The sequence below is a fragment of the Acomys minous genome (genome assembly GCF_964271855.1).
Source record: "Acomys minous genome assembly, chromosome: 10".
Classification (NCBI taxonomy): domain Eukaryota; kingdom Metazoa; phylum Chordata; class Mammalia; order Rodentia; family Muridae; genus Acomys; species Acomys minous.
The window spans coordinates 70,144,688-70,214,419 of record NC_140491.1 but is presented as its reverse complement, the minus strand read 5'-3'; the positions used below and the strand labels follow the sequence as shown (position 1 = coordinate 70,214,419).

General features: G+C 49.7%; 2 protein-coding genes and 1 long non-coding RNA gene across 9 annotated transcripts; 1 reads left to right on the top strand and 2 right to left on the bottom strand.

The window, feature by feature from the left end:
- Positions 1-3,071: 3,071 nt before the first annotated feature.
- Positions 3,072-13,923, bottom strand: LOC311607034. Its single transcript, XR_014782511.1, has 4 exons — positions 13,829-13,923; positions 13,511-13,612; positions 7,401-7,590; positions 3,072-3,256 (listed from the first exon to the last, which is right to left on the bottom strand). It is a non-coding gene; the product is annotated as an uncharacterized lncRNA (long non-coding RNA).
- A 14,016-nt stretch (positions 13,924-27,939) lies between these two features.
- NAIF1 (nuclear apoptosis inducing factor 1) lies at positions 27,940-33,726 on the bottom strand. The gene is made up of 2 exons (XM_084797661.1): positions 32,364-33,726; positions 27,940-30,076 (listed from the first exon to the last, which is right to left on the bottom strand). Exons 1-2 carry the CDS (start codon positions 32,872-32,874, stop codon positions 29,598-29,600), a joined length of 990 nt encoding a protein of 329 aa, XP_084653787.1. The 5' UTR covers positions 32,875-33,726; the 3' UTR covers positions 27,940-29,597.
- A 156-nt stretch (positions 33,727-33,882) lies between these two features.
- On the top strand, positions 33,883-68,989 carry SLC25A25 (solute carrier family 25 member 25). 7 transcript variants are annotated; one of them, XM_084797654.1, is made up of 11 exons: positions 33,883-34,264; positions 62,166-62,292; positions 62,378-62,465; positions 63,043-63,078; positions 63,317-63,428; positions 64,423-64,581; positions 65,776-65,928; positions 66,043-66,150; positions 66,246-66,413; positions 66,940-67,090; positions 67,178-68,989. In XM_084797654.1, exons 1-11 carry the CDS (start codon positions 34,007-34,009, stop codon positions 67,360-67,362), a joined length of 1,545 nt encoding a protein of 514 aa, XP_084653780.1. In that variant the 5' UTR covers positions 33,883-34,006; the 3' UTR covers positions 67,363-68,989. The 7 variants fall into 7 exon arrangements, with proteins under 7 accessions (XP_084653780.1, XP_084653781.1, XP_084653786.1 ...); XM_084797660.1 differs by lacking the exon at positions 33,883-34,264 and adding an exon at positions 51,908-52,021; XM_084797656.1 differs by lacking the exon at positions 33,883-34,264 and adding an exon at positions 52,030-52,579.
- The last annotated feature ends 743 nt before the right edge of the window (positions 68,990-69,732 follow it).

Sequence of the window (69,732 nt, the reverse complement as noted above, 5' to 3'; positions counted from 1 at the left end):
TTTTGGTTTGTTGTTTGAAACAGTCTCACTATGTAGCCCTGGCTGTCCCGGAAATCAGAGGGACCCACCGCCCTCTGCCTTCTGAGTGCTGGGTTTAAAGCTTGTGCCACTACGTCTCTTGGGATATATATATAAAGTATGAATTATATAAACCAGCTTTTGCAATGGGAGAAGAGACCCACAAAGGCGGGGATGGAGAATGTCTGCTTACTGCAGGGATACCTCACAACTGATCTGCTTTAGGTACGTGAAGTGGGTTTGCGAGCATGAATGCATGCGCGCATGCGTGCGCTCACACAGCCGCGGAGCTCGTGGATGAGGTGATAAAGGCTTGGAGAGCGACAGATGCTCGCCTCAGCTTGCACGGCTGGTCAGTGACAGAACTAGGAGTCACAGCCATGCCCCTCGATTCTACCACCCCTCCTTTGAGATTCCACCACCAGCGCCGAACGTCAGGCAAGGCACATGTGTCCGCTACTCCGTTCCCACGAGAACCCTGAGATAAGCTTCCTTCTTCCTTCCGGCTCCATACCCTCCATACCGAGGAAACCAAGGCAGCGAGCAAGGAAGGAGGTGTTTGCCACAGACCATTGAGGCCTGGGGACAGAGGCTGTGTGGGGCTTGCTGGGGTTTTGGTGACAGTGGAGAGAGGAAGGAAAGAAGAGGTGGGGCTTCACAGATCAGTTCCTGGTGACAGTTATCACAAATTCATATCTCTGAGGCAGCACTGGAAACAGGATGTGGGTTTCCTTGGAGGGGTTGTTGCCCCACATTGATAAATGCTATCCAACACTCCAACTCGTGAGCAGCAAGGGAGAGCCAGTGGGGCTAATTGGTTCATATAGTTGGGCTCCTACCTGTGTGACTGAAGACATGTGGCTTGACCTCTCTGGACTCTGAGTAGAAATTACCTTACAGGTGGTTATGGCTGGTGAGAAGGTGCTTCACTCGCTGGCTGTGTGACATTTGGGGAATTACTTAACATCTCTGAGCCCATTTCCTCAAACCAAAAGCTCAACTACTAACAAGGACTGCTTAGAAAACTAAACGGGGAGTCGGGGTACGGTGGTGACACCTTTCAGTCCCAGCACTCAGGAGACAGAGGCAGGAGGATCTCTGTGAGTTGGAGGCCAGCCTGGTTACAGAATGAGTTCCAGGACAGGTGAGGTTACACAGAGAAACCTGCTCTTAAAAAAAAAACCAAAATGTCCCTTTAATCCCAGCACTTGGGAGGTGGAGACAGAGGCAGGTGGATCTCCATGAGTTCGAGGCCAGCCTGGACTACAGAGGGAGTTCCAGGACAGCCAGAGCTGTTATACAGAGAAACTCTGTCTCATAAAACCAAAACCAAAACCAAACAAAAAACCCAAAATGTCAGCAAGGCGTGGTGGCGCACACCTTTAATCCCAGCACTTGTGAGACAGAGGCAGGTGGATCACTGTGAGTTCCAGGCCAGCCCGGTCGACAAAGTGAGTCCAGGACAGCCAAGGCTACACAGAGAAACTCTGTCTCGCAAGAAAAAAACAAAAAGCTCTCTGGACCTAAAAGGCCAAAGAACCTAATTAATATGCCAGGCCAGGTCTCAGACCCTGGAGAATTATACCCAAGGTTGTCCTGTCTCCACACTCATGGGGACACATAGACACACAGACATACACACACACATACACACACATAAACACACAGAGGCACAGACATACACAACACACACATGTACATGTAAACACACAAACATACACAGGCAGAGACACACAGACATACACAACACACATAGACACACAGACACACACACACACACCTCATCGTAGCTGTCAGGTGCACCACCAGCTGGTGGAGGGGACACCCTGCCATGCTGCTACAGGACGTGCTAACTCTGAGGAAGTGGGCCTCTCTCAGAACTCATGAGCTGTGGTCTGTACAGGAAGAAAACAATCTACTTGTTACCCATCGGGTACTTTCCTGTCCACCTTTCAGCCCCTCACCTGCCCCCAGAGGCATCCTCTTTCTGCACACAGAGCTGACTTTTTTCTCTAGCATTTGCTTATTTCATATTTCCTTTTTTAGTTTTTTTTTTTTTTTTTTTTTTTTTTTTTTTTTTTTTGAGACAGGGTTTCTCTGTGTAGCCTTGGCTGTCCTGCACTCACTCTGTAGACCAGGCTGGCCTCGAACTCACAGTATCTGCCTGCCTCTGCCTCCCGGATCCTGACTTCTTTTCCTGAGCTCTCTGCACCCACAAGAGCCCCTGGGCTAGAAGGGCTGGTTGAACCTGTAGGTCCTCTCTCTGGGGTAGGGCAGGATGGCCTCCTGGCTGGAGCTGGACAATTTGGGTGTCCCAACTCCAGCCTTGCCAGCACGCCCCCTCCAGCGGAAACTGAGCCTGAGGCTTGGGTACAGTTATCTACCGCCACCTACTGGACAGAGAACGTCACAACCGACAGCTTCTGCCAGTCCCAGTCGTGGCAAATTAAGGGTATGTATGGATTGGCTCCTGTACTATATGGGTTACTTGAAAATGGTTTTGGTTTTTGTTGTTGTTGTTGGTTTGGTTTGTTTTTTGTTTTTTCGAGACAGGGTTTCTCTGTGTGGCCTTGACTGTCCGGGACTTGCTTTGTAGACCAGTCAGGCCTTGAACTCACAGTGATCCCCCTGCCTCTGCCTCCTGAGTGCTGAGATTAAAGACGTGCACCACCACAGCCTGGTGTCACTTGAAAATGTGTCCTTTACTGCCTAAAAAAAGAAAAACACTGCCTGATGAAAATATAACAGCACTGTCGGGCATGGTGGCACACTCCTTTAAGCCCAGCACAAGAGAGGCAGAGACAGGAAGAGATCTCTGTGAGCTCAGGGCCATCCTGGTCAACAAAATAAGTTCCAGGACAGCCAGAGCTACACAGAGAACCCCCCCTCTACACACACACACACACACACACACACACACACACACGAGAGAGAGAGAGAGAGAGAGAGAGAGAGAGAGAGAGAGAGAGAGAGAGAGAGATCTCCTTATCAGTTTGACATTTTATTTCGAACTAGGCATGGTGGTACATACCTGTAATCCAGGACGTGGGTGATATAGGCAGAAGGATTGGGAGTTCAAGGCCAGTTTCAGCTATGTAGCACCTTTGAAGTCAGGCTAGGCTACATGAGACACTGTGGGTGTTGGGGCTCTAGAAGATGGCACTTGCAGCTCTTGCGGAGGACCTGGGCTCAGTTTCCAGACCACTCAGGAGTGAAGGCATTTACCATTCAAGTAACCCTGGAAAATGGAGTTTGGACCCAGGAGATCACACACATGAAGGTGGAAGGAGGGAGGTCAGCAAAGTTGTCCTCTGACTTCCACATACATATAGTGGCACACATGCTCTGTCCCATCATGCATGCGCGCGCACACACACACACACACACACACACACACAAATAGTGCATTTAATATTTTTAATTAAAAAAATTTTTTTTTATTTTCAAAGACTTTTATTTTTTTTCTGTTGTTTGTTACAGGTCTGACTATGTAGCCCTGACTGTCCTGGAACTCACTAAGTAAACCAGGCTGGCCTCGAACTCACAGAGACTTGCCTGTTTCTGACTCCCAAGTGCAGTGATCAAAGGCGTGCGCCACTACACCCAGCATTGGTTTATTTTCATTTTATATGTTTTGATGTGTTGCCTCCATGCATGAAAGTGCCCAAGTTCATGCAGTACTGAAGGAGGCCAGAAGAGGGCTCCAGAGGGTTACCAACAGATTTAAACCATCATGTGAGTGCTGGGATTACGGTTAAACCTACATACAAAGAAAATTATGGCCGCGCAGTAGTGGCTCACGCCTTTAATCCAAGCACCTGGGAGGCAGAGACAGGCAGATCTCTGAGTTTGAGGCCAGCCTGGGTTACAGCGTGAGTTCCAAGACAGCCAGAGCCACATAGAGAAACCCTGTCTCGAAAAAAAAAAAAAAGAATATAAAAATAACAAAGTGTTCCTACTAAGAGCATCTGTAGGTGCAGAGCTGGACCCCCTAAAATGACTTTGGGGGGGGGAGCACTGAATCTGTGCATCACTTACATGCAGTGCCCTCAGAGGCCAGAAGAGGGCATAAGGTCATCAGGAACTGGAGTTACAGACAGTTGTAAGCTACCACATAGGTACTAGGAAGTAGGCGCCAATCCTCTGCAAGAACTGAGTCATCTCCCCAGCCTGAGTACTCGTTCATCTGTATGACCAGGTGAGCCTACATATGTGTACATGAACACACATACGTGCACAGTGCATGTGGAGGCAGAAGTTAATGTTGGGTGTCTTCCTCAACCTCTGCCCACTGTAGTTTTTGTTTTGTTTTATTTTGTTTTTTGAGACAGGGTTTCTCTGTGTAGGCTTGGCTGTCCTTCCTGGACTCACTTTGTAGACCAGGCTGGCTACAAACTCACAGAGATCTGTATGCCTCTGCCTCCCGGGCGCTGGGGTTAAAGGCGTGCGCCACCACACCCAGCTCTTGTCCACCTCAGTTTTTGAGAGTTTTTTTTCTTTGAACCCTGTCTGATCAGCTAGCCTGGCAGGCCAGTTAGCACAGAAATCCTAAGCAGCAACAGGATTATCGGCACATAAACCACCTGGCCCAGCTTTTACCTGGGTGCTGGGGCTAGAACTCAGGTCTTCAGGCTTGCACAGAAAGCACTTTAGCGACGGGTGCAACTCCAGCCTCTCACTCTCTCTCTGGGGAAAGCCAGCGATGAGCTCTGCACTTTCCTCATCTAACCCGAGTCATTTCACCAAAGTCCTGGCTCTAAACCCTATCAACACTGGTTCAGCGGGGTACACGCTGTGTTACTGGAGTGTCCCTAGACGAGACGGCAATTCAACCTGCAGATCACTCCAGAGAGGGTTTCAGGGAGCAATGTGAGCTATATTGCATATGAACAACCACGGACTGTGATTGGCTAGCACATGACCTCAGCTTGGACAGTGAGCACTCATACCAACTGGATCTCAACTTGAGAGAGGCACATAAAAGAAGACATGGTGGACTGGTGAGATGGCTCAGAGATTAAGCCTGCTCTTACAAAGGTCCTGAGTTCAATTCCCAGCAACCACATGGTGGCTGACAACCATCTATAATGTGTCTGGTGCCCTCTTCTGCATACTTAACAAATAAATAAATGCATCTAAAAATAAAAAATAAATAAATAAATTTTAAAAAGGAGATGTGGAGAGCCCAAACTCATCAGCATGCCCGCAGCTGACTGTTGGAGCTACTTCAGAATTCAGTGCTCTGACTTCTGGGAATGCTCAGGGACGCGGTGTGCCAGGTGGGCTGGCACCAGGTCATGCCTGCATTTTCTCCTGCAGCTAAGTCTCCAGTGCAAGGACTTGACCGCAGCAGCTACTTTAATAAACTAATACATGAGCTGTGAGGAGCCGACTGGGAAGAGAGAGAACATGAGAGAATAAGTAAGGGGCCTGAGGTTGGAGGAGGAAACTTAGGGCTTCTGAGCACTGACAAGTGGCCAGGGTAGCTGGCATTGGATGGGTAAGGGGACAGGAGCTACAAAAGCGGGAAGGGGTTAGTCTGGTAGAGTCCGTCTCCAAAGTACAGTGAGGGAGGGGCATCGCCAAGCTTCAAACTGAGAAAAATATTGAGATATAAAAATGAATTTGCAAGCTGGGCAGTGGTGGTGGCGCATGCCTTTAATCCCAGCACTCAGGAGGCAGGTGGATCGCTGTGAGTTCGAGGCCAGCCCGGTCTACAAAGTGAGTTCCAGGACAGCCAGAGCTGTTACACAGAGAAACCCTGTCTCGAAAAACCAAAAATAAATAAATAAATAAATAAATTTTAAAAAATGAATTTGCCGGGTGATGGTGGCACACACCTTTGGTCCCAGCACGCAGGAGGCAGAGGCAGGTAGATCTCTGAGTTTGAGGCCAGCCTGGTCTACAGAGTGAGTTCCAGGACTGCCATAGCTATACAGAGAAGCCCTGTCTCGAAAAACCAACCAACCAACCAATCAATCAAATATAAAAATAAACTGGCGCTCCTATAACCCTAGCACTTAGAAGACTGAGACAAGGGACAGATTGGGAGTTCCAGGCCAGTCACAATACACAGCAAGTCACAGAAAGTGGCGGGTCTAGAAATGGGACTCAGGCCTGCTTTGCTCCATCTGAGCTCTCATGCCACCTCCGGATAGGAAGCAGGGTGGACTGATGTCCTTTCAGCTCTGACCACCTCAAGAAGCGGGGACCTAGGAGGGAAGAAAGGGGCATCTCAGCCACAGGCCTACCACTCTAAGCCCCAGAGAAACCACTGGTGCTTGGAGAGCAAAGGGCTGTCTGTGTTCCAGGAAGCTGTGTCAGCTGGGGCCAGGTTCTCAGTCTGTACTGGCAGTGGCTGGTTTCGGCCACCTAGAGCTCTCCTGTGTCACGCAGGCTCCAAGTGGGCCTGGACTCCTGAGGTAGCAGGTGACACCTGCCCTGTTCTATTTTCAGCCCACCCTGCTGGGCACAGGCTGAAATCCAGCCCTGTGACCCTTCCTCAGTCCTGTTGAGCCTTCCCCCAGTGCTTGTGCTCAGAGACTAAAGGGCTCTGGGCCACAGAGTTTAGGGGATGGTTCTGGAATCCATAACCAACCAGCCGAGCAGGCCTGCTGCCCCTCCCCTCGGTGCAACCCCAGGACCAAAGATCTTGGGACAGACAGTTCACTGCTCTGGCTTGCTGTTTTATTTTCATGGAAAAAGAAATGCCTAGAACAAAGCTGCTGAGTCAAAAGAACCTTCATCCATTAGTTCATTCGTTCAGTCGTTCAATTTTTCATTCATTCTTTTTTTTTTAAGATTTATTTATTATTATGTATACAGTGTTCTGTCTGCATATACACCTGCAGGCCAGAAAAGGGCACCAGATCTCATTGTAGATGGTTGTGAGCCACCATGTGGTTGCTGGGAATTGAACTCAGGACCTTTGGAAGAGCAGGCGGTGCTCTTAACCACTGAGCCATCTCTCCAGCCCCTTTTCAGTCATTCTTTTGCTCATTGATTCATAGGTAAGTGTTCACTATGTAGACCAGCCTGATTTTGAACTCACAGAGTGTTTCTTGCATCTGCCTCCGGACTACTGAGAGTAAAGATGTATACCACCATGGCCAGCTTATTTATGTATTTTGAGAGGCCTCCCTGTGTATATCTGGCCGGCGGTGGATCTCAGAGCTCACCATGTATAGAAGGTTAGCCTTGAACTTGCTGTGATCTGCATGCCGCTGTCTTAGGAGTGCTGAGACTACAGTTATGCACTCCCATGCCTGGCTAATTCTATAAAAATAAGCTTTGTGTCTGTGTACCTGTGCGGAGGCGGAGGTTTCAGTGTGCCATGGCTTGCGTGTGGCGGTCAGAGCACAGCCTTGGGTGAAATTCCTCACCTGTCTGTGTTCATGGCTGCGTGTGACAGCCTGCATGGCATCCGAGGCTTCCCGGGGATTCTGTGGTTTCTTCCACCGTCTCACCTTCGCAACGCCGGAACTCCAGATGCGTGAACAACCCGGTCTGCCTCTATGTCGCATCCAGGGATCCAATCACAGGGCCTCACACTTGCGCATGCGCAGAAGCTACCTGGGGGGGGGGGATGAGGATGGGGAGTGAGGAGGACCACAGAAGAGCACTAGGAAACTCGGGGGGTGGGGGAGGTCGGCATGACAGTTCATCCCCTTCATCATAGCCAGGTATCCCAGATGTCCTCTCAGCTTCATCCAACTGCTACATGTATGGACCTCAGTGTATGTCGGTTACAGTCACCTGTACTTCAATAAAACTGTAAAAAAAAAAAATCTAGGTTCTGCAAGACCTTTCTAATGACCCCAGCTTCTTTCTACAGATGGTCCTAGGCAATCGAAGATTTCCAAGCCACCACTTTTCAGCCTCTTAGCTATGATCAGGTGTTTAAAAGAATAATAAGCCGGGCGTGGTGGCGCACGCCTTTAATCCCAGCACTCGGGAGGCAGAGGCAGGCGAATTGCTGTGAGTTCGAGGCCAGCCTGGTCTACAAAGTGAGTCCAGGACAGCCAAGGCTACGCAGAGAAACCTTGTCTCAAAAGACCAAAAAAAAAAAAAAAAAAAAAAAAAGAAAAGAAAAGAAAAAGAAAAAGAAAAAAGAAGAAGAAGAAGCAGTGGTGGCTCATACCTGTAATCCCAGCACTCAGGAGGCAGAGGCAGGCAGATCTCTGTGTGTTTGAGGCCAGCCTGGTCTACAAAGAGAGTCCAGGACAGTCAAGGCTACACAGAGAAACCCTGTCTTGAAAAACAAAACAAAACAACAATAACCAAAAAAAAAAATGGCTGGGGAGATGGCTCAGCGGTTATGAACATCGCTTGGTCTAGCAGAGAACCAGAGAGCCCGAGTTCGCTTCCCAGTGTCCGCGTGGCTCCTCCCAAGGGTCTGTAACCCCGCTTTCAGTGCATCCAATCTCTCAGAAATCCAGGCAAAATACCAATGTACAGAAAAGGAACAAAACAAAACAAAAACAAAAGAAAGAAAGGAAAAAAAAAACCCAAACGAACAGAAGGCAGGGTTGGAGCGATGGCGCAGTAGTCAAGGCTCGTTGCTGCCCTCCCAGAGTCCTCACGTTCGGCTCCCAGCACCCATATCAGCTGCTTCTCTGCCATCCACAACTCCAGCTCCAGGGCATCTTAAAACCTCTTCTGGTTTCCACAACACACATACACATGCATAAAATAACACCAATAGATACTAAAACTTCCTAGGCATTTTTGTGTCTCCTCAAATTGATTTGAAGCAAGCCTGGTCTACAAGAGCGAGTTACAGTTCATGGCCACACACACACACACACACACACACACACACACACACCTTCTCTTAGCCAGCTGGTGGTGGCGCACACCTTTAATCCCAGCACTCGGGAGGCAGAGGCAGGCAGAACGCTGTGAGTTCGAGGCCAGTTTGGTCTATAAAGCGAGTCCAGGACAGCCAAGGCTACACAGAGAAACCCTATCTTGAAAAACAAAATTAAGCCAGGCGCGGTAGCACACGCCTTTAATCTCAGCACTCGGGAGGCAGAGGCAGGCGGATCCCAGTGAGTTCGAGGCCAACCTGGTCTACAATGCGAGGCCAGGACAGGCAAGGCTACACAGAGAGACCCTGTCTCAGAAAAAAAAAGAAAGAAAGAAAGAAAGAAAAACCAAAATTAAAACAAGAACAAAAAAACCCTTGTCTCGAAAAACCAAAGAAACCTCACTGGCTTCTGAGGGTACTACATCATGCGTGTGTGTACACACACACACACACACACACACACCCTCAGGGAGCTTGTAGAAGTTAGTGTTTACTGTAAGTGTGTCTGGATCTGGAACTACCTAGAAGTGTGTCTGTTGGAATATTTCCAGAGAGGGCTAACTGAAGCCAGCAGTGGTGGCGCACGCCTTTCATCCATCCCAGCAGTCAGGAGGCAGAGGCAGGTGGATCAGTGAGTTCGAGGCCAACCTGGTCTACAGAGTGAATTCCAGGTCATCGAAGGCTACAGAGAGAAACTCAGTCTCCAACAACAACAACAACAACAACAACAAAACAAACAAACAAACAAACAAACAAAGGAAAAAGAAAAAGGAGAAAGCCGGTCAACACCAGCATTCTCTGCTCTCTGCTTCCTGCTCTGTGGGAGGTGAAGTGAGAAGCTGAGCGCTCCCTCTCACGCCCTGCCTCGCCCTGTGGGGTGGACAGAACTCTCAAAAGTGTGAGCCAAAAGAACCCTCCATCCTGTCAGTGGCTTCTTGTCAGCTGTGTTGTGGTCACAGTGACAAGCTACGGAAGTAACTCTCCCTCCAAGTGATAGAGCTGACGAGTTACCACAACACAAAAAGGAGTGGTTAGGAAAACATGAAAATGCTCCATAGGAGTGCTGAGGGCTCCCAGGGAGGCCCAGGGCTGCCTACTAGAGTGTCCCAAGCCTGGCTTCTCCCCTCTTGGCATCTTCTGCCGGCTGGTGTCTGAGGTACTAGAAAGTTCAGACGGTGCCAGAGACCAGATCCAGCTCCTAATTTCCAACGGAGTTTGGACCTTGAGTCCTCATCCAGTCAGCTGTGGCCACCAGAGGTAGCATCAGGAAGTTCACACGTGGAGGGTGGAGAGGAAGGCGCATGCGCAGAAGTGTGGCTAAGTTAGTCACCAAACCCCACATCCCCCACCCATACCTGGTTTTGAGGTGGGAACCAGATATGTGCATTAGCAACCAGGGTGGTCCTAAGACAAGAGGTCCCAGGCTCTGACCTGCAAATCAGCTTAGGACTCTCCAGGAAATAGACTTTCTGTGTGACCCAGGATGGTCTCAAACTCCCGGGCTCTAGTAATTCTCCCGCTTCGGCCTTCCACATACCTGGGGGTACAGGCGTGGTTTCACAGGCACCTGCATGCTTGCCCTCCCTCCCTTCCTTCTCTAATTAGGGGTGTGTTGGGGGCCCGGCACAGTGCCAAGGCATTGGTGCAGAAATCAAAGGACAAATGGGTGAAGTCAGTTCTTTACCTTCATACGGGTTCTGAAGATCTAACTCAAGCCGACGGTTTCACAGAGAGTGCTGTCATCTGCCGAGTCAGCTTGTGAGTCACGGACCTATTTTACTATTTTTTAAAGTTATTTTATGTGTGTGGATTGTTTTTTGTTTTTGTTTTTGCTACTTTTTTTTGCCGGCTTGCACGCCTATGCACCACATGCATGCAGTTCCCAAAGACGCCAGAAGAGGGCGTCAGATCCACTGGAACTGGAGTTAATGTCCTTAGTGTTAGTTGTGAGGCATCGCATGGGTCCTCTGGGAGAGCAGCCAGTGTCTTTAGCAGTAAGCCGTGTCTCCAGCCCTCCATACCTACTTCAAACGACAGCCAGCATGCCGGTGCTGTAAAACTAGGGCGACAGATCCACCTTCAGAAGCTGCTGGCTTCGTACGCACAACTTCTAGCTGAAATCTTTCACAGACTTCTGTTTAGTCTCCCCCAAGTTGCTTCCAATACTACCTGGGTTTTCTCTACAGAGAAACCACCACCACTTTTGTTTTGTTTTTTTAAATTTATTTTTATTTATTTATTTATTTTTGAGACAGGGTTTCTCTGTGTTAGTCTTGGCTGTCCTGGACTCACTTTGTAGACCAGGCTGGCCTCGAACTCACAGCGATCCGCCTGCCTCTGCCTCCCGAGTGCTGGGATTAAAGGCGTGCGCCACCACGCCCGGCTCACCACCACTTTTCTTAAATGTGCCTGTGTTTGCGCAGTGTACTTGTGGGTTCACGTGTGTACCAGAAGGTGTTGGCTCTTCTGAGCCACCTGCCCTGGATGCTGGGAACTGAACTCGGGCCCTCTGCAAGAGCCAAGTACTCTTAGCTGTCGAGCCATCCTTCCAGCGTTCATTCGTTATTTCTCTCCGTCTGTCCGTCCGTCTGTCCATTCCCCCCCCCTCTTTTTCTCTGTGTGTGTGTGTGTGTGTGTGTGTCTGTCTGTCTGTCTGTCTGTCTGCACATGTGGGTGCTCAGCTAATTTGAGGTGGACAAACGAGAGTCTAATTTCCCAAAGAACCACTTCTGCAATTGTTACCATGGTGACCGTGCCTATAGGGTGTTACAGAGAGCAGAGCTAAGGTGAGTGTTGCTTAGATGTGGCGGCCTTGAAAACCGGTGATAAACGCAAGCAGTGGAAGGAGAAGGTCTGTGCACATGTGTCTTTGGCTTCACATGTGTCACTTCACCCAACAGGGGAAACAAGAGAAGGAGCAAGAGAGATGGCTCAGTGGCTAAGAGCATTAGCTGTTCTTACAGAGGACCAGAGTTTAGTTTCCAGCACCTATGTGGAGACTCACAACTACACATAGCTCAAGTTCCAGAGGATGTATCGCCCTCTTCTGGCTTCTGTGGGCCCTGCACCCATATGCTGAATTTTCTTTTCTTTTTTTTTTTTACGGGGGGAGGGGTGGCAGGGTTTCAAGACAGGGTTTCTCTGTGTAGCCTTGGTTGTCCTGGACTCACTTTGTAGACAGGCTGGCCTCAAACTCAGCAACCCACCTGCCTCTGCCTCCTGAGTGCTGGGATTAAAGGTGTGCACCACCACTGCCTGGCTGCATTTTCTTTTTTGTTTTTCTTTTTTTGGTTTTTTGAAACAGAGTTTCTTTGTGTAGCCTTGGCTGTCCTGGACTTACTTTGTAGACCAGGCTGGCCTCGAACTCACAGAGATCCACCTGCCTCTGCTTCTGGAGTGCTGGGATTCAAGGTGTGCATCACCATCACCTGGCCATGTGCTGCATTTTCAAGCATATAAAGTAAAACACTCCCACACATGAAAATAATAAATAAAAGGAAAGAAAGAAAGAATAAGAGAGACCTTGCCCTAACAAGGTGAGAAAAGAGAACCAATTCTCAAAAGTTGCCTTTAGCCAGCACTTGGGAGGCAGAGGCAGGTGGATCACTGTAAATTTGAGGCCAGCCTGGTCTACAAAATGAATCCAGGACAGCCAAGGCTACACAGAGAAACCCTGTCTCAAAAAAATAAACAAACAAAAACAGTTTCTTAGATCTCCACATATACTCTGGGGCATACACATAAACACGCACAATAATAACAAATAAAATTAAGTTGAAATAAAAAATCTGGGGCATGGAGCCAGGCATGGTGCTGCATGCCAATAATCCCAGAACTTTGGGAGACAGAGGCAGTCAGATTACTATGAATTCGAGGACAGTCTGAGTACAGGACAGCCAAGGCTATACAAAGAAATCCTATCTCAAAAAAAAAATCTGTAAGTGGCTGCATATGCCTATAAACCTAGTGCTAGGTGAGGGGGGTCAGGCAGGGACAGAGACAGAAGGAAACTAGTAGAGTAACAGAGGAGGAGACACAAAGTCTCCTTTGGACTTCATGTACCTGCACATGTATGCATGCACACATGCCTATAACACATGCACACACACACATACCTACACATAATTGAAAATAATTTAAAAGCTATTTAAAACATTCTTAGGATAAAAATTTTCAGGTGCATAGAAGATTTCCTGACTCTTGAAAGAATTTCAGTAATTCCTTAATATCTGAGGCAAAATCAGCATAGATTTGTTTCAGAAATATTTGAGGTGGAGCTGGAGAGATGCCTCAGTGGTTATGAGCATTTGCTGCCCTTCCAAAGGACCCAAGTTCAATTCCCAACATTCATACCCCGCACCTCATAATGTCTGTTATTCAGCTAAGGGATCTGGTGTTCTGGCTTCTTTGGGCAACTGCACTCACATGGTGCGCGCGTACACACACACACACACACACACATACACAGCCAGAAGATTTTTTTTTTTTTTTGGGTTTTTCAAGACAGGGTTTCTCTGTGTAGCCTTGGCTGTCCTGGACTCGCTTTGTAGACCAGGCTGGCCTCGAACTCACAGCGATGCACCTGCCTCTGCCTCCCAAGTGCTGGGATTAAAGGTGTGGGCCACCACTGCCCCGCTCAGCCAGAAGATATTAAGGATACATTTCAACCCAGGATCTTATTACCTCCTGGAGGCCTTCAGTTCCCTGTAGCATGCACTCTCCATTTGTATTTGATTCCTGACAAGTGGGTGGGCTTCGAGTATCACTGCTTGCTCCTTCTTCACCCTGACTCAAAGAGGACAAAGCAGAGTCTAGCCTAGGTTCTCCAAGGTGAGTCAGGCTGGCCTGGGCAAAAAGGAGTGGGTGTCCTTACTAGAGCCAGCCCAAGCAAGGCAGCCGCTCCATGGAGGAGGTGGGAGTAAGGTCAGCCTCTATCCCCAATGCCTTCAGGCCCCGCCTGGGAAGTTAGCTCTTGGCTAAGTCTGGAACTTGAAAACTGACCTCAGTGGGTTGAACCCAGTCCAGTCGGGCAGGTTCAGCTTGTAGAAGTTTTGGACATGTTTGGCAATCCTTGTGTTTAAAATGGAAGATTTCACATTCAAGCCTGAGCTCGGGGCTTCTTCTGCGCAATAGCATCGAGTGAAATGGACAGTCAGGCAAGAGAGACCTTATCAGTGCCTCTGTCATGTTATCTGAGTAGCCTTGGACAGCATGCAGGGAAATAAAGCTCTGAGATGGGCCTAGAACACCCTGGCCTGCTATGGGATGACTTCCCAGATGGGCCGCTTTCTACTTTTCTCATCTCTTACATCTATTACCCTCCTGGCCAGACTCTGGGCTCCTACGGCATCACTTCCTTTATCTCCCCCACCGATCTCGGCGAGACCTGCCCCAGCCCCTGGGCGGGAGTTAACTTGAGAGCACCTGTGCTCCAGTGGATGGACTGCCCAAGGTCCTCACAGTCAGGTGTGTCTGGGACTCACTCACGGGCGAGGCTCTCTCATGCTTCCGTCACAGGGCCAGGGTCCAGGCTGCGGGTAGGGAAGGGTGATTCACACTCAGGCTGTCTGCTCTCACGGGAGGTTGACTCACAGAGGGAGGCCCCAGCAGACACACCTGGGGTGGCCTCCTGGCTCTGCTTCGTACAACTATGTGCCACTTGGTGAGTGAGTCTTAGCTTTGGTATCTGCCTCTCCAGCAGTAAGGAGTCCAAATCGTCTTCCGATGATGCTGTCAGCCCCTGGTTTAGTCAACACCGCAATAAAAGGTGTATCAAAATGGTCCAGGACTGGGGCTTGCACTTGAACAGTAGCTATGAATAGACCCATGTTGCCGGAGGAGGAGGAAGAGGAGGAGGAGGTTGTTTTTGTGCCCCACCCCCACCATCTGATAAGGTCTGGAAACTTTTCTGATGGTTACAAAGGAGGAGGATGCTTCAGTCTCTAGTGGGTTGATACCAGGGATGCTATGGAACATCCGAACATATTCTAAACATACAGGCCATGGACCCATGAGTTGACTGAATGTATTTAAGGAGCTCATTGCCAAGCTTGATGACCTAAGTTTGAACCCCAGAACTCACATGCTGGAGAGAACCAACTGCCACAAGCTGTCCTCTGCCTCCACAGCAGACCCACAGAACATATGTAGACACACACACATAAGAAATAAGTAAATGTTAAAAACCAAAAACAAAACTATATAGGGCACCCCTCAACACAGAATTATCTAGCCCCAGAATACAGACATTTTAAAGTGATTGCATACATGTACATGTGAATACAGCGTATGACCCAGAAAGGCTCACTGGAGGAGGTGTGTCCAAGCTGGACATAAAGGATGGCTGTTAGGAAACCGGGGGAGGGGGAGAGATGGTACTGAGTAAAAGAACCAGCAAAGGCCTAGACCTGCAGGCTCAACCTAGCCCGGGGGCTTCAGAAACTAACCTTTCATGGCGACTGCATCTAGGAACACCAAGTGGGAAGGCAGCAAAGCTGAAAGGTCTTTTTTTGGGGGGCGGGTTTCAAGACAGGGTTTTTCTGTGTGGCCTGCCTTGGATGTCCTGGACTCACTCTGTAGACCAGGCTGGCCTTGAACTCACAGAGACCTGCCTGCTTCTGCCTCCCAAGTGCCGGGATTAAAGACATGCGCCACCATGCCTGCTAGCTGAAAGGCTTTTCACAGTCACACAGAGGGCCCAGATCTCATCCTGAGAGTCCAGGATGAAGAGTGACTGAAGAGGCCAGGAGGTGGTGGCGCATGACTTTAAACCATTAAATTATATCCTAAAGCTAGACACCAAGGTCCATTCCCTCATTCGGCTACTTCTTCCTCCTGAGGCTAACCACAAAGGTACAGCTATCAAAGTATTGAAGTCCAGAAATTAAAAGACCCCTTTTGGGGCTGGAGAGATGGCTCAGAGGTTAAGAGGGCCACTTGATCTTCCAAGAGTCCTGAAGTCAATTCCCAGCAAACACATGGTGGCTCACAACCATTTACAGTATGATTTGATGCCCCTCTTCTGGCATGCAGGTATACCTGCAGCTAAAACACTCATATGCACTAAATAGAGAAATAAATATTTTTTTAAAAAGTCCCCTTTTGGGGCTGGAAAGATGGCTCAGCGGTTAAGAGCACTGCCTGCTCTTCCAGAGGTCCTGAGTTCAATTCCTGGCAGCCACATGGTGGCTCACAACCATCTGCAATGTGATCTAATGCCCTCTTCTGGCCTGCAGGTGTACAATAAATAAATAAATAAATAAATAAATAAATAAATAAAATCTTTAAAAAAAAAAATCCTCTTTTGGTTACCCTAATTAACATGCACGCTCAAAATGAAACACCTCATCCTAACACGGGGTTTCCCTTTTTCCCTTTATAAACCACCATTTTCCTATGGGCCACATCTGTCTCCTCTCTATCCAGAGGCAGTCCTTGGTTCCTCTGGGGCTAATATTTCCTCCCCTTTCTCCCCTGATCCTTCCTTTTCCCTTCTCTCTTGTCATCTAGCTCCTGTCTTTGTTTCTTATTCTCTGCCCTTTGTCTCTCTGGGATGAATAAATCTTTTTTGTGATAAGAACTTGGTCTTGGGGTATCTTGTGCCAGCTCTAGGGCCCTTTCACCTGGGGGCATGGTAGAGGTGGCAGGGGACAGTGGCCTGTGCTGCTTGGGGCTTGGGAAGTCCTCTTCAGAAAGTAAAAGCCCAGCCAGGCACAGTGGTGGCGCACGCCTTTAATCCCAGCACTCAGGTAGGCAGAGGCAGGCAGATTGGTGTGAGTTCGAAGCCAGCCTGGTCTACAAAGTGAAGTCAGGACAGCCAAGGCTACACAGAGAAACCCTGTCTAAAAAAGAAAAAAAAAAAGAGCCAACCAGGTGGTACACACCTTTAGTCCAGTAATCCCAGCACTCAGGAGGCAAAGGCAGGTGGATCTCTGTGTTTGAGGCCAGCCAGCTGGTCTACAAAGTGAGTTCCAGGATAGCCAGGGCTACACAGAGAAACCCTGTCTCAACAAACAACAAACAAAATGCACCACCCCGCCCCCCCCCAAAAAAACAGTAAAGCCAAGCACAGGCAAAGAGCTAAATGGAACAGAAAAGGTCTTGTGTCAGTAAAGAGGGAGCAAAATCCAGTCCAGACTTAGGGATTAAAGATCTCCATCTGGGACAGGCTAATTGTCCCTTTTGCATCCGTGCTAGGTTGATTTCATCAACTTTGGCCCAAGAGTTGGGTTTGACCCAGTCTGTTCTTTCCAACAGGGGCTGTACCCTCGGAAAGCCTGAATCAATGTCTAGAGGTTCCACAGGGTCAAGAAATCTTCCAGAGGCTGGAGAGATAGCTCAGTGTTTAAGAGAAATGTCTGCTTTTCCAAAGGACCCGGGTTCAGTTCCCAACACCCACATGGCAGCTCGCAACTGTCTAATTTCAGTTCTAGGTGACCTGACACCCTCACACCAATGCACATAAAATAATAAATAAATAGCCTCGAACTCACCACGATCCACCTGCCTCTGCCTCCCGAGTGCTGGGATTAAAGGCGTATGCCACCACTGCTCGGCTAATAAATAAATCTTAAAAAAAAAAAAAAAAGAAAGAAAGAAAAGAAAATTTCCAGAGAGACTTCTAAGCGAGGTAAGTGAGCCATCTTTAAAGTATATTTCCCAGCTGTGCAGTGGTGGCTCATGCCTTTAATCCCAGCATTTAGGAGGCAGAGGCAGGCTCATCTCTGTGAGTTTGAGGCCAGCCTGGTCTACAAAGAGAGTCCAGTGCAGCTAGAGCTACACAGAGAAACCCTATCTCAAAAAACAAACAAACAAACAAAAACAAAACAAAACAAAAGTATATTTCCCAGCATCAGTAGGGCCATTTGATCTGCAAAATTCTGAGTAATTAATAAGTTCTAGCCAGTCCAAGCTGAGATCCTGTCCTTTTTTTACTTTTATTTTTTGATTTTGGTTTTTATATATAAGATTTCTATGTATTACTTAACAATTATTAATATTTAATATTGAATTGTTATTTTGGTGAAATCAGTGATTACTCCTTAACCAGCTTTGTTTGTTTTTTGAGACAGGGTTTCTCTGTGTAGCCTTGACTGTCCTGGACTTGCTTTGTAGACCAGGCTGGCCTCAAACTCAGTGATCCACATGTCTCTGCCTCCCAAGAGTTGGGATTAAAGGCGTGCACCACCATGCCTGGCAGGGCAGGCTGATTTTGAAGACTAGTTCTTGGCCACAGATCTCCATGTGGTCATACAGGCAGACTGCAATTACAGAGTTTCAGACAGGCAAGCCTTCTGGGGTGGGGAAACCTGCTCTTACCATTCCCAGACTTGGCATAGCTGTGTGCCACCACGCCCAGTTCCTTAACCAGCTTTATAGTCAAAATATCCACACAGAGACACCAGGATCTATTTAATTAGCCTATAGAGCAATGTTGTACAAAATTACTCCATCCTAAACCTCCATGCTAGTGTAGTTTCTTCCCATTCAGATTTCTCACATTATAGTTGCTTTTCAACCATCTCCTAGGCCCATTTCATTTCTCTTGATGTTCCCTAGTCTTCTCCTCATGGCTCCATCTTCTCCTTCCTATTCTTTCTCCTCCCATCACTGGACTAGGATGTCCCACCCTATTCTCTGTTATTGCTCAGCATTGGCTAGTTGGTTTTTATTGACAACCCAGAGAACAAATGGTGACCTGTTTACACAAACTTGAGACAGGAGACACTTAGAATAACCATCACAGTGCTATGTCTAGATTGATCCAGAGAGTGGGGTGGAGAAAACAGCATTTGAATGAGCAAGGGTGAACTGTACACAGTCCACAGGAACATTATGTCAACACTGTATAGCGGTGGCTGTCCTGGGACTCACTCTGTAGACCACTGGCTTCAAACTCAAAGATCCGCCTGTCTCTGCTTCCCAAGTGCTAGGATTAATGATGTTCATCACCACTGCCCAGAAAACCCCTATTTTAGAAAGAAATCTAGCTAAGCGGTGGTGGCACACACCTTTAATCCCAGCACTTGGGAGGCAGAGGCAGGCGGATCGCTGTGAGTTCGAGGCCAGCCTGGTCTACAAAGTGAGTCCAGGAGAACCAAGGCTATACAGAGAAACCTTGTCACAAAAAAAAACAAAAACAAAAAAACAAAAAAAGAAAGAAAGAATGAAATGTAGGAACGGTGATCCACTCCTTTAATTCCAGCACTCAGGAAGAGGAGGCAGGCACATTTCTATGAGTTTTGAGGCTAGCTAGGGCTGCACAGTGAGGCCCTGGATAAAAATACATACCTACATAATAAAATATCTTGCTTTTTGTTTTGTCTGTCTGTGTTGTTTTTCCAGACAGGGTCTCTCTGTGTAGCCTTGGCTATCCTGGACTTGCTTTGTAGACCAGGCTGGCTTCAAACTCACAGGGATCCACCTGCCTCTGCCTCGGAGTGTTGGGATTACAGGTGTGCGCCACTGCACCCAGAATGATAAAATCTCTATGGGGCTGGAGAGATGGCTCAGTGGGTATGAACACTTACTGCTCTTGCAGAGGGCTGGGTCACAACCCCCGGTTCAGGGGATTCAGTGTTCTTTTCTCTAAAAGTACTGGGTACAAACTTATGCAATACATACATGCAGCCAAAACTCTCCTACACACACACACACACACACACACACACACACACAAAAAAAAAAAAAAAAAAAAAAAAAACAAGTAAATCCAGAGAGAATAACTGGTAGTGGTTTAAAAGCCCCGAGTCTTGGGGTAGTTTACTACAGGGCAAAATTTCACCCACAGCTTACTTTAAGTATGCATCAGTGGGGGCTGGAGAGATGGCTCAGTAGTTAAGAGCACCAACTGCTCTTCCAGAGGTCCTGAGTTCAATTCCCAGCAACCACATGGTAGCTCACAACTATCTATAATGTGATCTGATGTCATCTTCTGGCCTGCAGGTGTACATGTAGACAGAGCACTATATACATAATAATAAAATAAATATAAAAATAAACAAATGCCCTCTTCTGGCCTGCAGGTGTTCATGTAGATAGAGCACTATATACATAATAGTAAATAAATAAAAATAAATAAATAAATATGCATCAGCTTCCAGGAAGCCTGTGAGTCAGTCAGTCTACCAGCAGCGACTTGCTAACTCCCCTATCAGCCTTGTTTAGAGAAGGTATTTTGAGGAGAAAGTGGAGGCAAGGAGAAACCTTTCCCAGGGCCTCAATAAAGGGCAGGCTGAATTTGAAGACTAGTTCTTGGCCACAGATCTCCATGTGGTCATGCAGGCAGACTGCAGGCAATTACAGAGGTTCAGACAGGCAAGCCTTCTAGGGTGGGGAAACCTGCCCTTCCCATTCCCAGACTTGGCCTAGGCAGCAAGCCTCCCTGATTGTCCATACACTTATGCAAACCTGTGTTCTTGGTTGGGACGCCTCCATCCACAGACCTCTTTAGCAGGCATGCTAAGTTGATCAATGCCTTTGCTTGTTTGTTTTTGAGACAGGGTTTCTCTGTGTAGCCCTGGCTGTCCTTGGAACTGGATCTGTAGACCAAGCTGGCCTCGAACTCATAGAGATCCACCTGATTCTGCCTCCCAAGTGCTGGCATTAAAAGCATGTACCAGCTGGGCGTGGTGGCGCACGCCTGTAATCCCAGCACTTGGGAGGCAGAGGCAGGCGGATTGCTGTGAGTTCAAGGCCAGCCTGGTCTACAAAGAGAGTCCAGGACAGCCAAAAAAAAAAAAAAAAAAAAGCATGTACCACTACTGGCTGGCTAAATCCTTTTTGAAAAGTCAGGGTTTCATGTATCCCAAGATGATTCTGAAGTCAGTATGTACCTGAGGCTAATGCTGAGCTTGCCCGAGCCCTAAATGAAAAGCCTGTATCACCGTGTCCAGCTGATGTGCTGCTGGGAATCCAGCACAGGGTTTCAGGCATTATAAGCGAGTACACTACCTCTACTACTGAGCTACATTCTTAGCTCTTCAACCAGAGCATGAGCTTTCCCACATGTCTCTGCCAGGGCCTCATGGACTGAACTGGGGACGAGCAGTCCTGAAGTCTCTAGGTCCAGGAAGCACCAAAGAACTGCTTTGTTTTGTTGGAGGCAGGGCCTTGCTGTATAGGCCAGACTGGCCTAGAACTTGTGAACTTCCTGCTTCTGCCTCCTGAGTAGCAGGATTAACGGGCTCCAGAGATGCTTGAGGAAGCGCCAGGCAGGGAGGTGGCATTTCCCTTTACATGTTCTGTACGCCTTGTGGCCCCAAGGGACCACTTGAATGCCCTAGACACAAGGACCCCCTTCCCTACACTGGCCTTAGACCCCTGCCGCAGCCTGAAATAGAGGACCCCACTGTTTTAGTACCAGAGCCATAGCTCTTGTCACCTAACTCAGATCATGTGAATTCCCACTGTGATACCAAGACCACGCCCACCTGTTCCCACTTTGGCTATCACCCTGTGATGGGGAAGTGAGACGGCTGTATTCACTGAGCATATGTTGTGTTTGAGGCTCACGCTAAGTGTTTCATGCACGTGATCAAATAGCCCAGGAAATAGATACCATTATCTGTCATTTCCTAGTTTTAGGATTAATGAAACTAAGACCCCCAAAAGGTGTGAGACACAGTAAAAGGTAGAGCCACACCTAAGGCCCAGCCTAGGACCTTTCTTTTTTCTTTTCTTTTTCTTTCTTTTTTTTTTTTTTTTGGTTTTTCGAGACAGGGTTTCTCTGTGTAGCCTTGGCTGCCCTGGACTCCATTTGTAGCCTGCCTCTGCCTCCCGAGTGCTGGGATTAAAGGCGTGTGCCACAATGCCCAGGCCATAACTTGGATTTAAAAAAAAAAAGATTTATTTATTATTTATACACTACTCTGCCTGCATGTGTGCCTACATGCCAGACGAGGGCATCACATCTTTTTTTTTTTTTTTTTTTTTTTTTTTTTTTTTTTTTTTGGTTTTTTCGAGACAGGGTTTCTCTGTGTAGCCTTGACTGTCCTGGACTCACTTTGTAGACCAGGTTGGCCTCGAACTCACAGCAATCCGCCTGCCTCTGCCTCCCGAGTGCTGGGATTAAAGGCGTGCGCCACCACGCCCGGCCGAGGGCATCACATCTTATTATAGATAGTTGTGAGCCACCATGTGGTTGCTGGGAATTGAACTCAGGACCTTTGGTAGAATAGCCAGTGCTCTTAACCTCTGAGCCATCTCTCCAGCCCATAACTTGGGTTTTTAAAGAACCCAAAATTCTCAATACATTTTGTAGACCAAGCTGGCCTTGAACTCACTGAGATCTACCTGCCTCTGCCTCCTGAGCGCTGGGACTAAAGGTCTATGTTGTCCCCCCTTTCTCTTTTTGGGGGAGGATTTGAGACAGGGTTTCTCTGTGTCAGCTTTGGCTGCCCTGGACTCGCTTTGTAGACCAGGCTGGTCTTACAGCATTGCAAAGTTCCCTGAGGGCAGGTTTAGCTCATTTCAAGTCTCATAGGCCCTAACGTCAAGGTAAGTTAAGAGCTAAAACCAGTAAGTAAACCTGGCCTGGAGGTACAGTCCGGTAAACTCAGCTACTCAGGAGGCTAAAACAGCGAGGTGTTAAGTTCAGAGTTTTCCTGGGTGACAGAGTGAGTTCAGGGCCAGCCAGGGTGACTTAGTTTCACTCAGAATTTAAAAAAAAAAAAAAAAGGTTAAACAAGGACTAAGGATACTGACGAATGGGAAGAGCACTTGCCTAGAAAAAAAAAAAGTAGCTAGACATGGGCTGCCTAGGGAGATAAGTTGCTCCGTCTGCTGCTTTACACAGGCTGTTTGACCTCTGACCCTTCAGTGTCCTCAACTATACAGTGAGAGGCATATCTGCACCTACTTCCGGAAGTGCTGTCAAGGAGTCAGTGAGTGAGTACAGCTTCTGAGGTGTGGCCTGACAACTGTCAGCTTGCGTTTATCTCTAAACACTGATAAGTAAGAACAGAGCCTTCCAAAGACCGAACAGTCTGATTCAAGTGAGCATCTCTGTTCACTGAACGTCTCACCTGCTGAGCAGGAACTCCGGAAGAGGAAGAGGCAGCCCACTCTGGAGCCGCGCCTGGAACCCAGCCAAGCATGAGCGAGTAGGCCTGCCTGGCTGCCAGCGTTCTGTATAAGCCATCAGGAAATCACGAGGCTCACTCTGTAAGCGGGGTGGTGTCTCTACCAAACCAAACAGTCTTAACGCTTTCTCTCCTAGATCTTCTAGGTTCTGGTAAGACCTGAATTACTCTCCCCCACATCAGAAGCCATGTACTAATCCAGGTCTACACTTCAAAGCTTTGTGGTCCAGCTGTCTCATGTGGTGGCTACTCACCAGGATAAATCAGCTACTTTCCTAAAGGAACGCATGCCTGTGTTCCAGGAAAACTTGACTTACAAAAACATATCCTGCACAGCTTGTATCTTACCTGCATGACAAGCCCCCAGCATCCCAGGAAGTTATCTGTCCTCAGGCAAGTGGGGCTTACGGGTTTAGATGCATTTTTGTTTTATAGATCCTGCCCACCCCACCCCCTTTTTCAGGGTGGAGTTCAAGACAGGGTATATTTGTGTAGCCTTGCCTGTCTGTCCTAGAACTTGCTCTGTAGATCACACCAGCCCTGGACTCACAGATATTGGTCTGTCCTGCGTCCTGAGTACCGGGATTAAAGGTGTATACCACCACTGCCCAGCTGTCTTATAGATCTCTTAAGCACTGTAATTTAAACTGAAAAACAAGTTTATCCCTCACATTCCCCTCTTGAGTTGTGTCCTGAATCAAATCCTTGACTCTGTGCTGGGCACCTGCTTATACAGGCTCTAATAGGCATCAAAGTCCTGGCGCCCAGATGGAATTTACACATCTAGCTAAGGCATTAATGAAGCAAGGGCCATCAGTAATTAGCAGAAATAGAAGGGCCAAATGCTCTGCAACTGCTGGCATTAGGTTTACTATCTAGAAGGAACCCCAAAATAAGAATGGGGTCTAGTTATTTATTTCATCTCATGTCCCCCTTTTTTGCAATATTTTTTGGGTATAGCCAGATAATCTCTAATGATTCCTGAGTGGTTCGTATAAAATCAACAATTTTCTCTTAAAGCCACACAATAACTTCCTTGTCCCACATAGAGCATGTGGAGTGCCCTTTCATATTGTAGACCTCTTTCAGCTCATGAATCTTCCTGTTGAGAGATGTTGGTCTATTTGGTTTTAACAGGTAGCTTTCTTGGTAGGTCAATAGGCACTATAGGTAGCCACTTTGCTGAGGAGTTTCCTCTGGACCTAACCTTCCAGCCTTTTGTTGAGGATAAGGCCTGCCCAGACTTCTCTGCTGTAACTACTTCCTGCTGAAATTAGAACATCATTGTCAGGGTCCAGGAAGTCAAAGGCCAGGAGGAGGGGATTCAGGCCGTAGGGCATTGACCCTCGGAGGCCGCTGGTTCACTTACCCAGCTGAAGAGATAGGGAGCAATCGCAGCCGCTAGGCTGCTTCGCGGCAGCTTTCAGCAAGCTCACGGCTCGCCTCCTCTGTTTGAAGCAGTTTGTGGTCCTGCAGTTGATTCCTGGGTGGCGGGCGTCTGTCAGCTAGGTGGAAATCTGCTGAGACAGGTACTGGCTAAGGACGGAAAGTTAAGGCTTAAGAACGGAAAAGAAATCTTACAGTTGGAACTTCCAGGCCCATGGTCCTGGTAGTTAGGGCAAGTGAAAAAGTCCCAAGACAAAGGGGGGGATGCGGGGCAGGGAGGGGGCAGAGAGAGAGAGAAGAGAGAGAACTACATTGGTAGTTATTACCTAGAGCAGTCATTGCAAAGCAAATTCCTTTAAGTAAAGGAATAGTTAAAAAAAATGACATCTGAAACTTGTTTATCCTTTAATATGAAGCCTGTTAGCAAAGGCAAACCTGTCTGTCTTTTGTCCCAGGTGAAAGCAGTCTTGGCGGGCTTTGCCCCTTAAAAACACCACAGATACAGTGTGATAGACAAAATGGAGCCATCCTCGGTCTAAAATTCAAAAAGTGGACGTGGGGGTGGGGGGGACTCCAGCTGGACTATTGTGTTTCTAATCGAACATTGATGGGGACAGGGATCCTAACCCAGAGCGGCCATTACACGCCTGAGAGAAACACAGGCAGCAGAGAGAGGAGAAGGCTACAGTTTTTAGAACAGGATCACACGTAGATTAGGAGAGAGACCAGTTTACAGGCCAGACCAGTGGGCAGGCCAAAGAGACACCTGGGAATCCGTCCCGTGGAACAGATACCGGAAGGTTTATTCTTGTTTCCCTTTAACCCTTTTTCCCTCTTGTATAAGATTGTTGGATTGTATAATAAAGTCTAATTGTTAAAAAACAGAACCAGAGCCGGGCGGTGGTGGCGCACGCCTTTAATCCCAGGACTCGGGAGGCAGATGCAGGCGGACTGATGTGAGTTGGAGGCTAGCCTGGTCTACAAAGTGAGTCCAGGACAGACAAGGCTACATAGGGAAACCCTGTCTTGAAAAACCAACCAACCAAACAAACAAAAACAGAACCAACAGTCTTTCTCAGCAGGAGACCCAGTGGTTCTAGAAAAAGCAAGGCTTGATCGTTACCTATGAAATGAACTAACGAGGTAGTTGCAGCCATGGGAAATGTGGTTGCCTGCTGCCACCCGACTGACAAAGCTACAGTTAGCCATCAATGCCACCAGAGATCTGGGAAGGATAAATTACAGCAGAAAGCATAAACCAAATGGCCTTTGTATTGATTAAAATAACAGAGATTTACCAGCTCCCTGGACGCTTACTCTGGGAGGCTCCTGTGGTCTCAATGGCTCCACTGGGTGACACAGGTCTTGGGTCTTTGGCTGTTTCACAGGACAGCATAGGCCGTCAGGCTGCCAGACATAGAAGGGCTGAGAGATTTTTTTTGTGTATGAGGAACTTAGGGGAACTGGTAGGGCAGTCGATCTAACAGTGTTCACGGTTTGTGCAGGGCCCTGACTGTAGGCGAGGCGTGTGCAGTTTTGCCCAGTGGTTAGCATCGCCACACTAGAGGTGAATGCCCCACCTGTCTTCTTTTGGAGACCTTAGGGTTGCCTCTAGGATCTGGCATTTGTGCTTATCACAGGAAGCATTCTCCATTAAATAATTTAAATGCCATATTAGGCAGATCTCTGGAAAGCTTTGTGTGTCAGCTTCATACAAGCTAGAGTCATCAGAGAGAAGGGAGCATCAATTGAGAAAATGCCTTCATGAGATCCAGCTTTAAGGCATTTTCTCAATTAGTGATCAATGGGGGAGGGCCCAGGCCATTGTGGGTGGTGCCATCCCTGGGCTGGTGGTCCTGGGCTCTATAAGAAAGCAGGCTGAGCAAGCCATGGGGGAGCAAGCCAGTAAGCAGCACCCCTCCATGGCCTCTGCATCAGCTCCTGCCTCCAGGTTCCTGCCCTGCCATCCTCCAGTGACAGACCATAATCTGAAAGTATAAACTGAATAAACCCTTTCCTTCTCACCTTGCTTTCTGGTCATGGTGTTTTTGTTGCAGCAATAGAAACCCTAAGACACCATCTTTTTGTTTTGTTTTGTTTTTCCAGACAGGGTTTTTCTGTGTAACAGCTCTGGCTATTCTGGAACTCACTCTGTAGACCAGGCTGGCCTCAAACTCATGGAGATCCGCCTGCCTCTGCCTCCCAAGTGCTAGGATTAAAGGTGTGCGCCACCACTCCCAGCTTGTTTTTGTTTTTCAAGACAGGGCTTTTCTGCATAGCCTTGAAGAGCTACCTCTTAAAAAGATTTATCTATCTATTTATTTATTATTTTATGTATATGAGTGCTCTGTCTGCATGTACACTTGCATGCCAGAAGAGGGCATCAGATCATGTTATAGATGGTTATGAGCTACCATGTGGGTGCTGGGAACTGAACTCAGGACCTCTTAACCACTGAGCCATCTTTCCAACCCATACGAGCTACTGTTAAAGATGATTAAAAGATGCAAGTTAAAAGCCGGGCTTGGTGGCGCACGCCTTTAATCCCAGCACTCAGGAGGCAGAGGCGGGCGGATCGCTGTGAGTTCGAGGCCAGCCTGGTCTACAAAGTGAGTCCAGGACGGCCAAGGCTAACACAGAGAAACCCAGGCAGGTGCTTGCTGCTTCCCTCAGCATGTAGTTCACGTTGGTAGCCCACGAAACTGAAAGGACACCTCAGAGCCTTGGAGTGTCTCAAGATGCACACCCCCTGAAGTGACCCCTCAGCCCTGGAGTCCCGGGGTGAAGGTCTGGCTTAGTATTTGGATGGGTGGTCTGATCTCGTTGGGGTCTCCAGAAAATGTTGATCCCTCAGGGCGAGAAGAAGAGCACTACCACACTTTTCGAGCCATATTTGAAGTAAGCTTTAGTAAGCACTGGCCAGGACGATGGATACCTGACCAGTGGTCCGTACCCGGGATTCCCTGAGTATGGTGCTGAAGCACATTAGATGGGGGCTTATGAAGGCACACCCCACATTCATCTAATCGGGCAAGCATACACCCTGACGTACTTCCTGCTCACATACCTCCACCTACGTGTGAGCAAACACATCCTGTGTAGTTGGGGCAACCAAGCTTGTTTACAGAAGTGAAAACATGTGCCTTGTTATCGTACACGAACAACAGCCCCCAGCACTCCAGGAAGTTGTTTGTACTTGGGCAAGTGGGGGTTACAGATCGGCAGTATTGTGTTTCACAGTTCTCTAAGCACGGTAATTTAAACTTAAAAACATAACTTTAGCCATCACAAGGCCAGCCAGGGAGCCATAGTGAGTCCAGTCTCAAAAAACAAAAACAAAACAATAAAAAAAGGTGGTGGGTCAGATTTAGCTTGGGGGCCATAGTTTATTCCTATGTGTGATTAATAAAGACACAGAGAAGTGTGCATTAAAAAGTGATAGTTCTTTAATTTAAAGTTGAGACCTGGGAAGAAGAAGTTGGCTTAAGTAATCTGGGTTTCCTCTTTACGCACAAATAGAACAAGTACAACATTGGCTCAGATTTCCAGAGAAGAACCAAACTGGGTCACACATCCTTAGGAGGCCCCGCCCCCGCCCTGGGGGGGGTCACATATCCTTAGGAGGCCCCGCCCCCACCTCCCCACCCCCACCCCACAGCAACCCTGCTGGGGCCCCGCCTCATTCCACACCAGCATTACACATTGAGGGGCCTCTGCCTGGGACCACGATGCTGGAGCTAAGCATCTCTTTGTGTGCCTGCCTGGAAAGGAAGCTTGGCCTCTGCTTGGCTAAGGTTTGGAACTTTGAATTGTAGCCACTGGTCAAGAGGTGGTCCAGTTATGGCAGCAAAATGGCAAATGGGGCGGTGACAAGGGAGATGGAGGCCTCAGCACTACAGGTTTGAAAGTGACCTTGCCCTGGGGGTGGGGGACTCTTAAGCGCCTCAGAGAGAGGGTGGAAGGTCAAGCAATTCGTACTTCAGCCTTCTGAAGACATGTCCCCCTAGGGCACAAGATTCAAAGGGCCCACATTCTATCCTCCACCTTTTTTTTTTTTTTTTTTTTTTTTGGTTTTTCAAGACAGGGTTTCTCTGTGTTATCCTAGCTGTCCTAGACTCGCTTTGTAGACCAGGCTGGCCTCGAACTCACAGCGATCCTCCTGCCTCTGCCTCCCGAGAGCTGGGATTAAAGGCGTGCACCACCACGCCTTACCTTATCCTCCATCTCTTACATTCAAGGACGGGTCCTTGCTTTGGAACCACTCAGCTAGTATGGGGCTGGGGGGGTGGGGGGGAGGTGTCTTCAGGGCACCAGGCACTGAGTAACAGAGCAGGGGAGACGAGTATTGGGGTGTGATGCTGAGCAGGGCTCTAATGTGCACTGTATTTTGAATATGTGGTCTTGCAGAGGGGAAAGAAGTACCCATGGAGCCTGGAGCCCTCCCAGAAAGGCTACAGAATAAATACAACTGGCTACAAGTGAGCTTTCTAAAATAATAATAATAACAATAACAATAATAATTACAAAAAGAAAATAGAGGTTCACCTCAAGTGCACTGCAGCAGGACCCAGGATCCCACAGTTGCCTTCTACCACTAACAGCACCTGAAGCCCACTTGTGTCAAAGTCAAACTATGTAACAGCTGCCCAGAGGTGTCATGGAAGACTAGAGATGGCCAGCTCACTCCCACCACTCACAGCATTCCTGAGCCATGCCGGCCGCGTGTGTCTCGGGGCATTTCCAAGAGCAGGGCTGCGCCTGGGTGGTTGTGGCGCACAGCAGTCAAGAGAGTGCCCTGAGGGCAGGCAGAGGCACAGTGAGAGGGAGAGAGGGCTCACTGAGATACAGTCTTATGTGGGTGTTATTGCATTTCTGCCAGCGCCATTGGCAGGATGGCACTCAAAAAGATGGCGCACCTGAGGTGGGGGAGCTCCCTGAAGACCCTGTGCTGTGAGATAGCCCCGGAGAGGTGAGAACCAGTCTGTCTTTAATGTTGTCCGAAACCAAGCCTGGGTGATGTCGCAAGCCTTAGATGACGACAATCCATGTCCCATCACCAGCAAGACATCACTCCCAGCTAAATCTTCCGGACTTGAGCAAGGCAGCTCCAGAGAGGGAAGCCAAGAGCGATTGGGTTCCAGAGACTGGCAAGTCCCTTTTCCCAGTCTCAGACTACTAAACCCCAAGTACCTATCGGAGAGAGAGCTATCCACACCACCCACGTAAAGCCACTCGCAGAAACCACTTACGACTCCACAGAAGTGTCCTTCGTCGCGGCAGAGCCCCTGGCTCGACCCCTGGCCTCACTGGATGATGCTGTCTGGCTGCCCATTCTGGCCCACCTGTGCAGGGTCAGGCGCTGGGGCTGCTGGGCTGGGTGTGTTACTCTGCATGTAGCGTCGGAAATCTTTAATCATGGGCCGGAGGACCTGGATGAGGACGCTCAGGGCTGCCTGAGTGCCCTCCATGGCCTGGGCCTGCCGCTCCTGGGCACAGGCCTGCACTTCCTGGGAACGGCGGATCATCTGCAGCAGGTCATTCTGCTGCTCCAGGTGCTGGGCGATCTCCTTGATGTGTAGGTTGGTGACCCGCTGCTCCTGGATCAGCTTGGCGGAGTTGAGGGCGATGCGGTTCTTAAGAGCCTGCGGTTTGACGGATGCCTCAGCATGCTGTGTGATCACCTCCACCGGGGCCTCGGTGGGCAGGGGCTGAGGCGCGTCGGCGGCCGTGCAGTACTCCACCACTCCCTCGTCCAGTGTGTGATAGGTGGTCTCAGTGGGGACTGCCGAGGGGACAGAACAAAAGCAGAGCCAGGTCACCTTTTGGAAGGAATGGTGCTGACTCTGCAGTGTGGGAAGGAGGCCATTAAAGCTTGCGCAGCAGGGGAGCAGTGGGGAATTCCGGCCTCCCCTGGCTGTACTCCCAAACAAACACAGAACCTGAGAGCTTCAGCTCGCTTTGTCCCTCAAGGCTGGGACTGAACCCAGCTACGCTAAGCACGTGCTCTATCACCGAGATTTCAAGAGTTTACTGGTGGCCAAGCGACAGGGCCCCAGGTCTGACAAATGCAGAGATGCTGAGGATAAACGGCAGCATTAGAATAGTAGTATAGGACAGCCAAGGCTACAGAGAGACCCTGTCTCGAAAAACCAAAAAACAAAAAAACAAACAAACAAAAAAGAATAGTAGTATATCCTCAGACTAGAGAGATGGCTCAGAGGTTAAGAGCACTGTCTGCTCTTCTAGAGGTCCTGAGTTCAATTCCCAGCAACCACATGGTGGCTCACAATCATCTATAATATGACTTAATACCCTCTTCTGGTGTACAGGTGTACATGCAGACAGAGCACTGTATATATAATAAATAAGTAAATAAATCTTTTTTAAAAAGCTAAAAAAAAAAAAAAAGCACATCCTAATACTAATACCGAGTAACACATTAGGATACCTTTATGCCACGGTGTATTCATTAGCTCAACGAATCCGCCAAACAACAAGAGGTGGACACTACCATCTTCCATTTCAGACATGACAAAGTAGAACCACTTCTCTGGGCTGCGTTGAGCTAATTCTACCTCTTCTGTGTGAGCCGCAGCAGCTCACGTGCCCAGAAACTGCCTCTCTGTCTCCTCAGTCACACTGGTCCTTAAGACATCTAAACATCCTTGCAGATGCTGTTCTAGACCAGTACTTGACTTAGACCAGCCAGCGCGTTTTCCTCCTCTTCCCACCTCATACACGGGGAGAGCACACGCCCATACCCAGTTCAAAGCCCCTCACGACTAAGCAGAGTTCGGAGTTGTGGGCGCACACTCTGATTTCAAACACAACTTAAGCCAAAGTTATTTCTGTTATCACTCACTGACGGCAGCTTCCGAAGGGACATGAGGTGTTTGGGCCTTCATGTACGTGGGAGATGTCAATCTTGCTAATTTTTTAAAAACTGTGTATATAGGTTCATGTTTTTTTTTGTTTTTGTTTTTTGAGACAGGGTTTCTCTGTGTAGCCTTGGCTGTCCTGGACTCACTTTGTAGGCCAGGCTGGCCTCGAACTCACATCTATCCACCTGCCTCTGCCTCCCGAGTGCTGGGATTAAGGGAATGCACCACCACACCCGGCATTATAGGTAAATGTATATGCAGGCGTACATATGCAAGGGGACCAGAGGACACCCCCAGGTGTCATTTCCTCTTGTGCTGTCCTTTCTTTTTCCTTTTTGAGACAGAGGCCCTTTAGTGGCCTAGAACACTCCAAATAGGCTGGCTGGCTACTGAGCCCTGGGGGGGGGGGGTCCACATCTTGAATGCTAGGGTTACAAGTATGTACCTCCACCTCCTATTTTCTCTACCTTCCAATGCCATCAACCGTGTTCCCTTCACACGGGGAAATCCCCTTCCTCTTGTGAGCCCTTGCATCTTCCCCACCTCACCGTAAAGCTATTCACGTACATACTTCGTCTGCCCTAGCGGAATATAATTGGCCTATACATTTAATTTTTTGCCATGCTAAGCAAAAACCTGATGACTGAGCTATCTCTCCCTAACCCCTAGGGAATGTTAAGTATGTTGGTATCTCTGGTACCCAGCACAGATTGCTTGATGAATGGATGAGGAGGTAAGAATCACAGAGATGCTGAGAAGTGCCTGGTGAGTGTTTGTGTACCGGAAACACAGAACGTCTTTGTGCCCAATGGATGTCTCATTGGGCAGGATTCTTCCTAGCTAGTCACTCAATAAGTATACCCTGGCTGCCTACTAGCATGGCAGCTCCTAAGTCCTGTGGGGACAGACACCTGTCTCTGTCTTCAAGACTACATAGGTCAGCTAGTGGAAGTCACTGGACATCCACCTAGCCACATGCCGCGGAAGTCCCTAAAGGGACATGTTCACTTCTGTCTGGGGAGTCCTTGGAAGGCCTCACGGTCTTCCCAAGACCAAGATCGCCACCTGACTTTTGACCCTTGGCAGCCAATTTGCCCCAGGCTGCCCCAGCACTTGCTTTTTTTTTTTTTTTTTTTTTTTTGCCCTTCCCATTTTATGCAGCTGAACTGAGCAGGAGAGGTCACTCACTCTGTGTCAGGGTGACCGTGGCTGCAGCTGTAGTGGCCGTGGGTCCGAGGGCCACGGGATGGATCTCTGTGGTACTGGGGAGGCTGATGATGGTGGCCTCACCCAGCAGGTTGCAGATGCGCTGTTGCATAGGGGTCAGGAGTACGGGAGCTATGGCTGTGCCATTGCCACCACTGCCACCGCCTGTCCCAGGCACACCAGCTCCATCTTCTTCTGTGGGCCCTGGGGCCTCACCTCCTTCTACAGCAGCTCGGACTTGGGCAACCTTGCGACGGACCTCCGTCTTGAGGTCGGACCACTTCTTCTTGACTTCGGGCAGCTCCCTTCGGCAGGTGGCGACGGCGTTGACCCTTCTCAAGATGCCATGCCAGGCCGCACTCTTGGCAGCCAAGGGGACCCCAGCATTGAAGTGGTTCACGAGCAGGTGCTTCTTCAACTCCAGTTCCTCCACGATGATCTCCACCTCCCGCTCTGAAAAGTTCATCTTCCTCTTCTTGGCTGGGACAGCCATGGCCTCTCCTTGCCTCTCTTTTTTAAGGAGATTATAATGGCCTTAAACCGCTCCAATTTTCCTTCTCTTCTTTTTCAGCCTCGCCTCTCTCTTTCACCCTCACCCCCTCCGGGGGTGGGGGGGACAGGCAAGGCTTGTTCAAGGCCAAGCACCAGGCCTTAAGTAACCCCCGCGCTACGCAAACTGCGTAGGGCCCAGCTCTGACCGGCTCCGCCGCCGCCAGCCAGCTGCGTAATGGCTTCCTGAATCTGCCTCTTCCGCTGGGGTGTGCGGAGATCCGCCCACTTCCCTTCTTCCCGCCCCTCGGCTCGTCCCCGGGAGACCCCGCCCTTTAGGTATGTTTGGAGTGGCTCAAATACCTCGCGGATCACTGGCTCTCCAGGCCTGCCATTCCTCTCAAAGGCCACACCTCTATACGAGAACTGGCCTGGTCATTGGTCTAAAGGGGTGCCTGTCGCTTCAGGACGTCCGCCCACATGGCTTTTATTCCCTTCCATTGGAAAGTCAGACTGCAGTTCAGTTGTTGGTATCGCAACTGTTACTCTGTTGAGCTCAGCTATTTTATTGGTAGTTTAGGGGACTACTAGAACTTAGCCTCCGGATTTTGATTCGTGTTTTCGGTCTTGAGGCGTCAGCCCGTTAAAATTTTCATTTTATACAATGATGCTGTGTGTCTTCTAACTTCAGCTCACGGTTGCCTTTCATACAAATCTCATTTCCACGGATAGCTACGAACCCTCCGTAACGCCATCGCTCCTCCCAGCCTCAGCATACCACAGTCTAAATAGCACTTCTGAATGGGCACTGGACATTAGCTTGCCTAACACTTAGCTTCAGCCAATCTCCGCCTCCCTCGGTTTGAATCGACTCACAGCCTGCGAGGTGGCCCCGCCCCCTCATTGATCCCTGAGCCGGCGTTCCGGCCTGTGATTGGACGGCAGTGCGCCAGTGGGCGCGGCCAGCGCCTCCGCGCGCCGCGGGGCGGGGCTCCCGGAAGCGGCCCCTCCCTCCTCCACTCTGCCGGCGTCTGGGAGCCCGCGCTTGGTGTCCGTGGAAAGCCGGCGTGCTTCCGCGCTTCGGTCGCCCGCCTGCCGCCTTCAGCCCCGCGTCCGGAGCCCCCGCCTCGCGCCCGATGGTGAGCAGTGTGTTGTGCCGCTGCGTGGCCTCCCCGCCGCCGGACGCCTCCGCCACCGCCTCGTCGTCCGCCTCCTCACCCGCTTCTGTAGGGGACCCGTGCGGTGGCGCCGTGTGTGGCGGCCCGGACCACCGGCTGCGTCTGTGGAGCCTCTTCCAAACACTCGACGTCAACCGCGACGGCGGCCTGTGTGTCAACGACCTGGCAGTGGGGCTGCGGCGCCTGGGACTGCACCGCACGGAGGGCGAGCTCCGGGTAAGCTCGCGTGCGTCGTCCGCGCGGGTGGGGGAGAATCCGGGGGAGCGACCCGGGCCGCGGGGACAGGTCAGGACCACGGGAGACTTCTCTGTCGGTCAGTCCTCTGGAGCCTGACAGGTTTGGGTGGACGCTGCTGGAGCTGAGCAGGACCTCTGGTGTTGGGGTATAGTGTCCCTCGACTGACAGATGGAAAGGGAATTCACGCCGCGTTGAGCATCGGGCTCCTCTAGTGGGTGTTCGGGCCGGGGGGGGGCGGGGAGCTCGTCGTGGCTACAGGTGGGCACCCTTGGGTCTCATTGATGGCCAGAAAGTCCCTTCTTGCTCCTACTTTACTCAGGGTAGAAGGACAAATTTTAAGAATGCCTTCCGGACCTCAAGGCCAAGTTGGTGCCAACCCCCCTCACCCCGCCAACTGAGTGTTGGGTTCCTATCCATCCATTCTCATCGGCACCCCGTCTTCTTTTTTTTCTCCACTCGTTTCCATGCCACCGGGGCCCCTAATCTGGTTGCTCACAGAAACATGTGGGTGTTGGGGAAGAAAAAAATGGGAACTGAGGTTCTAGGCAGATCTGTGTGGATGTGGGTGATGAGGACTGAACAGTTCTTTCTCATGGCTTAGGCTGCGCCCCCCACGCCCCACCCCCACCTCCTTGCTGTTCAAGAACACTGGGTCATGCTCCCTTTACGGTGTTGGAGTCCGGGATACGTTAAAGAATTTGAAGAAAGATTCTTTTTTCGTTTGTTTGTTTGTTTTGCTTTTCGAGACAGGGTGTTCAATAGGGTTTCTTTGTGTGGCCCCTGGCTGCCCTGTTCTGTAGACCAGGCTGGCCTCTCAACGTCAGAGGTCTGCCTGCCTCCGCCTCCCGAGTGCGTTGTGTGGCACCACTCTCCAGCTGGGAAATTTTTTCAAAAAGTGAAAGTTAGATACGTCTAAGGATACAGTTGGCTGGAGTGGCGTGTGTGGGGCCAAGACATGGAGACTAGGGTGGGGAAAATGTCTGTGTCTGGGCCTGAAGAGAAACAGCAGTGCTGTTCTCCCGGCACAAGAAGCCCAGAGCAGAGGCTTATTCTTCCCTTTCTGTTTCATGGCTGGTCTTTCAGTTTGACGGTAGCTGCGGTTGCCTTTACCAAGTATTTCATTACTGTCTGCCTAGCCTGGCATACTATCTGGGGTGGTTCTGATGAGCAGTTTGCCTAGCAACCAGGATGTTCCCAGAGTCAGTGTTGGTTCATGTGTATGTACAGTAAGAATCTCACAGACAAGCAGGAAGAAAACCCGGTACAGCCGCAGTGGATTATGCCAGTTTGTTACTTAGGTGGCCGCAGCTCTGATGTCACGTCCAAGATAATCTTGGATCAGCATCCAAGGTATTTAACCTACTTAGGGTCAGCGTAGGAAGGCCAAGGATGGTTCCGTGTAAAGCAGGGTCCTTGGGGTAACCTCAAGAGATTTAAAGATACGGCTTCTCCGTGTGACTAGATTGGCCTTGAACTCAATAGTTCTCTTAGCCTAAAACTAAAACCAAACCAACCAAACAGAAAAGTTAGTTCTAGGCAGGCAATAGTGGCACACGCTTTTAATCCCAGCACTTAGAAGGCACAGGCAGGCAGATCCCCATGAGTTCAACATAGGGAGTGTCAGGACAGCCAAGAGAAACTATCTAGAGAAACCAAGTAAATAAAAGAAAAAGTTAGGTTTATACATAATAGTATTATAAACTGGATATTTTCCCATATATATCTAATGAATAAATCATTTTTCTTTCTGTTTTGTTCTGTTTTTTTGAGATAAGGTCTCACTATATAGTTCTGGCTGTTCTGGAAATTACTGTAGACCAGGCTGGCCTCAAAACTCACAGAGATCTGCCTGCCTCTGCCTCCCCAGTGCTGGGATTGAAGGCGAGCACCACTGCATCCAGCATAAATCATTTTTTGAGGCTAGGATAACTAAATTGGGAGGGCTCAGTGCAGCTTGGGGGTTCAGGTGAACCTTCCTGCTCTTAAGAATCTATATTGTTGTCTGTGGTGCCAGGCACATTAAGGACAACTGACGTTCGAGTGTATTCCATGTTTATGCCAAGCTTTGTGACTCTACAGGAGTCACAATGTCCTGGCAATTCATAGCACATCTGATATTGATCCTAATCCTTTCTTTGGCAGTGATTTTTGTCTAGAGGCGACTAAGGAGAGAGTGACCATTCTCCAGTGCTAAGAGAAGACCTGTTTGTTTGCTTGTTTGAGACATTTTCTTGCTCTGGTAGTTTAGGCCCAGAACTCATGCTGTAGCCCTGGCTGGCTTCACACTCACAGCTGTCCTCCTACCTCAGTGTCTGTCTGCCTGTCCCAACCCCATGCTGGGATTGTTGTTATGAAAAAAGAGCCTTTGGTTAACCTAAAGGAGCTTGGCTCTGTCTGGTTACTTGGGTTCCAAAACATTTGACCTAAGTTTTGTAACATGAAACTTTTTTTGGTTTTGGTTTTGGTTTTCAAGACAGGGTTTCTCTGTGTAGCCTTGGCTGTCCTGAACTCCCTTTGTAGACCAGGCTGGGCTTGAACTCAGAGATCCACCTGCCTCTGCCTCCTGAGTGCTGGGATTAAATGTGTGCGCCACCACGCCCACTTCAAAGTTGTTTTTTTTTATTTTTAAAGCAGATTGAATATAGATATATTAAGAAGTCAGAACTCCCAAGAGTGGGAAGGGCTCCAAGAGAGGAATATCCTAAAATGATTTTTAAAAACTTTGTTTGAGGCATGGATTTACTATTAACTCTGAGATTTTCTAGCTTTATTATTTTTTTAAAAAATAATTTAGCATACCAAGTAATGTGTGTCATCATGGCCCTTTCATATGTACTTCATTAACACTTTGTTCTTACTCATCTCTCTTCCCCTCTTCTTCCAGCGTTTGAACAACTTAAATTGTTATGTGGCTTTGAGAAAGATTAGAAATGATTCACTTTATTAGTTTTATTGATTTGGGGGAAACATTTTAACATTAGAAAGAAAAATGCTTCTTTCTGTAAATAACTACGCCACAGCAAGACACCCTTCTTCATACATACACACACACACACACACACACACACACACACACACACACACACACACACCACCCAACACCACCACTTCCTGTTGAATTCATTACTATTAGCCGCCTAAAGAAAAAGGCAGCACTGTTGTTTTTATGGAATTGGTAAGAGCCAAAGGCCTTGGGTGCCTGCTGTGGGATAAGCCTTGAGAAACACGGTACAGTTGGAAGCTGCTTCCTGTGGCCCTTGGGAAACTGGTCTGAGGTGGAGGTTTTCACAGGAATCAGCTGTGAGCTCTGAGCAGAAGATGCTGTGAACTGGGGTCATGTGATTCCGCAAAGCCTCTTGCCAGCTTATAACAGCTTGAAACGTTAAGGTGTTTTCTTTAAAAATAAACCAGGCAGTTTTGCTTTCTGCCTTTGTTCTAGAAGAGACTGAGACAGAAGCATTACTTAAAATGGAAATGGGCAGAGGAATCCATGGCAGTCAGCCAGGGAAATTTTCTTTGTAAGGGGCATTTGAAGAGGAAGCCTGTCTTGGGACAAAAGGAAAGGAAGGGTTTATTAAAGAAAGCGTAAAAGATGACGCCACCGGTAGTGACTTTGAAATGAGACTCAGCCTGGGCTAATTATAGCATTGACTATTTTGGGCATTTTCATGTGACCAAACAAAATTTATGTTTTAAAACACAGGTTAGGACTTGGCAGCCAAGTAGAGAGCCGTTTGTGCTGTCTGTAAGCGGTTGTGCTTCTCTCTAGTTAAGGCTTCTGGGCTCTCACAGGGGCAAAGGCGTCATGCAGGAGAATATTCTAGATGCTGGGCTAAGTTCGCTTATCTAGAGACTTTTGTGCACAATTGGAGTCCTACGAAAGCACACATGGCAGTGACACGATTTACGTCATTTTACAAGGGAAGAAAAAGCCATTCAAAACGATGAGGCCCTTAATGGTGGCATATGCCTGTGGTTTCCGCTTGGGTTTAGGAGAGTGACTGGGGCAGGAAGATCACTTGAGTCCAGCTTGCCAAATACTGCAAGACATGCTCCTCTCATCTTTAATGGTGTGAGATCCAGACCTGGCCTTTGGGGTGAATTTGAGAAAGATGGAATGTTCTCCGTCCTCCCCTCCACTTGCTATCGTGCTGGGGAGGTTAAACCCAGGGTCTAGTGCATTGTAAACAAGTGATGTACCACTGAGTCACATCCCCAGCCCATTCACAACCACACATGTTGCTTCCAAAGTTCAGCCTTTAAGGTTATCCCAAGGGTCCCCTGTTAAGAGATAAGAGTCCACCCTACCTGCTCTCTTTCCTTGACCTGAGCAATCTACACATGAGGCAGACTCTGTTGACCTGAAGTCATCAAATGAAAGACTGTTATGTTGAGCTAGCATTGGGTAGCCAGACAGCATCCCTAAACTTCCTACCTTTTTCTTGTTGGCTCAAGCCAGGCAGATTTTGATAAGATAGTCTTGTTATGTAAGTAAGAGCTTATCTTTGAGACAGGAGCTCAGTTAGCCCAGGCTAGGCTTGAGTGTTCTATGTTGCTGAGACTAATTTGAGAAATTCTGATCCTTCTACCTCTGTCTCTTGAGTGCTGGGGTCACAGGTGGTCGTGACCTGGGCTTTGTGCATGTTAGGTGAGCGCTGTATCAATTGAGGTACAACCCTAGTCTTCCCCCCAGCCCTCCTTAAGGTGGAGATAGGGTCTCTTCTAGCCCTGACTGTCTTGGAACTTGTATCTAGTCTCCTGCCTCAGCTTCAGAGTGAGCTCTATGCCAGCTAAGGAAGAGCCTTTGTCTTGGAAAGAGGCTAGACATCACTGGGAATAATGTAATCGCTCATTAGGAGACGATTGGACTGACCATATTTATTAAAGTGACTGTGCTATATTGTCGCCAAATTGGTTATTGGCTCAAATTTATGATCTTGGGACCAATTTTAAAAGTGGGCATAGTGGCACTGGGGAGGCTAGTGGAAAAGGGTTGAGAATTCAAGGATAGCCTGAAGTGCATAGTAAGCCCTTGCCTTCAAAATACTCCCCAAAGGCGAGCGGGGGAAGGGGGGGTGGAGGGTGGCACACGCCTTTAATCCCAGTACTTGGGAGGCAGAGGCAGGAGGATCTCTGTGAGTTCGAGGCCAGCCTGGTCTACAGAGGGAGGGAGAGAGAGAGAGAGAGAGAGTTAGAGTTAGAGTTGCAGGACAGCCAGAGCTGTTACACAGAGAAACCCTGTCTTGGGAAAACAAAAAACCAAAAATACTCCCCAAAGATGCTTGGAAAGAGGGACCAAAGTAACGAGTACAAATCCTCCCTGTCTGAAGTGCAGCTTCGCAGATGCATTCCTTTGATGCCTAGAGAGTCGCTAATTGCTGAACTCCTCCAGAAACCACATGGGAGTGAAGCAAACAGATCCTCTGCTGGGATTCCTGTATAGTCCAGCTAAATACAACTGTGGGTTAAGACCAGTGGACAAAACTGTATTAAAGCCGATTTCATCTACTACTTTTACATTTTCTATTAGAAAATGCCTGCATGAGATCCAGCTGTAAGGTGTTTTGTTTCTCTCTCTCTTTTTTGGTTTTTCAAGACAAGGTTTCTCTGTGTAGTCTTGGCTGTTCTAGACTTGGTTTGTAGAGCAGGCTGGCCTCGAACTCACAGCGATCCACCTGCCTCTGCCTCCCGAGTGCTGGGATTAAAGGTGTATGCCACCACACCCGGCTGCTTCTCTTTTTCTTTCAAGACACTGAAGCCCTGGCTTTGCTGGAACTCACTATGTAGACCAGGCTGGCATTGAACTCAAAGAGATCTATCTGCCTCCCGAGTTCTGGAATTAAAGGCTTCGAACAGGACTTAAAAGAGTCACTGGCCACCAAAGTCATGCAGTTGCCATCCAGCTTTCCATCTCAAGTAAGATCCTCCTTGTGGCATCCTTCAAGGGTGGTCATTCAACCTGTAGCCTGGATTGTGTAATGCTTTGTCATCTGAGACCTATAGTCTTATATCTACTACTCATGTGCTGACAAGTGCCTTCAGGAACACAAGAGTCATGCAGAGCCCTTTAGCAATCCAGAAACCAATATCCTTATAGGAAAATGTCAAATCGAGCCAGGTGGTGGCGGCACACATCTTTAATCCCAGCACTTGGGGAGGCAGAGGCACTGCGTCCAGCTTGTGTACTCTACTCTGTGAGTACAAGGCTAGTTTGGTCTACAGAGCAAGTTTCAGGATAGCCAGAGTTACACAGAGAAACCCTGTCTGGGGGTGGGGGGTGGGGTGGGGGGAGAAAAACTGAAGCAGAGACCACAGAGGCTTAGCGGCCTTCTTCCTCTGGCTGGCTTACCTACTTTTTTTCTGCAGCCCAGGCCCACATGCCTAGAGACGGCTCTGCCCACGGTAGGCTGGTCCCTCCCTGCCTGTATAAATTAGCAATTAAGAAACTCCTGCCCCCTTGGGCCAATCAGACACAGTTCCTCAATTGAGGTCCCCTCTTCCCAGATGACTCTGGTTTGTGTCAAAGGCTCCAGTATTCCAAACAGCACCCAGACTTCTCACCGTCCCATTCCATTCTGGGCACCAGGAAGCTTGCAAGAGTCATGCTGTGACACCTGTGGCTTTCATGATAAGATCAAAGAAATGTCCCGCCGTATCCCAGCAGGTCTCAAGTTCTTGAACTCCACCTTTGTTCCTGTCCTGCCTGAAGTGGCCTGCTTCATGGAAGTTTTAGTTCTGTGTGCCATGGTGGAAAGGGCTGGAGCTTGGCACCAGCTATTAAATCCTGACTCTCACCATGTCTTTGGGTAAATCATGTACCCTCTCAGCCTCCAATTTTTTCGAGGCAGTGTTTCTCTGTGTGGCCTTGGCTGTCCTGGAACTTGCTCTGTAAACCAGGCTGGCCTCCAACTCAGAGATGCACCTGCCTCTGCCTCCCCGAGTGCTGGGAATACAGGTGTGCGCCACTGTGTCCAGCTGCCTTCAGTTTTTTATGTTAAAAATTCCTTCCCCCCCAGATTTATTTATTTTTCTTTGTATGAGTGTTTGCTTGCATGCATGTATGTATGTACGTATGTATGGGTGTGCATCATGTGTCTGCCTGGTGCTTGTAGAAGCCAGAAGAGGGTGTATCAGATTGGGTTCTAGTAAGCTGTCCCAACTGGCTTTGAGTTTACTTTGTAGCCTAGGTAGTCATCCTCAGCCTTCCGAGGAGCAGGGACTGTAGGTGTGAGCCTCCATGCCGGGCCTGATACATACCAGGTAGCTCTCCTCCCATTGGTTGTTTGGAAACAGTGCCTCAAATTGGTTGACCGTGCCTCTGCTTCCAGTTTGCTTAGGTGAAGGGTGAAAGGTGTAGTCTGGATAATAGCAGTAAGGGGCCGTGGCAGTGAAAACAGGCTCAGCCCTAAGCTACAGCAGGTTGGAAGCAGGTGTGGGTTCTCAGAAATCTGGGCTTGTGAACATCAGGAAGACTAAATGAAGAAGTTCTGAAGGACTAGAATTACTGTTTATAACTGTGGGTGTTTAGTCCACTAATGTTTTTTGGGACCCAGACCTTCACAGTACTGATAGCCTATTGCTGTCTCATTAGCTGTGAAGTCTTGCCTCAGTTTCAGAGATGACGCTGAAGTTGGAAAGGCAAGCTTCAGCACAGCTTAGTTACAAACTTGGAAGGTTTTACCAGCCAGCACTATTTTACATGTGTGGGTCTGAGGTCTAGAAACTGGGCCAACTCAGTCCAGAACCCACACTTCCGACTCTGCCCAATTTAGTTCAGCTCACAGTCTCCTTCCTCTTATGGGGAAGGGACTTGCTCTTGGAGTTTTTACAGTGTTACACTAGGGGGGCAATGGCACATTCCAGTGATCTCAGCACTTAGGAGGAGGCGGGATTGCAAGTTCAAGGCCGCTATGTGTGAAAAACCTTACAGTGCCCTCTTTCAGCCTCTGACATTGACACATCTGCGCATAGCCCAGTTGAGCATGTTGAGGCATGGCTCATGTTGAGGAAGTCCGCAAGGGGTGAGTGAGTACTGTTCCTCTCTCTTTGCGGGACGGAAGAGACTTACCTGACAAGACACTGAAAAAGCAAGGCATTTTCTTAAAGATGCATTTTCCTTTTAAGTGAATAAGTCAGGCAGGCCTGCAGGAGCTGCCTGCTGCCTTCGCCCTCTTGCCTGGGTTTCCAGGGAGCAGGAGGTGAGTCAGGCTCCTTCTCTGTTGGAGCAGTGGAGAAGGAGGGGGGCTGCTGTCCCTGTACCCGCAGGGGCCTGAGCTTTCTCCATTGTTCCATCCACCGCTTGCCTTAATTTTTTCTAGCTTCCCTCCACCCCCGGAGTTAGAATTCTTACTAAACCCCAAACTCTTGCCTGCTTGAGAAAATTCTGAAATCAATGAAATGCCAGAGGCAAAAGACAGCAGAAGAGGTTACTTTTGGTTTTGTGCCTTGCTGGAGATCGAACGTTGGGCCTGTATATGCCAGGTGACTGTTCTTACACCGAGCTACACCCTAAGCCTGAGAGAGTAGTTTAAATCACCAGGAAGTGAGGAAATTGTGTCCTAACCTTTCCACTTCAGTTGTATGACAAAGCTGAATCATCTTGTTGGATAAAACTAGTGACAGTGGCCACCCTAACCCATCCGGTTGGCCCTCTGCCCATCTCTACATGCTCAAACACTGCTTTTGGTTTTGCTTAGTGTCATGCATATTTATTTGTAGGTAGGTATTTAGATTTTTTTCAATGTATTTATTTAGTTTTTGTTTATTTGTTTGTTTTAAACACAGGGTTTCTCTGTAGTCTTGGCTATCCTGGAACTTACTCTGTAGACCAGACTGGCATCAAACTCAGATTTGCTTGTTTCTGCCTAGGGAATGCTGGGATAAAAGGCACATTGTGCTGCTACCATCACCTGGCTCGCCCCCCCCCCCATGGTCTCACTGTAGCCCAAGCTGGCAGCCGGAACTCAGGATCCTCCTGTCTCGCCCCCACCAAGCAGTGGGGTTATAGTTGTCCCCAGCCATCTGTGCCTGATGGCAGTGTTACCTTCAGGTGGACTTTGAAACCATAGGATGTTAGATCTGGAACACATCCAAGTGTGCAGTTCAGCCTCCACACTGCTTACTGAGGAGGTTCAGTGGCTCGTTCAGGGTTCTACAGAGGTGTTGAAGGGAGACAGATTCCTATAGCTGCCCATGGTAACTCACTGGGACACAGCTCAATTTCTTTTCCCATTTTTCTTTCCCATTATAATTGTATTTTGTTTACTAGACTTTCTTTGTCTGTAACCTGTAGAAAAAGGAAAAATGGGATCAGAGAAGTAAATAGCTCCATAATTAGATCTGTTTTTTAATTGTTTCCAAGAGGTGGCCTAGTTCAAACTAGTCATTCTCTCAGATTCCCCAGCTACCCGCATCAGTTCTCTGTCTGTGAAAGGCAGTCTCGGGGTAGACTGCCCTTCCTGCTGTTTGCTTATATTTTTGAGACAGAATCTCAGTATTTATCCTGCCTGGCCTTGACTACACAGGTCTGCCTGCCTTTGTCTCCTCAGTGCTGTGCCAACATGCCTGGCTATTCTTCCCCTTGAGCCAACAGTGCCCAGCTAGTGGTCCTGGGAAGTTAAGATGGTCGTGCTAGCACTCATCCGTTTAGTTTGGCTCTGCTGGGTTATCTCGGTTGGCTGGGAACTCCTGGGCTCAAATAACCATGGACCTCTGCTTTCCATGTGCTGGGGCTGCTGCTGGCACCACCTGATGGAGCTCGATCCCACGTTGCATCTTTAAGTTGGTTTTTGAGAAACCAAAAACATTTGGCAGCTGAGCCTCAAATCCCAGGGCCTTGTGCAGACTCGGCAAACCCTGCCCCACTGGGCCTGCCGGGTTGCCTCTTGACGTAGCAGAAAGGAGAGAGGAAGCGTACAGAGTCCTCGAGGAGACTTAGAGTGTCGGAAGGGTGTACATGGGAAGGTTTCGTTCATTTTACTCAAGTGGGCTTTTCCGTGCTGGCCTCAGTTTCTGTCTACGTCCTCTTCAGAAACATGAGACGTAATCCACGGTGAGTGAGAGCTCCGATCTGGGCGGACGCAGACCACGGTGTGTTTCAGTGCAGACGGCTTCGTTCTTACCCTAAGACTCAAGAGTCCTGGGCTTAAAATTGCGCCATTTTGTACACTTCTTTCTTTTAGAGACCAGAGAAAGACATCTTTGTTAAAAGGCATTCACCTTGAACGAGGGCCCTGCATGCGGACTAGCTTTTCACCAGCAGGAAGGAGCCAGCCGTTCAAGAGGCTGCTGTGCAGGCTTCTTGCTTGCTTTCTGCCACAGTCAGGAGTTTCCAAGGTTACTTCCTAAGATGCAGTTAGGGGACTCCATCCTTTTCATCACTGCCGTCTTTACCGCCCGAGCCGTGCCACGTGGACAAACACTGGCTCTTTCTCATTCTCCAGTTGAGGGCTGAGTCACTGGCAGGGGGGTCCTGTCTGTTCCCCTTGCCTTACACCCCGAATCCCTAGCTCTCATAGGCAGCTTAGTGAGGCACGGATGGAATTAGCTGGTTGATTCATTTCAGCCTATTGCGCCCCTGGAATAGTAAATCCCGACCACGTGGCCTTGAGCTCCTGTGGCTGTCTCCTCGCACGTTTTGTTGGCTTTCCTTTGTTGGCCTCAGAGTTCTGGTGTTGGTTCTCAGCGGCTCTAAGTCACTTTGGGGAGGGGCTGGATGATCACTCCACAGGAGTTGCAGATCAAATACCCTGCATTTCAGATGCTTACAGTATGGTTCATAGCAGTAGCAAATTACGGTTATGAAGTAGCAATGGGAAAAAAAAAACTTTTATGTTTACGGGGCCACCACAACATGAGGAACTGTATTAAAGGGTTACAGCAGTAGGAGGGTTGAGAGCCACTGACCCAGAGCTTCAGGTCTGACCCAGTTAGCTGGTTGTCAAGGGCCTTCCTCTGACCTCATTGGCATAACCAGTCCTCATTATGAAACCAGCCAGCCAAATCAACCTGGCTCTCTGTCAAATGAAGTCTGGCTTCCTTTTTTTTTTCATTAAACGTGTTGATAGCCTTCCCTCTGGCAACACCTGTTCTGAGTGCTAGGCAGAGATGAAAATAATGAAAAAGAGGAGTAGTGGGTAGTTAAACAGGTAGACAAGACTTGAAGATCAGGCTCAGTGGTTAAGAGCCTGCTCTTCCAGAGGTCCTGAGTTCAATTCCCAGCAACCACATGGTGGCTCAAAACCATCTATAATGTGATCTGATGCCCTCTTCTGCAGATAAAGCACTCATATACAACAAATAAATAAATATTAAAAAAAAAAAAGAAGAAGAAGACTTGGAGATCGAGGTGGGTGTTGTCAGCATGAGTGCAAACATGCCCGGCGGCGGCGGTGTGAGACTTCCACAGCCCTCCACAGTTGTAACGTGCAAGGGCATTCTACCCTGAGCAATTCCTCGGGTGATTTGGAATAAGCCATTTGACTGCTTGCTTGTCCATTTCCTGAGAATCTTTTTCTCAGGCAGGCTTTCATCCATTCAGTCTATTTCCTGGGTCGGTGAGGAGTGGGTTCCTCCTGCAGAGAGCACCCTCAGGCTAATGCGCTGCTGATGTGTAATGGGCTGCAGGCCTAAGAAGCTGCATGTGCCGGCCCTTCTCCAGAGTTGGGTGGGTCTCATACCCAAGAAGCTGAGTGAAGTAGAATTAGTTGTAGTAATTGACAGGGAACGCAGAAGAAACCAGTCATCTCCCCAGGACTCTGAGTTAGATGCCACGGCATAAGAAATGTGCCGTATTAACCACCAGGGAGCCGAGATATGCAGCAAAGATGGAAGTATTCAGCCAAATACTGGTGCAGCTCCGTGACCCTGGTCTGCGCACGTGAAGGGAGTGTGATGCGTAAGGTGTGGCTTCCTCCCTGGCCTAACTTATTTTTTCTTTCTTTGTGTTTAGTTTCTTCTTTTCTGACTTAGAGTGAAAGCTAAAGTCACTGATCAGAGAGGCTCGTCTTTACTAATCCAGCATTTCTTTTTAACGTTATTATTATTACTTTTGTGTTTGATACAGGGTTTTGCCATGTTTGTCAGACTGTCCTTGAATTTTTTTGTTGTTGTTTTGTTTTTTTGTTTTTCGAGACAAGGTTTCTCTGTGATAGCTTTGGCTATCCTAGACTCACTTTGTAGACCAGGCTGGCCTCGAACTCACAGCGATCCGCCTGCCTCTGCCTCCCCAGTGCTGGGATTAAAGGCGTGCGCCACCACGCCTGGCTCCTGTCCTTGAATGTTTGATCTTCCTACTTCAGCCACTGAGTAGCTGAAACTACAGCTAAGTATTCCTGGCTCTGAATTTTACCTCACTGGATGCCAGCTAATTTTGTATTCCTATAACCATTCTTCTGCGTTAGTCTGAAGTTAGCCTGAAGGTGTGGTTATTTGCCACAAATTGAGTCTGGGAGGGCTTACTCAGGTGCAGTTGAACAGCTTGAGTGGTCTTCCTTAAAGCCAGTGTTGTGAGGGATTCACTCTGGCTGGTAGATAAGGATCCATTTCTGTGAGCTTAATGGTGTTGTGACTCCTAGGGGACCCTCTGCAGCTCCGCAGCTGTCTCCTCTTCGGTACCCTGCCCTGAGAACTCAGACTGCTCCGGTAGTAGCCTCGTCTCTTTAATGTTGGGAGATTGCCCAGCTCTGTTCAAGCTCTTCCTCCTCGTGGGAGCCTGGAGACTGCAGGCAGGAAGCAATGGCAGTGTGGGAATTGCCTCGTCCAGGAAGTGCTGTCCTTTGTGCCTGTTCAATGGCTTAAAAACGCCGCTTCATATATTCTGAGTTCTTTCTTGTTCCAGGCAGGAAGGTGGGAATCAGCTCCCCGATGCTCCCTTCTGCCTGGGAGCCCTGGTGTCTGCAACTCAGCTCCACGGTATGGAGAAAGCCGGGACCCGAACACCACTCCCCTTCATTTCTTCAGCCTTTCTGTACCGAAACAGGGTGCAGGGTTATGAAAAGATTAACTTGATAGGCTAAGGATGTGCCTTGGTAGGTAGAACATTTGCCTTGTATAAATAAGGCCCTAAATTCAACACCCACTATCGAGTGTATGTGTGTGTGTCTGTGTGTGTTGATGTGTTTATTTAGGGATCTAGGCTCTAGAGCAGTCCAAAATAACTAAATAGTTCTACTTCTGTCTCCATTCTGCACATAAGAACATTGAATCAAGGGCTGGAGAGACAGCTTAGCAGTTAGGAGCGCTGACTGATCTTCCTGAGGACCTGGGTTCAAGTCCTAGCAACCACATGGCAGCTCACAACTGTCTGTGACTTCTGTTCCAGGGTATCTGACACCCTCACACAGACATATACACACTCAAAACACCAATGTATATAAAATAAAAATAATTATTTTTTAAAAATGCTGAGCCGGGCGTGGTGGCGCTCGCCTTTAATCCCAGCACTCGGGAGGCAGAGGCAGGCGGATCACTGTGAGTTCGAGGCCAGCCTGGTCTACAGAGCGAGTCCAGGACAGCCAAGGCTACACAGAGAAACCCTGTCTCAAAAGACCAAAAAAAAAAAAAAATGCTGAATCAGAGATGAGTCTGGAGGCAAAGGCCTATGAATCCAGCCTCTTGTGGAAGGGAGTTACAGCAAGAGGATCAATAGTGTAAGGCCTGTCTGTCATAGAATGCGTTCAAGGGCAGCCTGAGTACCTTAGGGCCCCTTCCAAAAATGAAAAAAAGGTTTGTTGGTTTGTTTGTGTTAAAGTGCTTACACTGGACAGTGGTGGCACACGCCTTTAATTCCAGCACTTGGGTGCCAGAGGCAGGCAGATCTGTATGAATTAGAGGCCAGCCTGGTCTATAGAGTGAGTTCCAGGACAGCCAGGGTACACAGAGAAACCCTGTCTCAACCCCCCTTGCTTCCTCTCCCCAAAGTGCTTGTGCTATAACTAGGTGATAAAGCCATTGCTAGCACAGGCTCTAGATTCAGTCCTGGGATTAAAGGCAGAGGCAGGCAGATCGCTGTGAGTTCGAGTTCTAGGATAGCCAAGGCTACACAGAGAAACCATATCTCAAAAAACAAAAACAAAACAAACAAACAAAAAAAAAAAACCCCAAAAAACAAAAAAGATGCTTGCCACTAAGCCTTAGAACAGTTAACTCCCTGGGACCTGTGCGGTAGAAGTGTAGAAAACAGTCGGTAAATTTAAGGAAAACCGAACTCTTGTTAGGCAGCTTCATTCACAATCCTAAATAAATCTTTACCCCAAGCCCTCTTTAATTTAGTGGTTCTTTGTTTGTTTGTTTTGGTTTTTCGAGACAGGGTCTCTCTGTGTAGCCTTGACTGTCCTGGACTTGCTTTGTAGACCAGGCTGGCCTCGAACTCACAGCGATCTGCCTGCCTCTGCCTCCTGAGTGCTGGGATTAAAGGTGTGCACCACCACAGCCTGGCTAATTTAGTGGTTGTTTTCAGAGGTATTGTCCTATATAAAAACAGAAATAACTGGGGTTTTTTCCCCCATTGAACAAGTTTTATCTTCAGATCATCCTATAATAGTGCACACGCTGTAAGAACTGCCTTGTCTTTACAACACTTAATAAGCATTCTATTATATGGCTGTACCATAATGTAGACCCCCATGCTCTTCAAAGAGTCAGCTGCGGGGTCAGCAAGGTGGCTCGGAGGTTACTGAGCCTGATGACCTGAGTTTGATTCCTCAGGATTCATGTGGTGCAAGCTGTCCTCTGACCTCCACATGTGTTACCTTGGCACATGCTTGCCCGCACATATACATGTACATTATACATATAATTATAATATACAAAACAAATAAAATATGGAAAACATTTAGCTGGGTGTGATGGCGCACGCCTTTAGTCCCAGCACTCAGGAGGCAGAGGCAGGTGGGTCTCTGATTTGACACCAGCCTGGTCTACAGAGAGAGATCAAGGCTAACCAGGTGACATAGTAAGACTGTATCGTAAAAAACAGCAAGAAAGGCTGGAGAGATGGCTCAGCAGTTAAAACTATTGGCTGTTCTTGGAAAGGACCTGGATTCAATTCCCAGCACCTATATCGTGGGTCACAGCCATCTGTAACTCTAGTTTCAGGGGTTCTGGTACCCTCTTCTAGCCTCTGTGGGCACCAGGCAGGTATGTGGTGCAGAGATATAATGCAGGCAAAATACCAATCCACGGTTTTTAAAAGCGCAAGACCTGTGTGGCTAGTTTTTAATGTCATCTTGACACAGGCCAGAGGCATTTTGGAAGAGTGAACCTCAGTTGAGACTACATTGAGAAGATGCCCCTGCATCGGGCCTATGGTACATTCTCTTGATTGATGGGGCCTGCTTGCTGTGGGCAGTGCCACCTCTGGGCTGGTGGTTCTGGGAACTGTAAGAAAGCCAGCTGAGCACCCCTCCATGGCCTCTGACCAGCTCCTGCCTCCAGGTTTCTGCCCTGCTTGAGTTCCTGTCCTGGCTCTTAGATGATGAGCTGAAATAAAGCCTTTCCCGCCACGTTGCTTTTGGTCAGGACGTTTGGTCACAACAATAGAAATCCTAACCAAGATACCCTGTCTCAGAGTAAAAAGAGTGTAGCTCATTGGTAGGGATTTGTCTGGTGTTCATATGGCCTTGGGTTCAGTCCTCACCCAGTTTGGGGTACCAACAGACCAGGCGACTGTCATTCTTGGTCAGCGGAGCTTCTTTTTATAGTGGGTAGCAGTGGGTCAAGAGATTTGGACCTGCTCAGATGCTGAGTGCCCATCCCGAACCAGGCAGCCATGTTAACCTCCTCCACCAGCACCGGTGCTTAGGGAGGTAGAAAGGCTGAGAGCTGGAGGATGCCACGGAGTGTTGTAGCATTTCTGCATATACCAGCTGAGGATCATGAACTCACGGCAGCCCAGGTTACCTGCTCAAGATCTACAGGCGACCAAGCCATGTGCTGCATGGTCTCTGGGCCCACCCCACGCTAAGACACTACTGCCGGTGAATGGGTGCTAGGAAGGGAGGGTCACTCTTTTTACGGAGTTCCCACACTCCAGTTGGATGACTCCAGACCTGTGTACTTATGGACAGCACTAACTGGAGTTAGTGGGGGTTTTTGTTTGGTTGGTTTGGTTTTGGTTTTGGTTTGAGACAGGGTTTCTCTGTGTAGCCTTGGCTGTCCTAGACTCGCTTTGTAGACCAGGCTGGCCTTGAACTCACAGAGGTCCACCTGTCCGAGTGCTGGGATTAAAGGCGTGCGCCACGACCCTGTGGTTTGTTGTTTTTGTTTTTTAAGGAAAAAGGATGGGGTGTGTTGAGAGGCACATGAGGGAAGTTGGGGGAAATGAGTAGATATTTCTTTGGATACATTTATGGAATTCTCAACTAGATGGTAGTGGCACACGCCTTTTGTTTTTTGTTTTTGGGGGTGGTGGTGGTTTCGAGACAGGGTTTCACTGTGTAAGAGTCCTGGCTATCCTGGACTCATTTTTGTAGACCAAGCTGGCCTCAAACTCACAGTGATCCGCCTGCCTCTGCCACCTGAGGGCACACGCCTTTAACCCCAGCACTTGAGAGGCAGAGGAGGTGGCTTTCTGTGAGTTCCAGGACAACCAGGGCTACACAGAGAAACCCTGTCTCTGGAAAATAACAACAACAAAACAAGCAAAAGACATTTGGAATTCTCAAAAATAAAGAAAAACTTACAAGCCAAGTTTTAAAAATCACTTTATATATAATGAAGATATGATGTGTATGAATGTGTTTATTTGTGGGTTTGTGTGTGAGTACTCACATGTGCAAGTTTAACTACAGAACAAACTAGGGCTGGAGCTTTTGGAAAGCTGGTCTCTGTAACTAGGTTTATTTTCTGGGGGTTGTAGCAGTGGGTGAGGCTGTAAGGTTCCCCAGTCTTTCCCAAGAGTTTAATGAGCGTTGTGGGAGGGCTTGCATCTTTTAGTGTAATTTTATTTATTGACGTATATGTGTAGTATGTGCATGTACATATTTGGGGGCACATATGTGCAGGTCAGAGGGCAACTTGATGGAGTAGGTTCAATCCCCACCCCCACCCCAAGCCGAGATCGCACTCAGATCAGTAGGCCTTGGCGAATTCCTTTCCAGCTCACTCACCTCCTCACCCTTGGCCTTGTCTTTTTAAACTAGAATGATCCTGAGCACTTTGGTCACCCTTGTGAGGGATGGCCATTGGTCATTGCGTTTGTCTGCTATTAAACTAAAAACAACTACAGATTACTCATGCTCATTTGCCCAGCAAAGTGGACAGCTGGGAGTCTGAGCCTGGTTTGAGGGGCTGGGGGAAGCCTTCTCTGTCTAGAGACATCTATCCATTGGCTTGCTTTTTCCTAGGCTTGTGTTGGAGAAAACTGAATAATGGGAGGAGGGTGTAACGCTGGGTGATTTAGGAGGCATAGCTAAGGACCCTGAATCACAAGTGACATTCTAGAAGCTACCCTGGGGAGAACAGGAAGTTGCCTCCAAAGATGAACCTGCACTGATTCTGCAAGACATCCTGATCTGTACTTCCCAGCGGACTAGTTGGGCTGCAGGCAGGAAATACTCCGCCTGTGATTGGAGAGTTGGTGCTGGTCGGGTAATGAACCCGGTAGTGTCGGCAGAGGCGATTGGCCAGGCCCTGCTGCAGTGAGAATGCAGACTAGATGCTCTGTCCTGGGCTTGCGGGATGAGGGAGGACGGCTGAATGACTGAGAGCCCCAAGTTCTTTCCATCTCCAGGAGAGGTCTGTCTGGATTTCATTTTTGCCTTCAAAAAAGAAAAGGGGTTAAAAAAAAAAAGAAAAAGAAAAAAGAGCCAGGTCTTTGATCCCCGCCACCTGCCGAAGTGAGTTTGATTGAAGTAGCCCGGCTGCTCTCCTTACTGCAGCAGCCAGGGAGGCTCCCTCAGTGAGCTACTTCTCGGGCTAGGCACGAGCGAATTTGAAAAAGCAGGAACAGCCCCTGCACGCAGAGCTTCAGCCAGGGAGCTCCCCAGACAGCCGTGTAGCTAGAGACCTTTGGTTTTGTGGTCACATCCCTAAGAAGTGGACAGTCATCAGCAGTGGCGTTTGGAGCAAGCCGGCATGCTACAGATGCTGTGGCATTTTCTGTCTAGCTTTTTCCCTAGAGCTGGGTGCCAAGACGCCAGCGAGGGCATCGATCATGGAGTCAGAGGCGCTCAGGCCCCTGCTCAGGGAGACCAGATGTCCACCTTTTTGGGGAAACAAAACGGAAGGGCTGAGGCCACGGAAAAGAGACCCACCATCTTGCTGGTGGTCGGACCCGCAGAGCAGTTTCCTAAGGTAACAGCACCTTCTAGAGGACCTTTTAGTTTTGGGACTGGGCTGGCATCATTTTCCCTGGAAGGAGGAAGGAATGGGTGTGGGAGGGAGAACTTAGGGGGAAAAACAAACAAACAAACAAACAAACAAAACAGCTTGGTATTGGAGAGATGTTGGCTGATGAGTAAGGCCCCACATTTGGTCCAGAGTGTCTGTCTCCACTGAACAACTTTCTTACCCACTGTGACTGCCCCTGCATGGTCATTGAAGGCAAAGGCTGACTTCAGTAGAGTAGTCTTAGCATTTGTCTGTCTCTCTGAAAGTAAATGACAAACCAAAGTATAGTATCTTTACTTACCTAAAGAGTGTGAGAGATCAGTTGAAAGAGAAGGTAGGTGCCTTGAAAGGGACAGATAGGATTGTTTGTTTGTTTGTTTGTTTGTGTTTGAGACAGGGTCTCACTATGTAGCCCTGGCTATCCTGGAACTCACTTTGTAAGCCAGGCTGGCCTCTGAGCTCATAGAGATCTGTCTACCTCTGCCTCCTAAGTTCTAGGATTAAAAGCATACACCACTCAGGGGACAGATCTTGTCAGCATCTTGAAGGGCACAGTCCTCTTGCTTGGTGAGTTTACTTTGGTCCCAGAGAAAGTTCAGGATGGGGCTGGGTCCTTGGAGAGCTGGAGACACTGAAGAGTGAAGAGTGGTGGATCTTGAATTGACCAAGGCCACCAGGGTCAGCCAAGGGTCAGGACCGTTTGTCCTTGCGTCCAGACCTCCCAGGAGCCGAGGTAAGTGACAGCATTCCCCAATTGAAGGTGTGGGAGAAGTAAAGAACAGAAAAGTTCAGTCATTTGCCCAGGATTACTTAAGGAGAGGAAGAGCTGAGACTTGACCCCAGTCTTTCTAGAACCTTGCTTACTTCCTTCAGGAAGCCGTTTAATGGGATTGGCCAAGCTCTCACTTACAACAACAGATTGGGGGTTCCGCAGCAGGCACAGCCTTATTCAACCCCCGAGTTTCGTTCTGGATACTTATTCCTCAGTCAGAAGGCAAGGAGAGTACCTAGTGCTTAGATGCCCCTACAATGTCACATTGACTCTCCCTGTAAGTGCTGGTGTACCCTGCGCCAGTAGACAGGGACTTGACAGTGACAAGTTCTGCAGTTGTTGAGCACTGATGATAGGGGAGTCCATAGGTTGGGAGGAGCTCCCTGTTGTCAGGGTCTCAGCGATTGTGGCCTGCCTCAGATACATGGTCCTAGTGTGTGTAAGAGGGGCCACTTTCTGCCTCTTGCTCAACTTTACACGGGACCGGAAACAGTGGTGTGCTCAGTTTTGTGAGGCACCCCCGCGAGCCCCGCTCATCTTCTGTCCTGAATTAGCAGGCTGCCTTTTACATTTCTAAAATTTAATTAACTGCTCTATTCGCTAGCTTTCTATGGACACCCTACTGCCGGGGTTGCCCCTGTTGCCCTGGGTGCGACTTTCTAGCCTGCCTGCAGAGAGCCACACTGTTCACTGGCTCTGTTTCCTGGAGGGAATATGGGTTGGTGGGCTGGTGGGAAGGGCAAGAGGGAGGTAGAGCAGCTGGTGTGGTTCAAAAGGAGAGCGCGTGAGCACCTCCGGGCTGCAAGTCAGTAATGGAGAATGGAAAGGAAACCGTGAGCATTCACACCACACACAGTGCACGCGAGATGGGGCGGCCTCTGCTGTTCTCAGCAGGGAGCCCAGCACGCTGGAGCTCTCAGGCTTCTCACTGTCCACTGCACTACTCTCTCTCTCTCTCTCTCTCTCTCTCTCACACACACACACACACACACACACACACACGCTCCCCGCGTATAAATATGTGTCTGAGAGCCGGTTCCTGCAGGCTCTTGTTTAGGAAGTGCTCCAGTTTCTCCTTTATCTTTTGTCTCCCAGTTAATCCGAAGTTGGGGGAGAAAGCCATTTGTCTAGGGTGGGAGGCACCCCTGCATGGTGGAGCTTAGCTCCTGAGGGGCCCGTCTTGTTGGACGCCCAGGATTATGCTCATTGTGTGTGTAATTACCAAGTGTAGGCAGGTTTCATCGGAGGAAACCTGCTACACTGGGCTGTCATGGCAACCTGGTCAGAAAATGACAGAGCAGCCAATGATACTTGAGCACCTTGAGGGTGGGGCTTGCCAGGCTCCTTCCACACAATATTTCTGGCTTGATCTGAGTCATTGCAGAGGAGCGGGGAGTTACTTTCTGAACCAGTGCTCCACTCCTAGAGGCAGGGCAGCTGCCCGTTCTTAGTACATTCCAGCCCTTACAGGAAGTTCCTGTTGGGGGCTTAGGCACATGATAGGGTGACTGGGGTGACTGGATGAGGAAAGCTGATGGTGGCCCTGGCAGATCCGAATGGAAAAATACTCATGAAAGGAACTGCTCCTTTACCTATTAAATGAAATCGGAGGCCACTGAATTCTAAGAGTTCCCGTGCTGCTGCCACCATTGTTTTTATATGTTAGTCATAGGAATGGGCATCAGAGGACAGGAAACGGATCTGGGTCACCAAACTAGAGTAAGGAAGGAGAGCAAGTAAGTCCCAAGGGTCGTGAGCTGCCTAGAACTGTCAGGAGTGTGACCCCAAGGATGCTGCCACGGTTTCCTCACATGCGGCTCATATTTGCAGTGTGATGCTATGTTGATCACGGGAGGTCTCAGTGTTAGGCTAAGTGGCTGCCGGAACACAAACCTGGCCCTGGCCATTAGCCTGAGTCCTGTCACCCGTAGGCTTGGGACTTGAACAGGTCATATCGTTCTCCAGGATGCTTCGCTCTAGGCAAAGATGACTGAGATGGCTGCAGTAGCCCCTAGTGGCCTGTAGGCTGAAGTCCCAGGACAGAGTAGTTGCCTCAGACACCAGGTACCTAGAGATTGACTCATTCGGGAGGATCCATTTCTGTGTTGAAGATGAAATTCTGGATTATAAGATGGTGCTTCATTAAACATTAGGCTTACTGTGTGAAGACCTCTGCTTTCTTTATTTTCCTTAAGGGATTAAGGTTTGGGCACAGCAGCAAAGACTGCTTGTATAGCCCAGGCTGGCCTTCGGCTGTGTCTCCTGGGGATATAGATTCAAATGTGTGCCTGGTCTCAACTGAACACAGTCTGAGCACTCAAACCACAGTGGCAAAAGAAAACAATGTCCCAAGGTTTCTCAAACTAATGGTAATGGTTCATGTCTTTAACCCCAGCACTCATAAGACCAAGGTAGAAGGTTTTGAGTTCGAGGCCAGCTAGAGCTACCTAGAAAAACTGTCTCAAAATAAAAAACTACTTCTGTTGGACCTGTGGGTGTGCTGTGGCTCAGTTGCAGAGCCCTGGCCTAACATTCAAGGCTCTGGGTTCAGTCCCCATCACCACAGAAAATGAAGCAAAACTAATGTTGGATCAGAGCTGATGTATCCTTGTGAAATAACACGTTGGTGGTCATTTGCAGAGCATCTCAGAGCATGTTCCATGCCTCTCTGAAGCTGTTGGTCTGTGGAGGATGGCCTTCAGTATAGTCTAGGAAATCCCCTTTTGTTTGTTTGTTTTTGAGACAGGGATTCTCTGTGTAGCCCTAGCTGTCTTGGAACTCACTCTGTAGACCACACTGCCCTCCCATTCACAGAGATCCTTTGTGCTTCTGTTCCTGAGGGTTAGGATTAAAAGTGTGCACCACCACCAGTACCACCAGCTGGGAAATTTTTTTTTCCTTTTTCTTTTTTGGTTTTTCGAGACAGGGTTTCTCTGTGTAGCCTTGGCTGTCCTGGACTCAACTTTGTAGACCAAGCTGGCCTCGAACTCATAGTGATCTGCCTGCCTCTGCCTCCCAAGTGCTGGAATAAAGGCATGTGCCACCACACCCAGCTGGAAATTTCTTTTTAATTAATTTTTATTTTATACGTATGGGTGTTTGGCCTGCATGTGTGTCCATGCACCATGTGCATGCCTGATGCTCTTGGAAGCCACAAGAGGGTGTTAGAACTCCCGGAGCTAGAGTTACAGATGGCTGTGAGCCATGTGGTTCCCGAGAATCAAGCCCAGGTCCTCTGGAAGAACAGCAAGTGCTGTTAACCTCTGAGCCATCTCTCTAGTCCACTTAAAGTTTTGTGAGCATTTGTGTGCTTCAAGGTTGGAGGATAGCCGACAGGTATCTGCTCTCTTTCCACCATGGGTCCCAGGAATCAAGGGGTCAGTCTTTGTGACAAGCAGCTTTACCTGCTGAGCCATTTCAGGCCCTTCTGTGCGTCAGGCAAGAGGTGGAGGCCAGGGCATGCAGGGTCTGAAGCTATAGCCTTCTGTCTATAGGACCCCAGCAGTAGAACTAAGGTGTGTCTTAAAATAGCTCCAAAGCAGAACGTTCTGGATTTGGACATTTCTTTGGTGCACGAATCTGCCTGGACAAAGCCTTCTCATCAGATCCAGGGCACTCCAAGTCTCAGGGAACCCAAAATGCCCTCTCGTTTCTTAGATTCTGTTTCAGTGTCTGATTCTAGAATCCTCTTCACAGGATTATTCTGTGTAGATTAGGCTGGCTTTGAACTCACAGGGACCCATCTGCCTATCTCCTGAGGGCTGGGATTAAAGGTATGGTATCTTTAGGAGTTCTTTTTGTTTTATTTTGTTTTTCGAGACAGGGTTTCTCTGTGTAGCCTTGACTGTCCTGTACTTGCTTTGTAGACCAGGCTGGCCTCGAACTCACAATGATCCACCTGCCTCTGCCTCCCAAGAGCTGGGATTAAAGGCGTGCGCCACCATGCCCGGCATTCTTTACAAGTTCTTAACAGAGCACTTTGGAGTTGAAAATCCTTTCGCTTTTGCTGATCCCCAGATGGTAACTATCCATTTTAATCCATCCCAGGAACGAGAAGGCTTAGTCTATATTAGGAAGGGATGAGGGATGCGCTGTAGAAGGAATGGGGGCGGGACCCATCTGCCCTGTCATAGTGACGCGGTCTCCCCCTCGGCAACTCATCTGTAGGGAAGAAAGGAATGGAAGGAGAATGCAGGCTGGCGTGTAAAGAATCCTCCTGGGTAGTGATGTAGCGGGGGCCGGGGAGCAGCGCAGCAGTTAAGAGCATGTGCTGCTGCTGCAGAGGGCCTGAGTGCCCAGCACCCACCCAGCCTTCCCATAGCCACCTGCAAGTCTAGCTCCATGGAATTTGGTGCCTCTGGCCTCTCATGACATGTGCATGCACATGGCTTGTGTGCAGCATACCACACACACACACACCCGGGGGGGGGGGAGAAAGAGGGGGAGTTAGTTAAAAATAATATTGTAAAATAAAAAATCTACCTATTCCATCCCAGAGGTGGGTTCTATAGCTGGGTTGCCGGTGGACATTGTAACAACGGTGGTGCCACAACCACATAGCAAGGATTTGCTTTGCAGTGAGTGTAGGCGAGGAGTCTGGTTTAATTTCAATCTCCCCATCTTCTTGCCGGTGAGGAGGCCTTGTGCGAGTCATCTTATTCGTTTTTGAGATAGATAGATAGATAGATAGAGCTCAGGCTGGCTTTTAACTCTCAACAGTCCTGCTGCCCAGCCTTCTAAGTACAAGGATTACAGGCCTGAGTCACCATGCCCAGCAACTGCTCAGATCTATGTCACTGTGAAACCAGTTTAAGGGAGAGGGAATTTGTTTTGGCTCATGTTTTCAGCCTATCATGATGGCCAGGAAGCAAAGACAGGAGAGCAAGCACACAGCAGCTGGCTTTCCGCTTCTGGAGCCCCATCCTGCTCTCAAGGAAGTCCTCCCGCATAGTGGACACAACTAGAGATGTGCTTTACTAATCTCTCGGGCACTTCCCAATCAGTCCAGTATGCCCAGAGCCTTCGATGTGGCATATATTATTATGTATACAATGCTCTGCATGTTCACCTGCAGGCCAGAAGAGGGCGTCAGATCTCATTATAGATGGTTGTGAGCCACTAAGTGGTTGCTGGGCATTGAACTCAGGATCTTTGGAAGAGCAGCCAGTGCTCTTAGCCTCTGAGTCATTTCTCCAGCTCCCACCCCCACCCCGTTTTTGAGACAAGGTCTTAATATGTAGCGTAGGTGGGGGTCTCAAACAGGAGATTCTCCCTCAGAATACCAGAATGCCAGGATTATAGCTGTGAGCCACTGTGCCTGGCTCGTGGCTAGTTTTCAAAGGCTTCAGGGTGGCATGGCCGACTTCTGATCAGACTGAGGCTGTGATCAGACCGAGGCTTCCAGTGTTCTGAGTACGCATGGGCTTTGAGGACCGTGAGTCTCACCCGCACGAAGCCAATGATTGATGGAAGTGGTTCCCAGGCACTGCATGCTTGGGATTTTGTGGGGTCTGTGTTCCGACAGCTGGGGATGAGGCACTCACACTTCTCTCCCGCAGTAGCCTGGGTCAATTTTCAACAGTCTCCGGTTCCACCGGATTTTCAGTTGGGAAATGATTTACTAAGAAGAGAAATCTACTATATAGTGTGACGCATTTGAAGACCTTGTATGAAAGCACTCTGTTGGCTGTTTGTTTATTTATTTGGAGGGGCTGACAGCCAGGAGTGAAGGTTCGTGTGACCATAGGATTGCAACCCTAGGCAGTGCCTGCTGCCTGGGCTCCAAGAGTTAACTGCAGCAAGCAGTGACGTCAGTCCTGATCTTTGCTCTTGAGCAACCCGATACTGCTGGCTGCTGGGACCTTGCTCATTGGCTGCTGGCTGCACTTAGAGTGGGCGGATTTTTTTCCCAATTAAGTAAAAGGGCAGGACTTAGCAGCCGGTGACAGCGGAGGCCGGGCTTTTCTCCTGCTAGTTTCCTGAGAAGCCCGGCATTTCCCGCTCTTGACGTCTGCCAGCCCTTGCTCCCGGTGGCGGCGACTGAGCACCCGGTCTCCCCATCATGCTGTGCCTGTGCCTGTATGTGCCCGTCATGGGGGAGGCCCAGACTGAGTTCCAGTACTTTGAGTCCAAGGGCCTTCCCGCGGAGTTGAAGTCCATCTTCAAACTCAGCGTCTTTATCCCATCGCAGGAGTTCTTCACTTACCGCCAGTGGAAGCAGGTCTGTACGCGCCGCCGCGGTGAGGGGCAGAAGGGCTGGCTTTGAGGGAAGGAACAAATGGTAGCGAGGCATGGCTTCTCTGCCTAGAGGAAAGAGTGCCTGAAATGTAGGTGTTTCCCCAGCCCTCTGTGGCTGTAGCCAGCAGTTCTCTGTCACTGTCCTGGGGGGTGACTGGTCTTCGTGTAGTGTCCAAGAAAGGCTGGCCTTGTTTGTGGGAGCTAGCGTCTCTGGATAGGAATGCTCTTCCTTGCCTGAGATGGAGCCTCCTGAAATGTCCAGGGCGCCACAGAGGCCTGGGGCTGTCTCACTGCCATGGGAAGTTTCCGTGACCTAGGCAGAGGCTAGAAGCCCGCTGGAGAAGAGGGGCTAGGATATGGGGCAGCATTCCCTCCTGCACGGTCACGTGCTTAGCTGCCCCAGGGACAGGATGGCAGCAGTGATCCCGGCCCCTGTATGAGGAGAGAAACTCAGCCACGGCTTTGGGGGTTATGAGGGTTCCTTTGATTCACTAAATTTCATGCCGCCCCTCCCCGTGCTGGAATGCTATTTTGTGCATTGTAGAATGGAGACACAAATTAGGTCTCTGTGTAGCCATGGCTGGCCTGGTACTCGCTCTGGCTCCCTAGCGTTGGAATTAAAGCCATGTGCTTTTCTTGGCATTTCTTCAGACATGGTCCTGGTGTGTAGCCCAGAATGGCCTCAAACTCTCAGCAGTCCTCCTGCCTCACTCTCTCTAACGCTGGGATTATAGGTGGGCACCATCAAACTCAGAGCAAGTTCTTTGAGACTGTTTTCAGATAGGGTACAGTTAGCACAGTTGTAGGTGCTCTGTGTCGCGGGGCACTACTCCAGGGCAGATTACTTTGGTGGCAGGCATCCTAGGGACCAGGAGATGAGAGAGAGACAGAGACAGAGACCTCCTTCCTAAATGGCATATAAACTTTTTCCTTTTTCCTTGCAATTTGGGTTAGTGGCCCTTTGGCCAAGAGCACAGATGTTGTCAGGAAGTACGCAAGAAGCGCCATCTGTCCCACATGCCAACCTTACCTCTCACCCATCATACTGTTGGGTCCTAAGGATCTACGTCAGCGCTATGGTACTATGTCAGAGGGAAAGCATGCCGGCCACCCTTTGGGAATGCAGGCTAGGTGTGTGGCCCATCCGTTCCTAAACCCCAGCTGCCTCAAAACACTTTGACTTAGCACGTTGATTTTGACTAGTGAATGTATTTGCCCGTAAGAAAACCAAGGAACATTTTCCTTAGGAGATTCAAAGTGCCCTCCTATTAAACAAATAATGTGAGCCGGGCACGGTGGTACACACTTGTAAACCCAGCACTCAGGAGGCAGAGGCAGGAGGATCACTGTAGTTCAAGGCCAGCCTGGTCTACAGAGCGAGTCCAGAACAGCCAAGGCTACACAGAAAAACCCTGTCTTGAAAAACAAAAATAAATAAATAAAGTAAATAAACGTTTTTTGGGGGGATGGAGGTGGGGTCTGTGACAGGGTTCATTCTGTAATTCTGCTAGCCTAGACCTCACTCTGTAGACCAGGCTGGCCTTGAATTCACAGATGTCCACCTGCCTCTGCCTCCGAGTACTGTGACTTAAGGCATGCACCACCAAGCCTGGCTTCCTACAAGCTCTTGAGGTTAACCTGTAGGTGGCTCGGAATGCACATGATGGCCATGGCCTCCAGTGAACACCATCTCTGTAACTGCTGTTTCCTGCTTTGTAACATGTGGGGACGGGTGGCCTGTGCCTCTTAGAGCTGGCTGCTGGAGAGGCCTCAGCAAGGTCTTTTGCCCCTTCATGCCCATGCTGGGTGGGGAAGCTCCAGCTGCTGAGCAAAGACAGATGCCGCCGCAGATCGGGGTCTCTTAAAGCCTTAGGTCACCAAACTAGTAACGCTGCTCAGGCTTGAGTGCCCTGCTGGGGATCTGGGCTCGGCTGTGTCTGGTATCCCTGACACCCAGGACTGGGCTGCAGTGCCATCAAGCATAAGCCCAAGATAGCTGTCCTCGGCCCCTCCTGTCTGGCCTCCAGCCTCCAGAGTGTTCCCTGGCAACATTTCTGCTAAGTAGGCATCGTCTGCCCCTCAACCCTCGCCACCAAATTGTTACTGGGCTAGTGCCACACAGGGCATGGGGCAAGTAGCAGAGTTCCTCGGGGAGTCTGGATTCCAAGGCTACGCCCCAGCTCTCAGCCAGGAGCATGGGACTGAAGTCTATGGGTCCCTGCAGGGAGCCAAGCCACTGACCCTGGCTGTGTAACAGGCTGCTCTGGGGAATGCTTGGAAAGAGCAAGTACCAGGCTGCCCTCTGGCCTCTCTGAGGGCTTTCTCATAGGAGCATCTCTATTCACCCAAGCAGGTGGGCCCTTGCTTCTAGATAGCCTCTGGGAACCTAGGCAGTTGCTCTAGTATGGGTGCCCCAAGATACCCATAGGCTGCTATATCCTTAGAGATAGGACATCTTGGGTCATTGTGGAGAACAGTTATCTCCCTATTGTGACAAGAGGCTAGTGAGCAAAACCTCATGGCTTTACTTTGGTTTTCTAGAAAATTGTGCAAGCAGGTGACAAGGACCTTGATGGGCAACTGGACTTTGAAGAGTTTGTACATTACCTCCAAGATCATGAGAAAAAACTGAGGCTGGTGTTCAAGAGTCTGGACAAGAAGAACGATGGTGAGTTTGGCTGCAGCTCCTCTGCTGGGCAGGCCTGGCTTAGCAGCCGCTGGGCCCTGCTCACAGATCTTACTGTCTGTCACAGGGCGGATCGATGCGCAGGAGATCATGCAGTCCCTGCGGGACTTGGGCGTCAAGATCTCAGAACAGCAGGCGGAGAAGATTCTGAAGAGGTCAGTGTGGACAGGCTCTGTCCTAGGGGATGCTTAAGAGGCTTCTGGACTAACCACGTGCTGTTCCCTGTTGACCCGCATCCCTGACTGGCCCTGTGGTTTGGAGGAGGGATAAGGAGCCCCTTCCCAAAGCCAGCTTCTCCTGGGCTTGCAGCCCTACTCTCACTTGAAGAGTCACAAATCTGGAGTTAGCCCATTCGCCGACGACTCTTAAAATGTCGGAATTTCACGTTGGCGAGAAGTGTCCCTCGAACACTTTCTCTGCCTGATGGAGAGGGGCTTGTCATGTGTGGTCCTTGACTTGGGCTGCTGCTAGTGGCTTGTACTTCACTCTGTAGCCACATGCTGGCCAGAAAGATGGCTCACTCATAAGCAGAGTGCTACCAGAAGGCCTTGCAAATAGACCAGTTTGTACCTGGCTGGCCTGAGAGCCCCAGGAGCCCAGTTCTCCCCACTTCCTCACGCTGTGCCGGCCCCTAGTGTCCTCGGGTGTACGCTTGCTTTACTAACCTGCTCAGAGCATTTATTTGTGTTGTTTCTGCTCTCTCCTCTGCGTCCTCCTTTGTCTGTCTGTCAGAATACGAACGGGCCACTTCTGGGGCCCTGTCACCTAGTAAGTATCTGTGTCCCCCTGTGATCGCCTCCCTCCCTGATCTGAATGGGGTTCTTGTGGGCCAGCATATCTCCATTTTGTGGAAAATAGGGTATGGAGCCACCTTACCCTTTGTCATGGGCATGGTGCCTTTGGTTCCCTCGGTGGCCACGGCACCTGCCTTCCTCCCATCCAGGTGGTGGGGCACACAGCTGGCAGGTGGGTAACACACGGAAGTAACGATGCTTCTGCCTTACAGCATGGACAAGAATGGCACGATGACCATCGACTGGAACGAGTGGAGGGACTACCACCTCCTGCACCCCGTGGAGAACATCCCCGAGATCATCCTGTACTGGAAGCACTCGACGGTGAGGCCACCCACCCCACCGTCCACTCAGCAGCCTTCTGCGTCTGGTATCCGGCATTCCCTTCCTATCTAGGCCTGGGTGGGGGTCTTGATGACACAGTGAGCCGCCTGCCCCTCCTCTTCCCATGCAGCGGTCAGCCCGCACAGCAAGCCTGTTCCCTGATCTTCCTACCCACAATGCCGCAGCTTCTCGCAGAAGCATACGGTCTGTGCTCCGTGGGATGAAACCTTGTTACGGAAAGCTCCACCTTGCCTGTGTTTCTTTTTTAGTATCATTTCTCTCTGTTCTGGCTGAGTCCAGGAGCACCATGAGTTAAAGGTCAGCCTGAGCTACAGAGTTAGACCTGGTTTTTTGGGATTTGTTTTTCATAGGCATGGCCTGCATACTGATTTTCCTCTGCCTTAGCAGGGGTCCACATTCAGGACCGCAGATGCAGCTCCACAGTTGGCCGTGCCGCTCTGACTTAACCCTCTTGCCCGAGGCTTCTGGTGTTCTTGTCTGGGCTGCCCTGGCCTTATACACCCTGTATCCACAGTGCCAGGTCAGGGCTTCTTAGGTGAAAGTTAAGGGGCTGATTCTAGGCTTCAGAACAACTAGCCTGTCTCTGGCCTGCAGCCCAGAGGCCAGCAGAGCTGGCTGGGACCAGTTCCAGAAAGGTTTTAGGCAGGCAGCACAGCAGTCTGCTTGCTGAGGCCTTACATAACATTGTGCTCCGCAGGCAGGCAATCTGATCCTATATCAGGTTGCAAGGTTTGTACCCATCTTCCCTGATCCTTGTGGTCCAGCCCTGCAGTCCTTGTCGGAAATTCCAGAAGCTTCCTTTAAAAGGGCAACCCAGCAGCTTCATAGCATTCTCCCCCATCATCACCTGCTCCTCTCTAGACCACGTACAAGGTCAAGAGCTGCAGCCACTGTCCTAGCAGAGGGAGAGTTCCTGCTGTCCTCACGCAGACGTCCTGAGTAACGCTGCCTGTGTCTGCCTGTCTTCCCATAGATCTTCGATGTGGGTGAGAATCTGACTGTCCCGGATGAGTTCACAGTGGAGGAGAGGCAGACGGGCATGTGGTGGAGACACCTGGTGGCAGGCGGAGGGGCAGGGGCCGTGTCCAGAACCTGCACTGCCCCGCTGGACAGACTGAAGGTGCTCATGCAGGTGAGCGGAAATCAAGCTGATCTTAGCCCATGCTTCACTGGGGGCTCGGCTCCCCCAACCCCCCAGCTGGGGTCCTTGCTTCAAAAGCCCAAACTTGCCAGCCCAGCTGATGGGGTTGGAGTTAGTACACCAGTAGGTGAGGCCTAGGAGACTTTTGTGTTTAGCTGTTCCAGTCTTAGCTGAGAAACGTAAGCTGCCCGTCACCTTATGCGGGCTTGTTACTTGGAGTGTGGCAGGCCTGAGTTCCTTAAGCACATCTCTGGATGGAGAGGGCACCTGATGGAGGGCAGGGTAAGCACATCCTTACATGACCCAGAGGCCGTCAGGAGCAGGGCCGTTACTTTGGCTGAGCATGCGAGTCCACGTCCACAGGGCAGAGATAAGCTTGTCTGATGTCAGAGCAGCATTGTGAAATGAGCCACCTGTGGACACCTGTGGACTTTGACATCTGTCTGAACAGTGACCAGTTACCCCATTTGCTTCTACTTGGCACTTTTTCTGTGCCAGGAGGCCTACCCAGAAACAGCACCCCCTTCCCCCCGCAGAAATCCTCTGGAGAGACTGGAGGTGCTCATCAGGTGAGCAGGAAAGCGGCAGATTTTACCTGTGGTCACTCAGCGTCCCTTTCCTCCCTCAGCTGGGGCCCCGCTTTAAAAGCCCAGACTTCTCAGCCCAGCTAACGGGATTGGAGTTAGTGCCTTGTGAGCACTGCCCTGTGCCCTAGGCATAAGTAACTAAGTGGGTCTCCCCCTGTGTTCCAGAAACAGACAGAGGCAAAAGACTTAAAAGAGCTTCAGGCTTAATCTAGGCGTGTGCTGGCCCCTCCTCCCAGCTAGGCCTTAAGCAACCATTTTCCTTCCTGAGCCTCCAAGAAAACAGAAGCTTGAGCCCTTTTGATTTTAACAGAATTCCAGGGATGCTTAGAGATTAAGGCTGCCCCATTTGGGTAGGTGGGCCACACCTCTAACCCTAGCACTTGGGAAGACGGAAAATTCAAGGCCAGTCTGAACTACATAGTTTAAGAGCCTATCAAAAAACTAACTAATAAATAACATAAAATAAAAAAAACAAGAGCAGCCATTCCTGCCTGCCGAAGCCTCAGGATGTTGTATTAAATTACTCAGGGGGAGGGGAGAGGCTCCTCCCAAGGCAGACAGCGGCAGTCCTCAGTCTCTCCTCTCTTGCCCCGCTCAGGTCCATGCCTCCCGCAGCAACAACATGTGCATCATAGGCGGATTTACGCAGATGATCCGAGAAGGGGGTACCAAGTCGCTCTGGCGGGGCAATGGCATCAATGTCCTCAAAATTGCCCCTGAGTCGGCCATTAAATTCATGGCATATGAGCAGGTAAGCCCCTGGGAGAGGGTCGCTAGCTGGCAGCTGCTCCCGTGGTGTCACCGGGACTGAGGTCCCTGGAACTGTGGCCCCCTGTGCATCCATCCCTGTTTCTTCCTGTTTTAGATGAAGCGCCTTGTTGGTAGTGATCAGGAGACACTGAGGATCCACGAAAGGCTCGTGGCAGGCTCATTGGCGGGGGCCATTGCCCAGAGCAGCATCTACCCCATGGAGGTGAGGGCCGCTGGGTCCTGGAGCAGGCAGGAGAGAGGACGCGGGACACAGAGAGGAGGGGGCTGTGCTCACGCTGCTTGCCACTCTCTTTGCAGGTCCTGAAGACCCGAATGGCCCTGCGGAAGACAGGCCAGTACTCAGGCATGCTGGACTGTGCCAGGAGGATCCTGGCTAAGGAGGGTGTGGCTGCCTTCTACAAAGGCTACATCCCCAATATGCTGGGGATCATCCCCTATGCTGGCATCGACCTAGCTGTCTATGAGGTGAGGCCCTGCTGGGCATAGGCCTGGAACAGAGAGCGAAAGTCAGCCCCTGCCTGGTCCCCACGCCCTCCCTGACTGAGACGCTACAGTGCTCTCCTGTCACCCTGCACCTCTGGCACAGCTGGTCCCACTCTGTCCCAGGTTCTGTACCCTCTTAGGGTCCAGAGGTTCAGCAGGCAGACCCCAGGACACAGTGGCCACTGGGGGCTCATAGATCTCCTCAGACTCCAGGCCACTGAGGCCAGTGCTCTGTGTGGGGACATAGTGCTCCTTCTACCCTCATTCTGCTCCCTGTCCTAGCCAAGAACCCTAAGTGACAGCGGGTGCCAAAGGCAGGCAAGTCAGGAGTTGAGCAAGGCCCAGGCCAAGTGAATCAGGTTACATTGGCTTCTCAGATCCCATGTGATAGAAAGACAGCTTTCCTGTGGATCCAATAGCCGGTCCACCCCACCCCCCATCCCAGCCCTGGCGTGCCTCTCCCACGCTGGCTCTTACCGGCTCTCTCCCTGTGTCTCCTTCCTGCTAGACGCTGAAAAACACCTGGCTACAGCGCTACGCAGTGAACAGCGCAGACCCTGGCGTGTTCGTTCTCCTGGCCTGTGGCACTATCTCCAGTACCTGTGGCCAGCTGGCCAGCTACCCACTGGCCCTGGTCAGGACCCGGATGCAGGCCCAAGGTAAGGCTGGTCCTGCGCTGGCGGTTATGTTCCTGGTAGCTGGGATGGCTGACCACTGGCATCTGACCAATGGCCTCTCTCCCACAGCCTCCATTGAGGGAGCGCCCGAGGTCACCATGAGCAGCCTCTTCAAACAGATTCTGCGGACTGAGGGGGCCTTTGGGCTCTACCGGGGGCTGGCCCCCAACTTCATGAAGGTGATTCCAGCTGTGAGCATCAGCTACGTGGTGTATGAGAACCTAAAGATCACCCTGGGCGTGCAGTCCCGGTGACAGAGGGGGGCGGATCGGGGACCCTGGGCTGCAGCCCGGGGTGTGCAGCCATCTCATTCTGTGAATGTGCCAACACTAAGCTGACTTACCCAAGCTGTGAAACCCAGGATGCCACAGGGGAGGGACAGGGAGCCGGCAAGCTCTGGGCTGGTCCTGCTGACCTGGCAGACCCTTGTGTCCCTTCCAAGGAAGACCTGTGGACATTCCTTGGGGTCCAGGGGTCAGTAGGGTTTAGGCTCCTGCCCCTAGAGACAGGACATTTCCTGCAGTGCCTGCCAGACAGTGAGCTTGGAGGCCAGCTTAGTTCTTCCATCTCGTCCACGCAGCCAGACCTCAGCCACGTCCTCCCTCTGGCCCAAAGAGCATTCCTGTGCCCCCTCATATCGTGTCCACTGATGTGCTGTTGTAGGAAGTGGGCCTGCGTCCACTCCTTTTTGTCCCTGTCCCTCTCCCCTCAGTGCGGCTCCTCTAATCTGTTTCCCAAGCCGCAGCATCCATGTGGACCTGTGGCACAGGAAACCGAAGGAGTACCACTTACATCCTCGCCTCTTCTGAGCTCACCAGCAAGGCCACCAGGATGTGCCTGGGTAGTCAGGCACTGGCTGTCTGGCACCATGGTGCATGGCTTTGCTGAAAGCTAGTGCTAGGACCTGGAGCCCAGAGGATTTGTGCTGCCTGCATGGGCCTAGTGTCCTCTGAGCTGTCCCTACGCCCTGTCAGCACTGGCACCAGCTCATGACCACACTAACTGTTCCATTCTGTGGAATGAGGGTGGTGCGGGGGATCTGCCCCATGGTGCTGCCCTCGTGAGAAGAAAAAGATGCTGAAGGCCTTAATTATGTCTTACTGGGTAAAGGATTTGGTTCAGAAGAACAAGCTGGACACTGTACAAGTGCCACACTTACTGAGAGCTGAGGGGGGGGGTAGCTTCTCTAAAGTCTGTCTGTTCTGAGGGCCCTATGGGGCCAAGTGGGACCAGCCTCACATTCCGAAACGTGTGTATCACTCTGCTTGGAGCCTATTTATTTTGTATTTATTTGAACAGAGTTATGTCCTAACTATTTTTATAGATTTGTTTAATTAATAGCCTGTTGTTTGCAAGTTCATTTTTTATTCATATTTATGTTCATGGTTGATTGTACCTTCGCGTCACCACCTGGTGGGGCATGGGAGACAGGATGGAAGAGTGGCCACAGAGTGACCTTACCTGCCACCCACACTGATGGCTGTCTGTCCAAAGAAGTTTGTCTCTCACCGGAAATAGAAGGGAAGGCCCAGGGAGGACCCTTGCAGGCCGGGTGGGCTAGTGGGGGAAGGGGACAGTTTGGAATGACAAGGCAGTGATGTGCTTCACCAGGAATTTGGTATGAGGGTGAGAGCAGCAGGACAGGGTGGCCTTCCCCAACCTGTGACCTGATCTTCCTCCTGGCCCACAGCTGCCCTTGCTCAATGAGTGGTCAGCTGGCCACTTGGCAATTGTGCCTCCATCGCCCCAAGAATGGCCTGATGAGGAAAACCCAAATAGGATGCAAAGATCAATGCAAAAATTACCGGTCTGCATAGTCTATGCTGTAACTGGAGTTTGTCAAAGGCAAGCAGCCTTCTAATAAAGTTGCTTCAAATGTGACAGCAGGGTCGGTTTTTCTGCTTTGGGTTTGGGTGTTGGGAGACACTTACATCGCCCTCATCCACTGCCTGCATAGTTACCCCCACCCCCACCCGCTTCAGGGTGGCATTTCGCCTTTACTGGATGTTGGTTCAGTCGGGTTGCTCCGTCTGTGGCGGGGGCCTCCGCTTCCTGCTGGAGCTAGTTCTTCACGTGCGCTCCAGGCACTACAGGCTGCTTTTGCCCAGGCCTCCCGGGTGCTAGAAGCCTGGGCAGCTCAGACCTTTTTCTGTGCATTAGTATTTTTTTAGCCAGGATTTCTGAGAGACTGCATCCACTGAAACCGGGCTTACACATCCTTGTGAGGAGCCATGTGGACACTGGGAATCGAACTCAGGTTCTCTGGTTCTCTGGAAGAACAAGCCATGTTCATAACCACTGAACCATCTCCCCAGCCAGCTCAGACCTTTTTTTGTTACAAGGAGTCCCCGAAACCACAAGCTCACCTCCCTGCTGGAATAGCTGAAATGTCACATGTCAGAGGCCAATTCTGGCTTTTGTCCCAGAACTGCATCTCCACCTTGGTCACCCCCAGCAAAAGGTGACTCCGTTTTTCTAATGACTTAAGCCAAAAACCTCATGAGGTGTTGCTGGGGTTTAGAGACCTCTCCCCACGGAAACAATAGAAACAAGCCAGAGTTGAGTATGTGGGGGGAATCAGCTCATGAGAAGGCACTAGCATCGCCCACACCGCAGACCAGGCT

Bases quoted from the DNA above. Each gene is read 5' to 3' on its own strand.
- SLC25A25 (XM_084797654.1), top strand. From the start codon at position 34,007: ATGGTGAGCAGTGTGTTGTGCCGCTGCGTGGCCTCCCCGCCGCCGGAC. The intron at 65,929-66,042 runs GTAAGCCCCTGG...TTCCTGTTTTAG, and splicing joins AATTCATGGCATATGAGCAG to ATGAAGCGCCTTGTTGGTAG. The intron at 66,414-66,939 runs GTGAGGCCCTGC...CCTTCCTGCTAG, and splicing joins TCGACCTAGCTGTCTATGAG to ACGCTGAAAAACACCTGGCT.
- NAIF1 (XM_084797661.1), bottom strand. From the start codon at position 32,874: ATGGCTGTCCCAGCCAAGAAGAGGAAGATGAACTTTTCAGAGCGGGAG. The intron at 30,077-32,363 runs GTGAGTGACCTC...TCCCCTCGGCAG, and splicing joins CACGGTCACCCTGACACAGA to TCCCCACTGAGACCACCTAT.